The sequence below is a fragment of the Lynx canadensis genome, chromosome C2, assembly GCF_007474595.2.
Source record: "Lynx canadensis isolate LIC74 chromosome C2, mLynCan4.pri.v2, whole genome shotgun sequence".
Classification (NCBI taxonomy): domain Eukaryota; kingdom Metazoa; phylum Chordata; class Mammalia; order Carnivora; family Felidae; genus Lynx; species Lynx canadensis.
The window spans coordinates 8,330,097-8,402,185 of record NC_044311.2 but is presented as its reverse complement, the minus strand read 5'-3'; positions in this window follow the sequence as shown (position 1 = coordinate 8,402,185).

Genomic DNA, 72,089 nt, shown 5'->3' with positions numbered 1-72,089 from the left:
GCTCGAACTCACGAACTGCGAGATCATGACCTGAGCCAAAGTCGCATGTTTTAACTGAGCCACCCGAGTACCCCTGTGTTATCCCAATTGTGTTGCATCTGTGTATATGGCAAACAATATGGAAGAAATATCCTAAAATATTAGTCATGGTTATATCTGTTCCATGAGATCCATATTGATTTCTCCCCTTTTTGCTTTTCCGTATTTCCATATTTCTCCATTAACATACGACTCACACAACCAAAGAGTGATGAATAATAATCAATAAAACAATGGTGATACATGAAAGTATTTTTTAATGTTCTTTTGTTCATGAGGAACTAGTGAAAACCGGAAAACGAAAACAGAGGAGTACCTTGAAGTGCTTTTCAAGGTCAGAGCAGACATACGCCAAATACGGTTATTTTATCAAAACCATTTTGCCCGGGTCTAACTAATTTATCTTTAACAAGATAAACAAGATTTCACGAGGGTCTGGTAATGATCCACCTGCGAAGTCACTGGACGTTTGGTTCATCCCTGCAATTTTCTAGAGTTCTCTTACTTCTCCTTCACAAAGCACTGTCAGTGTTTGGGAAAATGGTTCTGTGAAACTTGGTAAATTGCTAGGTAAAATATTTCCTCGGATCGCGGTGTAAAACTCGCCGAGTTATTAGATCTCAGACGGAGGAGGTCAGATAATGTCTCTGGATATGGTGCCTATTAGGAAAGCTCTGGGTGCTATAAAATAGGAGGCAGGGGCGGAGGGAAATAGCAGGCTGCAGCTGCAGAATTCTAAACAGATATTTCGAAGGAATTTCCAAACAAGAGGCAAAGACCCTGCTTCTATCAGAATGAAGGGAAGCAAATTGATTCTGCAAGGGAAAAGTCTGGCCTTCGTGAGGAGACTTCTAATGATACCCAAATTCCATTTCTTACCTTTTTTTGGTTGGTGTTCCATGGCATGAACGCTATAATCTTAGCATTTTTTATGTGGGGGCGTTTAAATATAAATGCGGGGGTTTTTCAAAATTATGAAACTCATTGGAAATGCACGGATACATTTTTTACCTGTAATTCTGTAATTCACCTGGAATGTACTTTCCCTTTTTGATGGATCTCTGATCCACTGAGAATGAATATTAGTGATTTTATTAATAATCATCCCCGCTACCATTTATCAGTACTTGTTATCCACTCAGATTTGTGCTAGACCCTTCCTCACAAGCTAGCCTACTACGTCAGTTGCTGTGCACCTCACCACACTCTGCGGATCTGGGAACCGAAACTCATAGAGGTCGAGCAGGGAGACAGCCAGTGATCTTGACTTTCTGACTCCCGAATCTTAAACACTCTGCTATGATGCCACCTACATCACAGACCAAATCATCACATGGGGCATGGTCCTTTCATGCAATCTCTGTTTGACTTCATAGTTCTGCCTGTCCTGTCCTGCATCTAACCATCTACTAAGTATCTTGATAGGACAAGATCCCCTAATGAGTCTACATAATCAAAATTAATCTTGACTATTCTCACCCACACATCCTTCCAAAAGATGTTTTAAATAATTTTTGTCTTTTAATTGTCCAAGTAATACATGCTTATTACTGAATGCTTGGGAAATGCACACAAGCAAGAGTAAAAGAAAAACTAAAATCTCTCATGAACTCAATGACCCAGAGATAATCACTGTGATAAAAAAAAAAAAAAAAATCATGTTCATCTTGTTTATTTATGATCTGTCTCCCTTCATTGGAATATAATCTCCGTGAAGTGGGGATTTTGTCTCTTTTGATCATTGTTGCATCCCTGGGATCTATGCAGTGAATGACACGGTCTGCTGCCCAAACCACAAGTTCAAGGCCAAGGTTCTCATTAGCCAATCTGCTGGGAGTTGGAGTGCTGGCTCACAGATCAGCCCTTCTTCAGGAATAACCTTCAGCCAAAGGAGTGCCTCTTCCAAGGTTACGTCTCCTCCACAGAGTAGCCCACATCAGTGACTTGTAGGCTTGGGGGGGTACCGAGGCCCAACCCCCTTGCCCCAGCTTGGAATGACTCCAAAGGTCCATTGTAATTACAGACCCACCGTGGAACTGGCTGCATCACGGTTCACCTCCCTCTGTCCACTCCTGCCTCCTTAACTCCTCTACTGATGCTATTTCTAAGAAGGCTCCCCAGGAAACCTGCTGCAGGCTACCTGCTGTCACAGAGCCTCTGGCCAAGGAACATAACGGACGGTAATGTGGAATAGCGCCTGACGCGCTTGGCTTGATAATATTTGTTGATGAGCAGGTGCAAAACTCCCTAGGGCTCCTCCTTCATTCCTGGTGCCTCTCCCTCCATGAAGCAGAAACTCCACTGGGCCCCCATGGAAGCACGGAAGTCTTTTTTCTTTTTCTTTTTTTTTTTTTAATGTGCACACATCAACACTATTGTAGCTTCCTCCCAGTATTGTCTCCTCGCCTCCTGGTGATGCCGGGGGCCCCATCCACGGCTCGCTAACAGTCCGACACTGTCCAGAGACAAGATCCCAACTTGACCACCAGTTCTGGGTGTCTCTGTACCCGACCTCCACTAGTCCCCATAAATCCTGAGGCATATTGTCACTGCTGACTGATGCCAGGGAACCCACAGATATCCTAGTCCTGCTGAACCTACCTTCTGGGTCTCTGCCCAGTTTTCCAGGGTGGGAAGCATGCTCCCGCCTCAGGGTTTTGTTCAGATTAAGGGTACTCCGCGATGGAAGCGACCTGGTCTTTCAAATTTCAGATCTTAGGTTCCTTCACACGGCTGCTTCCTGAGAGCAAGGCCCCACCAGAATGACCATGTTGGGATTACCAGAGCAGACCTAGAAGCCAACACATGCCCTGACTCTGAGCAAGTCGTCACCTGCCCTCCCGATAAAATCTCTCTCTATCTGAGGTCAGGATAACCAGAAACGGAGCCTGAAATCGGGGGTTCTTGGCCAACTGATTCATGGAGGAGCACTCTTAGGAGAAGGGAAGGAAGCAGCAGCTGGCAGGGGAGGGGCTCAGCAAGGGTGTAGCCTCGGCCGAGTCCGTCTCCACCTGATCCCGCAGGGAGTTCTGGAGCAGGGATAGTACCACCGAATTATCCCACTTGGGGGTAAAGGGGTCCAGCCTTTTATACCTCATGCCAGATGCCTACCGGCTATGGGCTGACCCCAGGGAAGGAGTGGGGAGCATAACCTTCTAGGCAAGGCAACTTCTGGTCAGCCCAGGGCAATCCTCTGAAGAAGGGGACAGCTGTGAGACCTTAGCAGCCAACACTCAACAGCTGGGAAAGGGTGAGTTAGCCGTGCTCACGCGGGGGTAGTGCACTCTCTCATAGCAGGTGGCCTCCAGAGAGTGATCCCCGTCCTCAACAGATTTTAATACCTTTGCCTGAAAAGGGAAGACGCCAGGCCTCTGTCACATCTCCCCCGACAGCAACTCTCCTCCCCTCATATATTCACGGGTACAAACAGAGAAGCAGGTGGAGGGGCTCTGCCCACCTGCCCTCCCGTCCCCTTCCTGTCAAGCAGGGTCCAAGCTCCAAATACTCAAGGAACATCTGCTTAGAAAGCCTGCGCTCCTAACGAGGGGTGAGCTGGTAAGCTTCTAACGACGGGCTCTCCAAGGAGAAAAACCCTGATTTGTTGCATTTGTCAATTTCTGTGATGTACTTGCTCGCCCCATGGTCCGTTTCAGGATACCATGGTGATATCGCTCCACTCGGAGTTGGGGAGAGATACGCATGAACACACGCTTCTAGAGTATTTTCGCCATAAGATACAATAGACGTAACTACAAGAACAGCAAAAATAATAAAATGTAGTAAAATAACTGATGAATTTTAAGTATATAATACCTTTTCCCTTCTTTATTATTTTTTTAAAAAGCTTTGACACTCCGGAGCCTGCTTGGGATTCTTACTCTCTGCCCCTCGCCGACTCGCACTTTCTCTCTCCCTCAAAATAAATAAGTAAACTTACAAAACTTGACACGCCATGAAATTAACGGTTTCGTGAATTTTAACACACGTCTACCTTTGTGCAACTATCACTACAATCAAGATTCAGAGTAACTGGGGTGAGCCAGCTCCCGCGTGACGCTGCCTGGGCCCTAATCCGCTGAAAGTTGTTTCATAACATGTGCGTGTATGTGTGTATTTTCTCAAAAAAAAAAAAATGTTTTCTTGCTCATTCTTTCAAGGATATGCTGAGTATTAGGGTGTAATAACAAGCACAAACAGACTAATCTCTGCTTTTATGCAACTAACCGCTACTCATATAATCACACAAATAAATATATAATTAACAATTGATTTTTAAAAGAGGCAAGTGCCATGAAGGCAAAGCACAAGGAATAATTCCTAGAAGTGGAATTATTGAGTCAAAGAGTATGCATACTTGTAAGGCATTTGACGTCTGTCCCCAAATTGCCCTCCAGGAAAATCATTCCAATTTACATTTCTATAAACATTACGTAAGCCTTGTACATTTCCTCTTACCCTCGCTAAGGCTAGATAGTATCTTTTTCTTTTTTTAGCCCTTTTCATTTGGGTAGGTTAAAATAAAAATATCAATTTGGTTTTTTGTTTTGCATTTTTTAAGTTGATTTATTTATTTCGAGAGAGGAGAGAGAGAGAGTGCAGGGGAGGGGCAGAGAGAGAGGAAGAGAGAGAATCCCAAGCAGGCTCTGCCCTGTCAGCACCGAGCCCGATGTGGGGCTCGAACTCACTAACTGTGAGACCGTGACCTGAGCCAAAGCTGAGAGTCAGACGCTCAACCAACTGAGCCACCCAGGTGCCTCTTATTCTGCATTTTTAATTATATTCCTAATCTTCCTTTTCTGACTCATCTTTTCATTTTTGAGAAATTTTCTATTAGGTCTATTCACCTTCATCTTACAGAATTGGGAAGGTTTTGCATAAATCGGGACGGTAATCTTTTTGGTTATTTGTACCATATGCTTTTGAAAATGTTAGATGTACTTCTCTCAAAGAAGTAAAAAGAAAATGTCCGTGGTCTCTAAGCCTCACACCCTCTTGCCAGGAGTGCTTACTCCGCACGGCACTGCCTTTTCATTCTGCAAAAGCTCCATTGACTATTCAGTTTTATAATTTGTGCCCATCATTCAGCGTCCTCGAGTTTTACACGGAGCTCTCACTTTTTCATCTTGTTGAGTTGAAATAATAGTTTCTACAAGAAGAATACTTGGATTGGATCTATTTGGAAGGATCCCTTTATCTTGTCAAGTCACGTGCTTTTGCACACGAGACGCGCTTTGTGGAGTATGAAATTCACGGATCGCTCTTTTTCAACGCCTTACACCTGGTGCTCCAGAATTTTCTGACCCTGAGCACTAAAAGAATGAGCTCTGCTGGGTTTTTCGTTGCTGTTGTTCTGCATGACCTGTTATCGGATTTTTATACATTCTTTTTTTTTAATGTTTATTTTTGAGAGAGAGAAAGAGAGAGAAACAGAGTGCGAGTGGGGGAGGGGCAGAGAGAGAGGGAGACACAGAATCGGACGCAGGCTCCAGGCTCTGAGCCGTCAGCCCAGAGCCCGACGCGGGGCTCGAACTCACGGACCGAGAGATCGTGACCTGAGCTGAAGTCAGACGCCCAACTGACTGAGCCACCCAAGCGCCCCGGATTTCTATACATTCTTAAGGAAATTGAATAATCTTTGCATTTATTTCTGTATTTATCTTGTAGATATAGCGGTACTTAGATTTTGGCTTTCATGCGAACCTTAACGTCCATTTCTCTTTTATTTTGTTTCTTTTTTTCCCTTCCAGTTGCTTTATTGCCTTAGACTGTTCTCTTTATAACTTTATGCTACTGAGTTCTAGACTCTGTACTTAGCACTCCATTAAGTATGCTAAGTAATTTCTTCTTCTTTTTTCTTCTGGATCCTATAATAGATCATTTTCAGAGGGGAGCTCTTCCTCTGAACATTCTAGATGCAATTCCATTCTCTCATTCTTCAGTATTTTTTCCAAAAGCCCACAAATCGGTATTCTGCTCTCTTGTCCTCAGAGTAGATCCAAACTAGATGGGGCTGAATAGACCTCTTTGATTTCTCTCAAAGGTCTTTCCAAATCTCTGTCTGAAGGGCAAGTTCATATCAGCACCAGCCATCGCATTTTCCAATTTTAGGCAATCTGTCATGCACTGCCCTGACTTGTTACCTGTGTTCTAAACAGCGTACCGCATGAAAGACTACAACGCTCTGTGTGGAATTCTATCACTTTCTGTTCTCCATGTGGCCAATGGTGGGTCTCTGGTGGGGACTGCACCTCTCAGGGCTGATCACATCATTTCCACAGTGGACTTCTCACCACCGTCGTCACTTCAGCCATCACATACGCAGTTAGCATCTGGGATTTGCAGTCTCCACCTGGACGTGGAAAGGTGGGACTAGAAGCAAGGTGGGGACAGCAGAGATAGAACAGAAGATAGACACACAAAAAGAAGAGAACTTTTCTTGCTTCATGGAGAAGCACACAAGGAGGCCAGGGGATTATGGCCAAGATCTCAATCAGAAGTAGATAGTATATTCATAGTAAGTGTTTATTAACCTTTGCTTGGGTTGTCCCCATCTTGTCCCCTATGAAAAGTAGGAAAAAATACCTTCATAGTCAAGGAGGCTTTATTCTACAAGATTCAACCCCCACGTCCCCAAAATACCACATGAACACGAACTAGGGGGAAAATGGGAAAAAAGGGCAATAAATTTTATTACCGCATAAAAGGTAAAACTTTTGTGTAATACAATTACAATCACTATAATTTAAGTGAAGAGATAAGCTACAGACAGGGAAAAGATACAGTACACATGCCTGACATGTGGAAAGAACTTCTGCCTGTCATTTAGAAACAGATCGTCGACACAACAGGAAAGCAAACGATATGAGCAAGCAATTCACAGAAGAAGAAAACTGAACGGTCAAGAAGCCGAGGATAAAGTGCTTAGCTTCACTAGTTACTAAAGAAGTGCACACTAAAACAAGGACTATTTCACGTTTGACGTTTGACATTGACAAATGTTTATCCGTTGGACATTTAAAAAGGTTTATCATACCAAGTGATTGCAAGACTATATAGAGCGAAAATTTTTTATACCAATAAAGAAAGTATAAATGGGCAGAACGCTTAGGAGAGCATATTGGTCATATCCTATATATTTTTTAGAAAGGTGTGCTTACCAGGGTGTCTGGCTCAGTCAGTTAAGCGTCCCAGTCTTGATTTTTAGCTCAGGTCACGATCCCGGGGTCGTGGGATCAAGCCCCACGTCGGACTCTGTGCCGGGTGCGGAGCCTGCTTGGGATTCTCTCTCTCCCTCTCCCTCTCCCTCTCTCTCCCTCTGCCCCTCCCCTACTCACGCTCTCTTTCCAAAATAAAAGAAAAAAATGCACTTACACTACAACCCAGGGATTCTGCTTCTAAAGCTGCGCTTCCCAAACTAGATCATCCATCAGAATCAGCTGAAAGGCTTATTAGAACACCAATTGCTGGGACCCAACCCCGAATCAGAGTTCCTGATGTAGTAGGTCTGGAGCAGGACCTGAGAATTTGCACTGCTAACTATTTCTTACATGATACTGTTGCTGCTGTTCCAGAGACCACACTCTTAGAATTACTGCTTTAGCAGAACTCTCACATGCACGCGTAAGGTCTGCATACGACACTGTTCATTGTAGTGTTACTTGTGTTACTTGTCGTAGCCAAAAAACAGAAAGCAATCTACATGTCCACCAATAGGAGAACATACAAACACACTATGATATATTTACATGCTGGAAAAAAGAATCCTGCAGTAAAATGAATGAACTAGATCGCCAAGCAAATTTAGAACCACAGGTCGTCCTAGCCAGCTTTAGAATCATTGTGTCAAACACCATTTGGGGCACATCTTTATTAATTTGTAACTTCATGAATTTGTGTTTTCTGTCTTCAGCCTTTGTGGTCGGAATATTTTCTATGTTATTGTTTTTCTTTTTTTTAAGAAGCAGCTTTCAGAGGTATTTATCAGTTCTGCTTTTCTGCTTACTAATTAATTAATTTCTGCATTTTATCATCATTAATTTCTTTTCTCCATTTGATGTTCTTTATATAACTTATTGAATGGAATCAGGAACTTATTTATCTTCATTCTGTTTATTAATGACAGAATTTAAGGCTATTGATTTCCCATTCGGCAAAGCTTCAGGACCCAGCCCACAAGTGTTGTAACGTTATATAATTACACTTGATTTTCTCTCCAACTTGAGAGTTATTTAGGAAAGCATTTTTTTTAATTCCCAAGTGTTAGAGGTTTTTTTTGTTTTTGTTTTCAACTTTCATGATATTGTGAACAAAGAGTATGGAATATTGCGTGTGTGTGTGTGTGTGTGTGTGTGTGTATGTGTTCTTTACAGGTAATAAAAAACAATATATCTTTTCTATTGAAAGAACACAAAGTTCTCTGGATACTTTTTAATTTTTATAATGTTTATGTATTTCTGAGAGAGAGAGAGAGAGAATGTGAGAAGAGGCAGGGGAGGGGCAGAGAAAGGGAGAGACACAGAACTCAAAGTGGGCTCCAGGCTCCCAGCTGTCAGCACAGAGCCCGATGTGGGGCTCAAATCCATGAACTGGGAGATCATGACTTGAGCCGAAGTCAGATGCTTAACCAACTGAGTCACCCAGGAGGCCTTCTTGGATACTTTTTAAATAAACTTTATTGATTTATTATTCAAGTCCTCTCTATCACAATGAATGATTTGTCTAATCCTTCAAAGACTAGGAGACACTAAATCTTTTCCACTGTGGAGAGGACAGATAGACAAACACATACCTAGATACTATATGTATCTTATCTTGACTGTGTCTTGCATGATTAAATTATCTTATTGGTCCTTGTTAGTGTATTTTAATCTACAATCATATGTTTTCTGAGCTCAGCGATGTGAACCCTGATTTTTTTCATTTGCACTTGGATGGCATAGATGTGCGCATTCTTTTAATTTCAACCTCTTTCTTGTACATGGTTTTTTACATACATTTCTCAAAGATAGCATATAGCTTGGTTTTCTTTGTGGGATCCATCTGAGAGTTTTGTATAATTGAGCAAGAGTGTAACTACTGACATTTCTTGAAGTGCCTCCTTTCTTATTGGATCTCATTTCAGTTCTCTGCTCTGTAGGCTCGGTCTGCCTGTGGGATGGGCAAAATGGGTGAGGGGTTGTGGGAGGAACAGACTTCCAGGTATAGAATGAATAAGTCAAGGTACAGCATAAGGAATACAGTCAAGGGTATTGTAAGAGCGTTGTATGGTGACAGACGGTAGTTATACTTGTGAGCATAACATAATGTATAGAGCTCTCAAATCACTGTCATACACCCAAACGGACGTGGTATTGTGGGTCAGCTATGCTTCAGTTTTAAAAATGCCCCTTTGGTTCACCTAGAGGGCATGTTCACTGAAATCTCCAAATCAAGAAATGAAACTTCATTCAATTTCATCAAGCACTCAAGGGAGCAGCATGATAATGCATGTTGGTTTGTGTGGGATGCCCAAGTCAATTCAGCAGATGCCTTTTTCAGAGAGGCTTTATTGCATTGTTTGGAGATGAAGAAACACTGGATGGGTTTCGAAGCATTTGTCCGTCTTATCCTGTACTTGGGAGATTCAGTCTCCATTTGTGTTTTCACATCCCCTTCTCCACCAAGCCCAGTCCAAAATTCTTTCTACATGTTGGGTAGTATGCTATGTTTAGATTTTTTTTTTTTTTACCTCCCTAATCCAGATAGATGTGTCTATACATCTATCATTAAAACTACACGGTCAACTATCCTTCTTTTCAGATGATATCTGAGTTATACTGGCATTTATACTGTAATTGTCCCCATTTTATTATCTGAACTCTTAGAAAACATAGGCATACTACTCACAATGTTAAAAATTAAAGTGAGACTTCCAGGCTGCCTGAGTAAGGACTTCCATAGTAAATCTGATCCTCAGAAAATGATTACACCAATGGCAAAAAAAAAAAAAAAAAAAAGTTAAAATCAAAACTTTTGTAACTCTGTAGATTAACCAAAGCTTGCAACATTGGACAAATTCCTAGAAAGGCACAAACTACCAAAACTGACTCAAGAAGAAACATGAAATCTGAGTAGATGTATATTAGGTAAAGAGACCGTATTACTAATTTAAAATTTTTCCACAAATAAGGCCCAGATCCAGGTTGTTTTATTGGTGAATTCTACCAAATATTTGAAAAAGAATTAATATCAATGTTTCACAAACTCTTCCAAAAAAAATAAATAAATAAGAGGAGAGAATACTTCCCAAGTCATGCTATGGGACAGTATTCCATCAACCCCAAAACCAAGCAAAGACTCCATAAGAAAATAGACCTACAGACCAATATCCTTCATAAAAATACAAGAAACCTTCCCAAAAAAATTAGCAGAACAGAATCCAGCAGCATGTAAATGTGACCAAGTGGAATTTGCCTCAGGAATACAAAGTTTTTTAATATCCAAAAATCAAACTATGTAATCAATTAAGCACACACTAACAGAACGAAGAACAAAAACCGTAGGATAATTTCAATAAATACAGAAAAAAGCATTTGACAAGCATTTTTTTAAAGCACTCAGCAAACTACAAACTGGCTCAGTCGGTGAAGTGTCCGACTTCAGATCAGGTCATGATCTTGCAGTTTGTGTGAGTTCGAGCCCCGCGTTGGGCTCTGTGCTGACACAGGCTCTGTGGAGCCTGCTTCAGGTTCTGTGTCTCCCTTTTCCTCTCTGCACCCCCCCCCCACACCGCGCGCTCTCTCTCTCAAAAATAAACAAACATTACAACAATTTTTTTTAATTAAAAAAATAAAACCTCACAACTAACATTATATGTAACGGTAAAAGACTGAATGATCTCCCCTCAAGATCAGGAACAAGGCAAGAATGTCCACTCTTCCTACTGCAATTCAACATCATACTGTAAGTACCGGCTGGGCAATTAGGCAAAATAATGAAATAAATAGTATCTACATTTGAAAGGAATAAGCCATTTCCATTTGTAGATGACATCATGTTGTATTTAGAAAATCGGAAGGAATCCATTTAAAAAAAAGAAACATTACTAGTACTAATAAATAAGCTTAACAAGATTGCAGGATACAAGATCAATGTACAAAAATCAATTGTATTGGTATACACTTGCAATAAAAAAAAATCTGAAAACGAAATTAAGAAATTAAGAATACAATTTTATTTGGGGACACCTGGGGGCTTAGTGAGTTAAGCGTCCAGCTTTGGTTTCGGCTCAGGTCATGATCTCAGGGTTCGTGGGTCCCTTCCCCTGCTTGCGCTCTGTATCTCTCTCTCTCTCTCTCTCTCAAAAATAAATAAACATTGAAATTTTTTTATTAAAAAAATTTTTTTTAATGTTTATTTACTTTTTGAAGGAGAGAGAGAGAGAGAGAGCACAAGTGGGGGGAAGGGAAGAGAGAGAAGGAGACACAGAATCTGAAGCAAGCTCCAGGCTCTGAGCTGTCAGCACAGAGCCTGACATGGGGCTGGAACCCACCAACCGTGAGATCATGACCCAAGGCAAAGGCGGACGCTTAACCGACTGAGCCACCCAGGCGCCCCTAAAATTTTTTTAAAAAAGAGTACAATTTTAGCATCAAAATGAATAAAATACTTTGGTTTAAATCTAATAAAACAAGTGCAAAGTTTGTCCACTGAAAGCTGTAAAACATTGTCGAAAGACATTAAAGATGTAAATGCACCCATATTCATGGGTCAAAAGACTTAATATTGCTACCATGGCAATACTCCCCAAATCGATCTGCAGATTTAATGTAATCCCTATCAAAATATCGGATGACTTATTTGCAGGAATTGACGAGAAAATCCTAAAGTTGATATGTAATGGATTTATATGCAATGGATTCATAATCACTGAAACAATCTTGAGCAGAAAGAACCAAGTTGCAGACCTCACACACTTAGATTTCAGAACTTACCACAAAGCTATAGTAATTAAGACATATTGGTACTGGTATAAGAATAGACATATAAATCAACGGAATAGAATTGAGAAATAAACCTTACGTTTATACCTTACGTATAAACCTTACGTTTATAGTCAATTGATTTCAAATATGAGTGCCAAGACAATTCAACGGGAAAAGAATAGTCTTTTCAACAAATGGTGCTGGGACAACTGGAATCCACTTGCAAAGCATGAAATTGGAGCTTCTATCTCACACAATGCACAAAATTAACTCAAAATGTATCATAGACCTAAATATAAGAGTTAAACTATAAAGCTCTCCTAAGAAAAATTAGGAGGAAATCTTCAAGACCTGAGTTAGACCATGGTTTAGAAAGTATGACGCCAAAATCGCAAAGCAACAAAACAAAAGATACATCAGACTTCGTCAATATTAAAAACTTTGTTCAAAGGATGCCATCAAGAAAATAAAAAGAGACAACCCACGGACTGAGAAAAAATATTTGCAAGTCATACATATGATAAGATATTTGTATCCCAAATAGATAGAGAACGTTTACAATTCAGCAACAAAAAGACAAACATGCCAACTGTACAATAGGCAAAGGATCTAGATAGACATTTCTGCAAAGATATACAAATGGGTAATAAACCCACGAAAGGATGCTCAGCTTCATAGCCATCAGGGAAATGCAAATCAAAACACAGTCAGATACCACCTCATCCACTGTGACAGCTATAATCAAAAAGTCAACAAATAACAAGTGTTGGCAAAGATGGGGAGAAATTGAAGCCCCCATACTTACTGGGGACGTAAAATGTTACAGCTACTTCAAAAAACATTCTGGCATTCCCAGCCAGAGGTAAAAATCCCAGTAATTCCCCTCATAGGTGTATACCCAAGAGAAATGAAAATACACGTCCACACAAAAACTTGCGCCCAAATAGCAGCATTCAGGGCAACGTTATTCACAACAACCAAAAAGTGGAAACAACTCAAATGTCCATCAACTAACTAACGGTGAAATAAAATGTGGTATGTCCATACAATGGGATATATTATTCAGTATAAGAAGTATCGATAAACGCTAGAAAATGGATGAACTCTGAAAACAGCATGCGAAGTGAACGAAGGCAATCGCAAAAGTCACACAGTGTGCGGTCGTGTTTATGTGAAGTCTCAAAACAGGCAAATTCATGGAGACAGGAAGTAGATGCACGGTTGCCTATGGTGCAGGGGGGTGGGGGGAAGAGTGACCGCTAATGAGTAAGGGTTTTCTTTGGCGTGATGATAGTGTTCCCAAATTAGATTGTGGCGATGGCTGCACAATTCTATAAATATACCAAAAAGCACTGAATTGCACACTTTAAACAGGTCAATTTTATGGTAGGTAAATTATATCTCCATAAAGTTGTTTAAAAGAAACCTAGCTCTATCACAATCCAATCCCCGAGAGTTAACTCACAGGCAAACTAAAGACAAACTGTGAATGCTTACACCTGCAGTGCACCTGAATTGCACACTGAAGTCCCTTCCCCTGGGAGAAATGCAACAATAAATCAAATGAAGCAGCAAATCATGGCTGTCAACACCAGCAGTCAGGGGAAACTACCAAGAGCAACTATGGAAAGGTGTATCCTTTTTTTTTAAAATATTTATTTATTTTGGAGAGAGAGAGAGCACAAGCAGGGGAGGGGCAGAGAGAGGGGGGGATGACACAGAGGATCTGAAGTGGGCTCTGTGCTAACAGCAGAGAGCCCGATGTGGGGCTCGAACTCATGAACCACAAGACCACGACCCGAGCCCAAGTGCAGCGCTTAACTAACTGAGCCACCCAGGTGTCCCCAGGGTGTATCCCCCTGACACTAAATAGGGTGTTGCCGTCAGTCTCTGTTTGGGGGGCTGCCGTATGGATTTTGTATTTTTCCTCCAACCTTTGCACCCATTTCCAAAATCAGGGAAGGGTTTTAGGGAAGGGTGTCTTTTGAAACTAGAAAAGTCCCTGGCAAACCAGGGGGGTGAATCACTCAGTCTGCAGATGAGTGAGGGGGAAAAAGATGTTGCTTTTCCGTGTGACGCTCTGTGCGAGGGCACCAAACCGGACTACCTGAACCCTAGTGTTCTGCAGAATTTTTACCACTAAGGTATCTCATCATCTGTGCTGTTCTTTTGAACGAGACTTTTTTTTTTAAATATTATCAGTCATTGTTTGTGAATAGAAAGACTAATGACTATATATTTTCTAACTACTCTACTGAATTTTCTTATTATCGCTAACAGTTTTTCTGTTGATTTTTCTGGGTCCCTGCCTCCCCTCCCCCATCCATTATTTAACCGCTTACTTATAAACCACTTTATTTGTAAAGGCTGAAAGTTCCAGGAAACCACAAGAGTCCATTCAGAAGGCACATTTTGTCACTTACTTTAACGGCAATATCCCTGTGAAGTTTTTCACTATGAACCGGACTCCTGCCTTCAGGATGGTGACAACCTTCTCATGTCAAGGAGGATCTATATATTTCTTTTCTTTTCTTTTTTTTAAGTCATTTTATTGATTGATTGATTGATTGAGAGAGAGAGAGAGAGAGAGAGAGAGAACCAGCGGGGAAGGGGCAGAGGGAGAGGGCGACAGAGAGACCGAAGCAAACCTACAAACGAAGAGATCATGACCTGGGCCAAAGTAGGACGCTTAATCGACTGAGCCATCCAGGTGCCCCAGGGTAAATTAAACTGATGACTTCCTAACACTGTATCATCCCTAGTTTTACTGAAAATGGATCTCACTGAGCCTTCATTCATACTTTTGCTAATATAAACATAAGAAAAAAAGAGAGGGAGACAAACCATAAGAGACTCCTTAAACATAGGAAAACAAACTGAGGATTGCTGGAGGGGAGCTGGGTGGCGGGATGGGCTAAGCGGGCGATGGGCATTAAGGAGGGCACTTGTTGGGACGAGCACTGGGTATTATGTGCAAGTGATGAATCACTCAGTTCTATTCCTGAAACCGTTATTACACTGTATGTTAGCTAACTTGGATTTAAATAAATTGTAAAAAGCCATAATTTTGCTAATTACTGCTCCATACTGGTTGCTAATTTTTATTACAACGTTTGCCGTCGACATTCATAAACGAACTTGGGTGTCTTCCTTGTGCTGTCTCTGATTCCAGGACCCATGTTATTCTGGCCTCCCGTGAAAGCACTTCTCTTGCTGTGCTCAGAGACAATTTAAGCGTTGGTTTTCTCTTTCCTGAACATTTGAATGTATTTACCTGAGGAACCACCTGGGCCTGGTGATTAGGGGATGTGGCAGTCTCAATTTCCTCTCTGATTATTGGTCTGTTTAGACTTCTTATCTCTTCTAGAGTAAATTTTGGTAATTTCTACACTTACTAATTAATCATTTCTTCCGGGTTTCAATGATTGGCACCTACATTTGCCAACCATTCCCTGAAACGTTTTAATACCCTCTGTACCCCTCGTTAAATTCTCCTTTCTAATTTTTAACTTTATTTATCTTTTAAATTAATCAATTGATTAATTTTCAATTCAGTCAACATACAGTGTAGTCTTGGCTTCAGGAATAGAATAGCTTTCTTTCTTTCTTTTTTTTCTTTTAATGTTTACTTATTTTTGAGACAGACAGGGACAGACTGTGAGCAGAGGAGGGGCAGAGAGAAAGGGAGACAGAATCCGAAGCAGGCCCCAGGCTCTGAGCTGTCAGCACAGAGCCCGACGCGGGGCTCGAACCCACAGACTACGAGATCATGACCTGAGCCGAAGCCGGACGCTCAACCGACTGAGCCACCCAGGCGCCCCATATTTATTTCTAATATAAGTGGTTTTGTCGAAGAAACAGATTTTTAAATGTATTGATTCCTTCTCCTGTTTGTAATTTATTAATTTCTGCTTTCCATTTGTTACCTTTGCTTTTTTCCCCCTCAATTCCTGAATGGCTCTTTAAAAATATTTTCACTTACAGTGTCTAGTACATATGTCTACAGCTTTATGTTTCCTATGGTATCAGCTTTGGCCGTCTTCCCTGAATTTTGAAATGCTGTACTTCATTATTGAAGTAATAATATTACATGTTCGTTATTATTACTAATTTCTCGAATTTGCAATCACTAATTTCTCGATTTGCCCTTTCAACTTCAATTTTCTCACTGACCCCAAAATTACCTAAGAGGACAATTCAGTTTTTTTCCCCACGTTATTACGTGATCAAATAATGGAATCACACTAATAAATGTCCTGCTGCTTATTGGTTTGTCATAAATTTTATCCACTCTGCTACATGAGTTGGTCAAGATCCTGGCGACAAGAAGATGGGACACTGAAAAATGAACTGAATGGAAGCGAATGAGGAAAGTCAGCGTGGAGGTATGGGCTGGGTTGAAGGAACCACCGAAGACAGATGATCAGGGACCTGGGAACCAGCATACATTACTTCCTCTAGGCCTAACGTGACAGGGCAGAGGAAAATATCACTGGGGTTGGGGGCAATACAGCCACTCCCAGAACCACAGGGAGGTAGACAGGAATGCAGAGAATATTACTCTAACCTCTCTTTTCCTCTCTGTCGTCCAGTCTTCCGTGAACACCCAATGACTCAACACAATCCGAAAGCAGAGTCCCCAGGAGTCCAGGAGGTGCGGTGTGTAGAGTGAAGGAAGGACCCAGGATAGGCAAGGGAGGAGAAAGGAAGATCTGGTAGCAAAATCTGGGACTAACCAGCGCCTCAGGTAAATATCATTCTACTCCCATTTAAACGTCAGAAATAAAGGGGCGCCTGGGTGGCGCAGTCGGTTAAGCGTCCGACTTCAGCTGGGTCACGATCTCGCGCTCCGTGAGTTCGAGCCCCGCGTCGGGCTCTGGGCTGATGGCTCAGAGCCTGGAGCCTGTTTCCGATTCTGTGTCTCCCTCTCTCTCGGCCCCTCCCCCGTTCATGCTCTGTCTCTCTCTGTCCCAAAAATAAATAAACGTTGAAAAAAAAAATTTTTTTAAAAAAATAAACGTCAGAAATAAATGTCAACTCCATGAATGCTCTGTGGTCTGCCCATGTGGTGAATTCTACATATAGTTTACCTGATTTCAAAGCATTCTTACAGTCCCAGAACCCTTGATGTGTATTCTTTTCATGATACTTTTGACTAGTAACCTCTTTGTTTAGAATTGTTCTATCTGTGTGATAAAGGAGATTGGTCTACGATTTCCTTTTTTGAATGGCAATTGTCATAGGTTAGTATCGGGGCTGTGCTTGCCTTGTGAAGTGAATCAGAGGGTCTTTTCACGTTTTTAAGTTCTAGAATAATTTACATAGCAAAGGAATTGTGTATTTGGTGAAAGTTGTTTTTTTTTTTAATTATTTAATCATTTCCTATCAGGAAATGGTAGGTTTTCTTTCGAGCAATTCTTGGATAATTTCTCAGAGACTTTCATAATTATTGATCTGTATACGTTTTCTACTTTAAAAACAATTGTTTTAACGTTTATTCATTTTTGAGAGACAGAAAGCGTGAGTGGGGGAGGGGGAGAGAGAGAGGGAGACACAGAATCTGAAGCACAGAGCCCGACACAGGGCTCGAACTCAGAAACCCAATCATGAGATCGTGACCTGAGCCGAAGTCGGATGCTTGACCGACTGAGCCATTCAGGCACCCCCAAGTTTTCTACTTTTTGAGTCAATTCTGGCCACTTCTTTTTTTTTTTATATATTTTATTTATTTTTGAGACAGAGACAGAGCATGAGCAGGGGAGGGGCAGAGAGAGAGAGGGAGACACAGAATCTGAAGCAGGCTCCAGGCTCTGAGCTGTCAGCCCAGAGCCCCACGCCGGGCTCGAACTCACGAACTGTGAGATCATGAACTGAGCACCCAGGCGCCCTGAGTTCTGGTCATTTCTAATTTCCTAAGTAATGGTGCTTTCGTGGAGAAGTTCATTTTCCCCTACTTGGGTCCATGTTTCATTCCCCCAACTTCGGGGGTTAGACGGTGTTGCTAAAGGGCCTTTGCATCTCCTGGGGAAACCCACAGTACAGAGAGATCTTCAAAGGTTGATTAACACGGTCACAACTCTTCACAGGGGTGTCATCATGCAGAAAGGCTTGTCCAGGCTTCTCTGCGGCTGTTGACAAATGTCGCACCCCGTGGAGCTGACCACGGGAGAATGTGTTTGAGGTGACCTTCCAGAGTGATTCACCAGGCAGCTCTGTGACCTCAGCACCTGCCTTCCCCAGAAACTGACCTCTCCGAGCTGTGGCTGTGATTTAGCCCTCCGGCTTTGGTAAAGCAACAAGGGCGTGTGGGTACACGAGCCAGAGAAGGGGGGGAGGGAGCCCATGCACGAGTGGCCCTGCTCTAGGGTTGTGCCTTCCTCCTGGCCTCGGCTCTGCCACTTTGGATATGTCATTGTGACTAACCGCACTGGGCTTCAGTTGCCTGATCAGAGAAATGACAGGCTCCGGGGCTTCACAGATTTATGATTCTATTAACAGATCCCCCCAGGAGTGAGCTTAGCACAAACGGGTTTGTGTCACATTTTCAGCAAGTCCTCTCTCTCTCTCTCTCTAATAAGAAACGGAGGCTCTTGCCTAAGTAGCAGTGTCTGAGATCCGCTTCAGGGGGGGACCAAAGGATCTCTGTGTTCCCCGTTTATCTCCCCTCCAGCCTGCCTTGCACTCAAAGGTCTCACATGCTGGGTTTAAGGCGTCAACAGCCTGAGGGGGAACGCTGTCCTGGAAAGGCAATCTTCGAAGTACCGAGCACCTTTGGAAGCACTAATGTATCCGTTTAGCAAGGTTCTAGGGCAACGGGAGGTACCGATGGGGAGGGAGAGATCTAGTGCACGGTATGCGGCAGGGGAAGGCCAGCCTGGAATGACAACCACAGGTGCAAGAGATGGGTGGAGAGGGGGGCAATTAGCAGGAAGGGGACAACATGGTGGCTTTGGGGCCCCTCGAGGTGGACTACGGCACCAGTTAGCCCGCGGGAGTTTGAAGAATGACAAACATTTAAGACCCTGGCAACGTAGCATGAATACTGTGGTCTTTGGATGCCAGCCAAGGTGGCCAGCCCAATTCTGCCACTCGCTGCTGAGTTACTGAGCCTCTGCGAATCTCTTTCCTCGGCTTTAAAATGGGAATAACAGGGGCGCCTGGGTGGTGCAGTCGGTTAAGCGTCCGACTTCGGCTCAGGTCACGATCTCGCGGTCCGTGAGTTCGAGCCCCACGTCAGGCTCTGGGCTGATGGCTCAGAGCCTGGAGCCTGTTTCCGATTCTGTGTCTCCCTCTCTCTCTGCCCCTCGCCCGTTCATGCTCTGTCTCTCTCTGTCTCAAAAATAAATAAACGTTAAAAAAAAAATTTAAAAAAAAATGGGAATAACAATGTCTACGGTCAAAGCCGACGGGGAGATAATGTTTTAAAAGTACGTAAGAGGCGCCTGGGTGGCTCAGTCCGTTAAGGGTCGGACTCTTGATTTTGACTCAGGTCATGATCTCACGGTTCATGGGATCCGACCCCACGTCAGGGTCTGCACTGACAGCGGAGTCTGCTTGGGAGTCTCTCCCTCTCTCTCTGCCCCTCCCCCACTCATGCCCCCCCCCAGAGTAAATAAAGAAAGAAAAAAAAAGAAAGAAAAAGAACATGTCCAGGCTCCTATAGCAAAGTTTGCCCCCATGCTGTCCTCTCCAGAGCCACCAAAGCTGCCTCTCTCAACAGCAAAGCTGGAGGTTAAGTGCCTGACCCACAACTTGATACCCTGTGCTTTCTCGGGGAATCTGGGTGGCTCAGTTGGTTGAGCATCTGACTTTGGCTTGGGTCATGTTCCAGTTTGTGAGTTCGATCCCCGCGTGGGGCTCTGTGCTGACAGCTCAGAGCCTGGAGCCTGCTTTGGATTCTGTGTCTCCCTCTCTCTCTCACCAGCTCATGCTCTGTCTCTCTCTCTCTCAAAAATAAATGAAAACATTAAACAAACAAACAAAAAAACCCCTTGCCATGACACGCCTCACACCTCAGGAAAGGAAGAAGCCGGGAACAGCAACACTTACCCACTTTAGATGTAAGGGAAGGCAAAGAGCGGACATTCCGACATCAGAGACTCCCCCGTCCGCACGGAGACCCCAGAGATATAAGGCAAATCTCCACTCTAAACCGGATGCCTACAGGTTCTCTACCTCTGCAGATGGCCCCACCCTCCGGCCTCTTGCTGGTCAGAAACACGGGGGCCATCCTCAAATCGTCCTTCTCTTTCCTTGCTTTGTCAGTTCTCTTAGCTATTTAAAATAAAATGTTTTAAAATGTTGTGATTTTGCAATTGCCTCCCGTGTTAGTCCAGGCTCTTCAAGGAGCTGACACCGAGGACTTTGATGAAGGGGGGTTGTCTATGACAGGAAGTGTGGAGGAAGCCAGGAAAGCCATCGGACCGTGATGCAGTCTGGCCTTGAGCGAGGGAGAAGGGAAGGAAGGAAGTCCCCCACACTCTTCTGTAGGGTAAGGAAGTTTCCACAAAGCCATTGGGGAGTTCCTGAGCCACAATCAGCCATCGGTGGCATTCAGGGTCTCCAGGAAGAGTCCTGCATCTGTATCACTGCTGCCCTCAACAGTTGGTGGAGAGCAGTCCATGGGAAGCATGGGTCAACAAAAGCATGGATCTCTGAACCCTGCAGCAGGCTCCATGGCCAGTTATGTTCCCTGTAGTTGGGATCCATGAGGCCAGACACACGGCTTTTCAGCAACCCTACCATCCCTGGCCCTGTCTAGACCCTTCTATTCTGTGGAGGATTGCAGCAGCCCCTCAAGCTGGTCTCCTTGCTGCTAATCTTTATGCCCCCCAACCCTTTTTCCACACCACAATCAGAAAGACCTTTCTAGAACACAAATCTAACATGCCAGAACTCCGCTTAGAGCCTTCAATAACGATTTTCCCAATTCCCTTGAAACCTATAAGTGGAGCTCTTGCTTTGAATAAGAGATTGATTGAACATCTAATCAAACAAGATGTCCTTGAACTAGTAACATGAGCATTATCCCAACACTCAGACCTCTGGGTGAGGTAAGGCTCTACGGAGACTGAAAATGGAAGAATTCACCTGAGACGCTTAGGCGTTACTTTCAATGAAGTCAGCGAATCTCTTGTTGATCTTGTTCGGGAACTAAAACTTTTGTAAAACATGACGTTGCTAGGCTTCTCAACAGCTGGTTATTAATGATATTACAGCAAAAACACAATCAAACCCAAGAATCTACCTTTGGAGTTCTTCATTTGAAATTTTGGCAACCTTGGGCTTCTCCAGTACTTTATGGAGACAGCTTGCCATCTAGGATTCAGGGGTAGTACCATGTTTTGAAAATGGTATTAATTGATCCCACTTAGTCATGAGGTAAACCAATAATTAGCCATGGAAAAATCGGAGGAAGCTCTCATCGCAAAACATGAGACTGGCAGCGTGGCTTTCATTATTCACTCCTTAGGAACACGGTGTAAACATGTGCTTTCATCTCATAGATGATAGATGGATAGATAGATAGATAGATAGATAATAGACAGATAGATAGATAATAGATGATGGATAGATGATAGATGATAGATAGATAATAGATAGATAGATGATAGATGATTGATAGATGATAGATATATGATAGATAGATAGATAGATAGATGATGATAGATGATTGATAGATGATAGATAGATAATAGATAGATAGATAGATAGATGATGATTGATAGATGATAGATAGACAGTTGATAGATGATTGACAGATGATAGATAGATAATAGATAGATAGATCATAGATGATTGATAGGTGATAGATAGATAATAGACAGATAGATAGATAGATGATAGATGATTGATAGATGATAGGTAGATGATAGATGATTGATAGATGATAGGTAGATGATAGATGATTGATAGATGATAGATAGATGATAGATGATTGATAGATGATAGATAGATAGATGATAGAGAGATAGATGATAGATGATTGATAGATGATAAATAGATAGATGATAGATTATTGATAGATGATAGATGATAGATAGATAGATAGATGATAGATGATTGATAGATGATAGATAGATAGATAGATAGATGATAGATAGATTCTATTGTTTCTGTTTCTCTGGACAGGCCAAGAAGTTTCCTCGAGCTTTCTCTCAGGCCCACAGCTGGGGAGAAGGGAAACATAAGCCCGAGAGAAACAGACCCACAGAGGGGGAGTTTGAGTCTCACTAGAGCCGGTACCTGAACTGCCTACGCTCACACACTGAGGCTGGCGCCAGGGCAGACAGACCCTCCCAGGTAGGCATTTGACAGTGAAGTGTTTGCACCCCCGAGTGCTGTGGCCTATTTGGTACTAAATCCACGTCACCCAGAGGCCCCGAGGCACAAAGATGTCCTGTGCTGGATATTCTCCATTTGACCCTTTAGATCCAATCCCCTCCTTTTCTACACCAGCCCCAAGAAGCTGATCTCTGTGAGCCACATGGACAGATTCTCTCTCCTCCAGGACGCCAGTTGGGTTCAGCCTCTCGCACGACGGTCATTGTTCATCAGGCAGCCCTCCCCATAGAACTTCCCTGTCTCTGGGTCCTGAAATCACTCCCTCTCCTTGCTCCTTTATGGGTGGTAACTGTACCCCACTCTTTCTGACTTCAGATTCCCCCTCCCCCATCACCCTTTGTGGTCTCCTGGGACTGTCCACACCTTTGTAAATAACATCTTTCTGAAACTCGTTTCAAATTCCCCCCATTTAGGTATGTCATCTTTTTTCTGACAAGACTCTGGCTGGTGTACCACCTTCATTAGGGTTGCTAAATTTAACAAGATGAAAATACAGGATGCTCAGCTGAAATTGAATTTCAGACAAATAACAAAATTTCTTAAGGATAAGGTATCCATATTCATTGTTTATCTGAAATCCAACTTTAACTGGGCACCCTGTATTTTAACATCTTAATGGGCAACTCTGGCCTTCACCACCAACTACGAAAATACCTTGGGGATCCTTTGGGGCACCTGTATGGCTCAGTCGCGTAAGCCTCCAACTCTTAATTTCAGCTCAGGTCATGATCTTATGGTTCGTGGGTTTAAGTCCGTGTCAGACTCCATGCTAGCCGTATGGAGCCTGCTTGGGATTCTCTCCCTCCCTCTCTCTCCACCCCTTCCCCACTTATGCTCTCTCTCACTCTCAAAATATAAATAAATAAATTTTAAAAAAAGAAACTATCTTGGGGAACCTGGTGAACTTCACTGATCCCTGAAAGAAACAAGATTATGACAGTCTCAGAATATTAATACTCATGATGCAGAGATGGTCCTAATTTTCAGGACTGGTCTCTGAATTGTATGCGTGTGTGTGCACGCACATGTGTGAGCATGTATGGAAGGAGAGAAAAAGGAACCATATGAGGAAAAGTGGGAACAAGATACAATAATAGGAATTAAGCCTGGAAAGGAAGGGTGAGGTTCACGGAGAACTTAAGTCCAATGAAAACAACCTGGGGACTCACTACTCTATGACTTTTCTCAAAGCCTCGTATACTCAATAAGAGTTTGGATTCTCCTCTGCATTACCCAGATTTTCTTACAGGTCTTTTATGGCTGATTCTGATGAATCTGGCTCTCCAAGTTTGCTTTGTCTTTTGAAAAAATCTCCTGAGATTTACATCAAAGGATAAAATTGGACTCTGGGAATCTTACTAGTCCTTCTAACTTTAAGCCACATTTGGATATTATTTCATGTTCAATTTGTAGAACAGAGTCTTGATAATAAGATGAGATAAAAAGACTCACTTTAATTCCCCTTTTCTTATATTTTTCTTGCAAAGACAAAAAGAAAAAAAAAGAGTAAGGAGGCGAGCAGAAGGAATTTTGAAAGCTCAAATTAAGTGTGCCGGAAAATAATGGAAACGTTGTGGCTCTAGTAATCTATGGTGGAAAAAAAAAAAAAATAGAAACATTATGTAATCACCAAATAAATTATTATTTTTCACAGCCTGCAGCTATTATAATTTCACTGGTTACCTTATAAGCAATTATTGTTCTGGGAGATACTCCAAGGCTTGTTCTGGGATTTCAGGAAGAAAACGTTGCCACAAGTCTAAAAAGTGTTTGATGAAGTAATATCGTAACTGCCTTTTCGGTCTTTGACCAGGGTAGGCAACCGCGTGGGTGTATGGGAAAAGGGAAATGGCTGTCACGTGGGCAACAAACAAAAACAGCTCTTTGTGCTTTCTGAGGGGAATTAAAAAGGAAACAACGTAACGTTTCTGCTTTCCGTGGCTCTCGAACAGAGCCTTCGTAAATCGTTTTCAGCAGTGTGTAGGCAGCCACTTCCGGTTTCAGTGTGGCTGGTGGCGGACAACGTAGCCAGCCCTGTGTCAGCCAAACGCTAGAAATGCTGGAAAATGTAAGAATACATTACGTATCTATAGAAACACTGTCGAAAATAAGAAGAGGAGCCCTCGGTGGACAAAAAGCTGTGAGCAACTCGTGAACGACCTTAACAGAGAGGGTCACATCGCACAGGAAAGGGCAGTGAAGACAGTGTGACGGTGGGAAGGGAGCCCAGCAGTGAGCACCCACGTGCTAGGCTTCAGGAGCTGGAGGGGGTCCTGCAGTGGGGCGCCCCTTGCACCCCCTCACCTCCAGGCAGGCAGGTCCTGCCCGGAATGTGAGTGGAGTTGATCAGAGCCGACAGTCGGGCCACCAGGCCCTCACCAGCAGCCACAACACGCTGCCAGCTCTTGCGACGTTTGTGATTAGCCGGCCCCCACCGCAAAGCACCCAGAGACTCTCCCAGTGAGCCCCTCAAGCTGGGCGTGGATACCGGGTTGTCTGTGAAGTCTGACTCCTCATACTAATCTTGAATATTTACCAAAATTCCTTCTGTGTGCCTCCTGGCCTTATGCGGTCTACATCAGGGCCATTCAAAGCAATGTTAACCAAACCCAGGCTCTAGGCAGAGTCTGTTGGTAAACCACCAGCCTTTCTGCAGGTTAAACCAAATAGGAGAATATGCTTGCACAGTGATTAGAACATAGAAGGCATTCAATAAATGTTCAGTTTGGTTTTTTTTCCCCAACATTTGAGGTAACCAAGAGTTTTCCTGGCATTTAGTATTCCTGAAGCCCTCCTGGCCCTTATCTTACTTTTCTCATTCGTCCTTGGCTGTGTCCCCTATTCTTTAGAATATAGTTTATCTTGAAAGCCCCATTACTAGCACATTCCGCCATGGAAATGCCTTCTTTTGGGATTGTTATAATTTTGTGTTTTTTTTAAAGTCCCCATTTTGTCCGATGTCATATCACCATTCGTAGATTCTAGCCAGAGATGGTACCTATTTTTTGTGGGCGTTTTAGAAATCTGCCTTCTGATGTCTAGAATCCATTTTCTTAGCATCCCCAACACCTCACTGGTGAATCCCAAGTTACAACAGTCACTTATACAAAGCTTTTATCTCTTCCATTTTGCCAGTTAGTTTGTTGGTGGTGGTCAGGCCCATTAGAGAATAATTTTTCTCCCTTCGCAGCCTTCCCTGCCTTGCTAGGAGCTGACATTGTGAGCAGGGCACATTAGGAATGTGTTTTTCAGTAGAATGGGTCCTGCTGTAGAAATCTGGGGAGCTGACACTCCAGCCCAGCCCCATCACTAAAACCCCTGACACGAAACAGATCGTACTTCCCAGCTTCTAGCCTCACCGGAATATTCTCCGTGGGGCTTGGCTTCTCCACTTGGATCCGTGAGTTTCTGGGCCACCCTCTCCTGCAGTGTGATTCTGTTGAATGTGGCACCCTTCTGCGTATATTTCAGATGAGTTATTTACCAGACCCGAGTGTGCTTTGAGACCGCTGTTCCCTTTTCATGTTAAAATGTTTGGGGACTTTGATTTTATTCTTCCCTCCCTCTGTCAAGATTCATCAAGTTCCCTCTTTATCAGGGAAGCAAGTTGTCATGAAACCTTCCTTCTTTCCTTCATGAACTGCCTTCCGTCCCTAGCCAGGAGCCCTCCACCTTGCCATCAAAGGCCACGGTCCAGGAAAAACAACCTTCTCTTTGCTGATATGCAGCCAGCCGTTCACACTCCACACCCTCCACTTATTCCTTAGGCCCACCAGTGAAAGCAGAAACAAAAATGCCGAGTCTCCAACCCTGCAGATATTCACACTCCAAGGCACCGCCCGCATTAATTCTGAGAGGACTCACATGAATCTGCAGAATGGGGGCAGCCTGTCTTTTTGGCAGACCTCCCATTAAATCACCCCTAGCAGACCCTATGGGGCCACCATATTGCCTCAGCACTCACCATTGCCCCACACATCGATGGCATCTTACTGGGAGCCTGCAACTCTCTCCCTGAGGACTTTGACCAGTCCATGTGACAACAGACTGGAAGTTCTTGGAACCCCCAAGTACAGCCATCGACCAACAACAGACCCCAGCTTCCCTGCTCCTCATATAGAACATCTCTGAGGGCTCCACACTGTTCTCCAAAGATCTCAAGACAGACTCAGCCTTGACCGCCCGCAGCAGTAACTTGCTCAGAAAGAAAAACTTTGTCTCCCTGTTGTACTTCTCCACTTTCCTACATTTCCAAATCAATGACTTGCATTCAAATCAGTTTCAGCGTCTGCTTCTGGGAAACCCAGTCAAAGATATGGCCCTACATGTGACATCTCCTCACATCGGCCTTGGTGCACACCAAGCAAGCTTGAACAGTTGTCGACCCTGTTAGTTTCCTGTTGCTGGTGTAACAAATCGCCATAAACTTACTGGCTTAGAACAACGCAAATTTATTCTCTTATAGTTTTGTAAGTCTGAGATTGAACTGAACGAAACACAAACTGTCGGCAGGGCTATGTTCCTTTTGGAGGCTCTAGGGAAGGAATCGATTTGCTTGCCTTTTCCAGCTTGTAGAGGGTGCCTGAATTCCTTGGCTCAGGGCCCCTTCTTCCATCAGCAAAACATATTCAAATCTCTCTCTCTCTCTCTCTCTCTCTCTCTCTGAAGATCTTGGCTCATTTTCATAAGGACCCTTGTAGTTACATTGGGCCCATCCACATAATCCAGGACAATCTTTACATCTCAAGATCCTTAACTTAATCACATTTGCAAAAGTCTCTTTGCCACATAAGGTATCATATTTGCAGATTCGGAGAATTAGGACATGGATATCTTTGGGGGCCATTGAAATGCAGGATACATGAATGACTTTGCCACAGACAAATCTTGTCTTTACAAACTTTCAGAGAGAGAAAAGAAAAGAAAAGAAAAGAAGAAAAGAAAAGAAAAGAAAAGAAAAGAAAAGAAAAGAAAAGAAAAGAAAAGAAAAGAAAAGAAAAGAAAACCCTTAGAGATGGTGGAGTCCGGACACTTGGTTTTGATAACGAATTCTCAAAGTACAAGTGAGTAACCTGCAGACCCGGGATAATAGCCCAGCTCTTCTGAAATTGGAGCACAAGACTCCGGAAGCCCGTGGACACAGCTCCCTGTGCGTTTATGAGTCACTGGGGGAGGCTCCACTGTCTGAGCCTGGGCACCTGCACAATTTTTCAGGAAACAACGTGGTGAAGACTGATCCAGGGCCAGGTCAGGCCCCTCCTGCTCTGCCCACCTGTCTTTCTAGGGCTCCCAGGTGAGCACAGGTGGAGCCACTATCCACGCATTGGGTCCCCGAGGAGGAGAACCAACGCCTTCTCTTTGTGCCTTTCGCAGAAAGAGAGTCAGACAGAAGGGAGCGTTCCTTCCCAGCTCCCAGCCCAGCAGCGGCATGAACAGGAACCAGCACAGATTCATACAGCTTGGAGAGAAAGAGGTGAGAGGCTGGGGGAGGGGAGGCGTGCAGTCTCAGCAGAGGGAGGGGGTAGTGCTGAAAACCTGCTCAGTCTTCAATAATTCAAATTCTCCTGCAGTCTGTCTTCTCAGGAGCCAGCAGTGTTTAATAATGTGCTGTTTTAGGAGCCCCCATCACTCCAGGCCTGCGTTCCTCTCTCCTCATTCAGTTATACAGTGGTCTTTGCCTACAGGGCCTTGCAGCAAGTGTTGAGGGCAGGAGGCACCACTGCCTCTTCAGTAGAATGGGATCGCAAAGCACCCCCCTTCCTGGCCTCTGGGATCCTGCTCTTGCCTAGCTCGTGTCAACCAGAAACATGCACGTCCAACCGGACCCATGTCCCGGACCCATGTCTTTACCTATGTCCCCATCCACAAGTGGCAGGTGGGGACTATATTCCAACTTGCCCAGAAAAAGGCTGGCCTGGCTTGGTAAAGGGAGATTGACCACTTAACCTCTCTGAGGCTCAATTTGCTCACCTAAATATGGAAACGATCCCGTCTGCCTTGCAGGGTTGTTAAAAGGTTTCAATAAATGATGTAGTCAAAAATTCCCTTTATAAGTTATTTTCACCTCTCGAGGCTGTATCTTTATGTTGACTAGTTCTGTGTTTATAAAGTGGTAGCGAAACAAAAATGACATTAAGTGTATAAATTAGACTCAGGAAATTGACTTTTGCTCCAATTAGCTGTTCTAGGCTTTAGGGATGCTTAGATAACCCGTCTAATTACCACAATCTCTCTTTTGCAGGTACCCCTCAGAGGATTTAAAATCAATTCCATCTTCCTGGTTGGTGACTCTCAGCCTCTACTCTCAGAGGAGAATTAACTTCATTAACTGAGTCAGGAACTTAGAACAATGGGGACTTATGCAGTTGGTCATGTGGCAAGGCAGAGAAGAGATCCAATCAGGATCTTCAAGCACGTGAAGGGATGTAAGCCAGAAGATGAAAAAGATTGCTCACCTTAGCACAGTCTTCTTGATTGACTGTGTCAAGGACACAGGTTTGCTACTGTCTCTGGCCCAGGGCACAGAACGGGACCTATGGGTGGAAATGGCAGGAAGGCAGGTTTCAGTTTGGCCTAAGGAAAGATTTTCTGGCATCGAAAGCTGTCTCATAATGGAGTGCTTCCTTTGGAATGTAGTGTTTGGCCTTCCACATTGCTAGAAGTGTTCGTGCAACAGTGGTTTGAATAGCCAAGCCTTGCCTGCCCCCACAATACTTTCTAGGAGACACTATTATACCCAGCTCTACTATATTTTGATTGTTGTTTTAAGCCACTAAGTTTTGAGGTCATTTGATACACAGCAAAGCTAACTGATAGGGTTTCCAAACCATAATTTCAGCAACCTTTACTTACATCCAAGTTGACAACATAATTCCTGTCCATGCTTAGGACTTGAGGAGTTTTAAAGTTGATCATCCCATTTCTGAGTTCAACATCTGTCCTCCAAGGTTTTGAAGTCACTTGGAATTACACCTGTTCTTTTTTGGTATTGAAACCTTCACCCCCATGCCTCCTTTCTTTCCCACCCCAGGCATGACCTGACTTCCTTCTTTCTCTGTGCAGCCTAGACCCGAGGTTCATTGCTCATTGCATGCTCTTGACAGCATCCTCAATATGCTTCTGATCTACCTGATCCTCCAGCCTCTGTCTTGAATAAACCCAACCATCCATGCTCTCTGCCACTACAAGGCACATGATCATGCTGATTGGAGTCATAGGGGAAACAAAACCCCCAGTTTCCAATGTCAATGTCATTTGGTAGTTTTATACTTTTTTTTGAACCTCTGGTAGTGGTGTTCCTCTCTCAACAGAATTTTTTATTGATATTAATGTTTATTTTATTTTATTTTATTTTATTTTATTTTATTTATTTTATTAATATAATTTATTGTCAAACTGGTTTCCATACAACACCCAGTGCTCATACCAACAAGTGCCCTCCACAATGCCCATCACCCACTTTCCCCTCTCCCCCAAGCAGAATCTTTTTTAATAAATAACAATCTTCAAACTATCTGACTTGGGATGCCTGGGTGGCTCAGTCAGTTAAGCGTCCAACTTCAGCTCAGGTCATGATCCCATGGTTTGTGGGTTCAAGTCCCACGTCAGGCTTTGTGCTGACAGCTCAGAGCCTGGATCCTGCTTCGGATTCTGTGTCTCCTCTCTCTCTGCCTCTCACCTGCTCATGCTGTCTCTGTCTCTCTCAAAAATAAATAAACAGTCAAAAAAAAAAATCTATCTGATTTTAACTTCCTTCACTTCCTTCACTCAAACCTAGAAACTGACCTCATCCATAACACCTGAAGACCACAAGGAAGAGATCTGCCCTCTGCAGCCTTAGGATAATTATAAAACTATAACTTTTATTGTTCTTTATACTAATTACAAAAGAAACCCATAGTCTTCTAGTTGTAACCCTGCTCTCGAGAAAAGCACATCAGAATGCACGGTAAGGATCCCTGATGTTTTAGGAATAACAAGGGGACCCTTTCTAATTTGGAACAAAAAGTCAATCACAAATTCAAAGATTTTAGTTATTATCCATAAGAAATTACCCCCAGATCCATGCCTGAGATCATTGTTTGAAGGACAAGAACTGAATCCAGAGCTCCTTTGAGAAGATATACACGTTGGAGTCACTCGAGGAGCTGAATGCTTGAGATGAACATCACAGCAAGAAGGTGACAGTGCATGTGAGGGAGTGAAAGAAAAAGAGGAGGAAGAAGGGTAAGAGGGAGGGGAGAAGGGCTAAGAGGAAAACAACAATAAAGGATAGAAATGTGGTAGGTCTTCAAAAAATTTTATTAATTTGTGTGTTTGGGAAACCATTCAAAATAACACAAATAGCTTCTGTTTTCCTAACTCGATTGTTAAAGTGCAAATGTTTCTCAGTGCATAATAAATGAAAGCCTCCCTTAAGCCCAAAGAAAACGATCTCTCTACTCCAAATGCATTAATCTTGTAGAGCAGTGGTTACATTATTCCCTGAGAGTCTTAATAAATCCATGTTGGGCCCTACCTGTCAGAATGAAAGATCCCAAAGTCACGAAGGAAATAGATGTAAAAAAGGTAGTCTTCATTGAATGTCTAAAATGTGGGCCCTTCCCAACTGTTACTCAACAGAACGTCCCTTAGGTGGTTATCCCTAGAAGCTGAGCCTAAAACAGGAATTCAAAGGGACACAATTTCTTGAAGGAGCATCTTGGGAGAAGGAGAACGAAGGCAATAGGTGGAGGAAGAAACCTAGCTTGGATGTGGTCCCTGCTGGAGACAAGCCTCAGCCTGATCCCATAGCAAGTCTGGAGGATTAATTGCAACATAAAGTTGGTTCCACTTTAAAGGCAGGAGCCTGCCTTTCGGACCCCTGTATCAGTTAGTCATGGGCTACCTCTGGAGGGTGAGATGTAGAACCTCAGGTTCAGTCAAGGGCAATCCTCTGGAGAAGGGAAGAACTATGAGCCGGTAGAGGCCGACACCCATAGCAGCTGGGGGCTGGATGCACCAGGAGGTTAAATAAAATGAGGAGCATAACTCCCACTGTGGGCAAGGTTTGAGTCTTCCTCACTGGAAATTCTCCTGCCCCAAGGTAAATCAGAGGGTAGAGATGGGGCCACTCGACTCCCTATGCCAGAGGCATCCAGCTGTCCAACCCCACCAGGATGCCTTGTGACACCAGTTTTAGCCTGGAGGTTTGATTGTCCTCCCTTCCTGGGGATCATGGTCAACAGAGTCCAGGCCCCTGATTTTTCTGCATTTCTGTGGACTCCCAGCTCTCTCTCCCATCTCAGTCCTGGTATAGGACTTCTTGGTCCCCGGCCTGCCCCAAGGGCAAGCACTCTGTCCTGGTGAGTCCTCATCCCTGCTGGAGTCTGGTCTGAAACACTGTGGGAGTCTTTAGGCTTAGGAAAGACATAAAGCATTAGAGCTTGAGGGACCTTCAGAGACTCATGCAGACCGTAGGGTCCATAGTGGGGAACGGTCTTGCTGCGTGACTGGTCCAGGCTCTTACCATAGAGCCCAAGATGCTTGCAAGCACTGACCAGCTCACATGTCCACTTCTAGTCCAAGCACCTGTGGTCAGGGTTTTAAGGAACACGGAGCAGCCTCTCCCAGGCGGGGACTCTGGGTAAATGAACACAACCTCATCTGACCCAAAGGCAGCGTATCCCTAGGCTGACCCAATCAGAGTTTCTTCTCAAAGATGTGAACTGAGATACATAGAGATTGTGGTCAGCAACCTAGATTGTGGTTAGGGTCTGTCCCCTTTTTAAAGAAAGATCATGAGGGGCGCCTGGGTGGCGCAGTCGGTTAAGCGTCCGACTTCAGCCAGGTCACGATCTCGAGGTCCGGGAGTTCGAGCCCCGCGTCAGGCTCTGGGCTGATGGCTCGGAGCCTGGAGCCTGTTTCCGATGCTGTGTCTCCCTCTCTCTCTGCCCCTCCCCCGTTCATGCTCTGTCTCTCTCTGTCCCAAAAATAAATAAAAAACGTTGAAAAAAAAATTAAAAAAAAAAAAAAAAAAGAAAGATCACGATATAGAGACCAGTGGAAGTCAAGTGGGATTTCAGTAATATTTACAAGTCAGCTATATTCATGGGTGAAAAGGTATTCATTCAAAGACATTTATCATTATGAAGGCAAACACGAACATTTATGCAGGTTGCTGTGTGCTTTTACTGGTCTGGATAGCAGAAAGTCCTTGGGCCCCCAGGCTAGAATTTTGGTAAGGTGTTTTAAATTCTGCTACTTCTGAATGGCAATATACCAGTCTCTAATTTCAAAAACTCTAGCCTGCCTGTGAATTGAGTGAGGAATGGTGGAATCTGTCTAAGGAGCTCGACAGTTTAATGCATTTTGCCATGGAGATTACAGCTATCTCGGCATGGGGACAGGGGCCGGCTTAAAAAGGGACGAGCGCTCATTGAGCATTCTGTTCAGGCAACTGCCCATTATCCAGGGGGTGATTGATCCAGTTTGGGGATTTTTCATGCCTCTGGCTTCTCCTCCCTTCTACTGTCTGCCCTTTGGCCACATTACAGATCAAATTAGCATGTCTTTGAGAGGATAGAAGGGGAAGGGACAGGTAGAATTCGAATTGGTCAATTTTGCAGCTTGTCCGCTCTTCTAATACGTGAGATCAAAACCAAAGGCTAACGTGGGGTTTTGGATTATCCGTGGGTTATGCTGAACCTATACCAGGCCTCGTCTCCATCGCTAGAGAAATTGGAGTCCGAGGAGAACTCTCTGTATTTCACGTGGATGTCAAGGCGCAGCATAGGGCGGCTTGTCCAGAATCCCAAACACATTCGCATTAGAACTTTAGAGCTGGAAGGGGCCTTTGAGATGATCCAGACTTGGGAAATCGAGACTCAGTGACTTGAAGTGCGGTGCCCAAGGTCGCACCGTGAGATGACTGACTGCCAGTGGCTAGTGGACAACTTGCAAGGTGAGCTGAAACCAGGTAACTTCAAAATTATGTAACTGTGGCCGGTTTTCATGTGAAGTATTGAGGAAATGTGTTTTGACTCCTTCCTCCCATAACTATTTGTTGGGACTCTCCACCAACTGGAAACTAAAATCAAGACCATCCATTGTTGCAGAGATACCCCCAGCACCGGGAGCAAAACCCCTGACCCCAAAGTTGCTGAAGTACACGACTCCCAGTTTGGGACTGGATATACTGATGCAAAGAGGTGCCAGGGGACAAATTCAGGTTCTCCTTGTGCCGGAATAGAGGGCAGCAGAGTTTAAAGATCCAGAATGAGAAGCCATGCATCCCACTGTGTATATGCACACACTCATCACTATCATCATCATCATCACCATCGGAGTAAAGAACAAGATACAGGAGAGGATTCTCCGTGAGGTTTGTGGAGAGCTGAGGGAAAAAGAGAAAGGCTACTTGTTTCTCTTCTGGAGGTTTCCAACGGTGGTGATCTCACTCAGCTAGCTAGCGGGAGCCAGCAGAGTGGAAGGGAGTTGTAGTGGAGATGAAGGAGACAGGCAGCACTTTCCCCAGACATGATGTGGTATGAAGAAGATTTCAATGGGTCCATATCCTCCAGTGGAAAGAGCTAGCATGTTCCCCGTGGAGGAGGTAATTCAACGAGACATACACCCATGTGGCTTGTATGATGAGGGCCAAAGGCAGGCACGGCTGGTTTGGTTCTAAGGGAGCTTTCTGGAGACCAGACGACCCTCTGGCCACACCCAGAGTTTGAATCACACGAGCAACATGGCTCAGCAGGGCTGCCCTCTCCTGTCCACCTGCACAGAACAGCTGGCCACACCCTCCAGGCAGACACCCAAGGCAGGAGAGAACAAGATGGCTGCTCCCTCTGAACACAGGGCAGTCGCCATAGACACCCCACCCACCACCCACTCCCGTTGGGGGGGGGAGTGGGTTTGGTCAGAACCAGAAGGGGCAAGAAGCCCCACAGAATCATTTTGGACAGTACTGTGACCAAACTGCAAACTACAGATCCCGAGTCGACCCTAGAAATGACTGGTATCATTGCAATGAACCGGATGAAGTCTTCTACTGCCCAGTGGACCCGGGGTTTATTCCATGGAGGGAAAAGAAAAAGAATTCTTTTGCCCTACTTGGTGTCTGGAGGGCTGTCATGACTGAAACTCTATATCCAGAATGTTCTCAGTGGAGAAGGCAGCTGTCTTCTGTCTCCTAAAGCAAAGGAAGACGATATGGCCTCAAATTATAGCTGAAGGAACAGTTGAGCCACCCACGAAGCCTCCAAGGACAAAGTGGTGTGGGAGAATCCGCATACAGTGAGCACCTATGATGTCCCCTCCCTGTGGTCAGCCCCTCCACCATCCTTTACCCCCTCCCGCCTCGGTGTCCTTAGAAGATCTCCAAGAGAAGGAAACTCACATCCTCATTGCAGAGAAACAGTAGTAGGTAGCCACCTGGGGACTCACATGGCCCATCTCCAAGATGCCAAAGACCTTTCCTCTTGAGTGAAGCTGCCTCCTGACAGAGCATATCCGAGAAGGATCCTCGACCCCAAGCTTCAACCCTCCTTCTCGCATCCCCTCCCCAAAGGTGCCTTGCGTGTAGGACAGTCAGCAGCCGAGCACACAGATGCAGCCCTGTCTGGGAACTGGGAACCCGAGGGGATGCATTGGTGGCCTTTGGGAAGGTCAGTGACAACTGTGTAATCAGGGAAGCGCCTTGTCCAATTGGAAGTCCACCCTCCCTTTGAACTGTGCACAATCCCCCGTGGTCCGGGCTGTGTTTTTCCCTTGGCAAATCGCAAAAAAGCAGGCCCCAGCATGTGAGACGCATTTTCTCTGAACCGTGTGGTTTCCAATGTGTCAGAAAAACAAACTTGGAGATGCCCGTTTGGCTCATGTGCACGCGCAGAACCCCCCCCCCCCCCCCCCCGCAGCTGAAAAATGTAGTTGGCCTTAGCCCCTGTTGCTTTAAAGCAAAACAAAAACTCCTTCCTGCGTCTGGTTCCCTGAAACCTGAGGCTTGGACAATTGCCGCTCTTTCAAGTGGCAGTCCCGCTGGCCATGTGACCACGCCTTTGTGCCCCAGCGAGGCCAGGGGAGGCTGCCTCTGCTCTGTGTCACCCCGCCCGGCCATCCATCGGCCGGCCGGCTCCTCTGACCCGTCGCCTCCAGGCCCTTGGCTCCCCCTCTTCCACCCAAACATCCTGTTCCCAAAATAGCTACGCGGAGGAAACCGCCAAGACCTGGGGCCCGGCAGCGGCGAATTCTCTGGAGAGGGCTGCAAGGGGCGGGGCTCCGCTCTCAGCTGCAATTCACCAGCCGCTGCAGCCGCTAGTCCCGGGGCAGCTCGCACAGAGCCCGCAAGCCAGGAGGGCGATCGGGGCCCTGCTTCTCCTGCTCCTCCCACCGAAACTTCTGTTTTTCCTGCTAGAGCGAGGCAGGCAGCAGCCTGAACTTTTCTGTCCCGCAGGAAAGGCGCTGACGCTTCCAGGCGCTTGACCTCCAGATGAACTAACCAGTTAACTCCTCCTTTCTGACCCGGACTGTGGCCACCTAACCACAGGACAATGGAAGCACCCCAGCGGGAAATTCCTGGTCCCCACCTCCCACCTTCCCATGATACAAAGTGAAAGAAGCCCCTGGGTTAGTTGCTGGAGGGAGTGGTCTCGGCCTCGTCCTGCTGGGGAGCCAGGAGGAGGGGCCGCCCAGAGTCTGAGTCCCGGGAGTGTGCAGCCTGCGCCCTGAGTGACGGAGCCCTTGCCAGTAGGCCACTCCTCTGGATCCCATCAATGTTGTGTAAAGTGCAATGAGCCAATGCCCTAAGCAGTGGTTCTCAGCCACTGGGGTCACCTGGGCACCTCCTAACAATCCCTTACCCCACGGCCCCCAGACCTAGGAAATCAGCATCTACTGGGAGGTGGGGCCGGGCATTGGTGTTTTTTAAAACTCTGCGCGGTGGTTCCAGTGGGCGGCCAAGTTTGAGACTCGCGTGTTTAGCACTCCCTCTCAAACTCTCACACAGAAGACCCACCTGGGACCTTGTTAAAAACGTAAGCCCCGATTCAGCAGGTTGTGGAGCTCCCGATCCATAGAGCATGGTTCCAGTAGCCACGCTTTAGGAGAACTCCAAAGTCTCTGTTAACACCCTGCGCTTCTCCCTGGTTGACTGGACGGGAGCAATGAGATGAGGTGGGGAAGTCAGCAGACATTCCGACTACTAGGTCTGGAAGGGATCGCTAGGCTGGAAGCCACATCCAAGCATCTGGAAAATCTGTTCAGAGGAGGAGAGATTTGACCGGCAGTGGGGCTCTGACTGAATTTGGGGTGGAGTGGAATACACAGGTAAGCCTCAACTGCCCCAGCTGGGGTGAGACAAATGGCAGGGTCAGGGGTCATCTCCTACATGTCTGCTCCGCACCTGAGGCTAACGGTGGGGACTCTCGGCTCAACGGCTGAGTGACATAAGCCCTGTTTGGGATGATCAAAAACCATCTGGCTGAACGGAGCGATGGGATCCCAGGTTGCTTAAGCAACGAGGATGAGGCAGAGGCGTCTACCTGGCTGTAGGTCTCGGCATCTCAGAGAGCACCACGTGCTGTGCCTACAACAGGGAAAGCCTCCCGCTGCCGGTTCCTCTTTGCCTTCAGAGTCAGAGGTTGCCTTAGGAAGTCAGAGTAGCATCAGAGCCTCCTAGCAGGTTTCCCCAAGCTACACGGCGTCCAAAGCCTTTGAGCCACAATAACCAAGCACTCCCTAGCTCAACCCCTGAGTCAGAAGGGCTGGAACGATAAGGTATCAACGCAGGTGGGATCTGGGGCTTTCCCTGGGTAAAATGGGGGCAACCAAAGTATCTACCTGTCTGGATTATTGTGAAAACTACACGAGATAGTGTGTGCGAAAGCACATGGTACATGCTCAGGAAATGCTAGCTGCTGTTATAATAATAATAATAATAATAATAATAGTTATGATTAAAATAAGACCATTCATCTCCTAGGACATGAAAACGCCTATCATGATGCTTCACATACACTAGATATGCAATAAACACTTGCTAAATCTAGCAGAAGTTGGGTACGTTTTCCTTCTATGCCCCCTTTCTTCTTTTTTAGGGTAATCCACCAGTTTTTAGTCAGTTTCCATCCACCCCTGAGTCAGGTTTCCTGGGCCAGATGCGCAGAGAAGGTTTGGAATGCACATTGCCCCCCGGAAAAGTGCAGCCGGCCGGTCTGCCTGCTTTCCGGGAGAGGTATTGCTTGTAGGAATCAGGGGACAAGGTAGACGTGGGAAGGGAACACTTACATAACGAGACCTCACCAGGGAAGGGCTCAGCACCAAATGCTACTCAGTCATTGCCAGCATGCTTCTGTCCTTAATAACAAAGGAAGGAGGAAGGAATCCCACCTTAAGGTGAAGCCATCCCCAGGCATCCCAGCACCCTTTGCACACATCCTTGCACTCAGAGAATGGTTTTAGGAATCGCTCGTTCATCGCTGGAAGTTTCTACCTCTCTTAGGACTCAGAGAACTAAGTCCGGGTGGACTTCAGCGTCCAGCAGGCTTATAGTGTCTCCTTGAGTTTAAATGCAGAGGGAGACGCTAGAGAGAGGACGGGGCTAAGGAAGAGCCATGCCCGGCAATGCGACAGCACAGAGCCTGCAGCGTTCCCCCTCGGATAAGTGCGTGCGGGAGGGACCTGCTTTCTGCCAAGCTCCATCTGTCTGGCTCAAGACATTTGGGGGTGGGAATTAGGGGAAAGACTTCTAGAACAACAGAAACTGGAGCCATCTGAAAGGCAGTCGGCTTGCCCTCAGTTGTTAGAAGGGGGCTGTGCTGAGCACAGTGTGGTGACGTTCCCCGGGATTTGTCCCACCCGGCCCCATGGACTCAGGTCTGTCCTGGAAGACAGGACACCGTACGTGGAAGGGGAAAGGGATGTTGACTGAAGAGTTAGGAGGTGTCGGAGCCAGGGCAGCCCGGGGCCAGCACCCCTTGGTACCGTGTGAGTTAGTGAGGGACACCCTCCTCTCCTCCATGGTGCATTTGGTCACGGGGAGGCTCTAGCATTTTCTTTGTCTAGGCTGGCCGTTTCCAGTGTGGGATGGAAGCACAGGCTAGAAGGTGGAGATGTCCAGCAGGCGTGGCAGTGCCCGGCACAGGCAGCGGTGACCCACGGGAGGGAAGGATGAGGTGCCCACAATGCATCAGACTACCCACTGGATGCGTGCAGGAGTGGTGGCCAGAGAAACCCCAGTTCCCGGAGAGACAGAAGGGCAGAGATGCCCCCCAGAGGCAGCACTAGAAGCCAAAGGCCAGCACCAGAGGCTGGGAGCCTGGGGACACCATGTGGTGGCTGAGTGGACGTGGGCTTGAGCTCCCAGAAGACTCCCAGAACCACAGTACAGGAGGCTTTGCAGGAGCTAAAGACCTGCATTGGCTGGTGGTAGGTAGACTGACTGCCATCCAAGTCATCTGGGTTTTAACCCAGCCTGGGATGCCCGAGGAGTGCTGGGGTGCAGGGATGAAGCCTGCTTTTGACGCACGCCTTGAGCATTCTCTCTCCCTCTCCCCCCCTCTCTCTCTCTCCCTTCTCTCTGTCTTTGTCTCTATCCTTCTCTGTCTCGTCTGTCTTATTCTCCCAGTCCCACGCAATGCCTGACTCATTCTAGGCATTCAACAAATAGTTTTTAACTTCATATTGTGTAAAATCTCACTCGCACACAAAAGCAGCAGAATCATATAAGGAACCCCCCAGTGCCCGTCCCCCAGTTTCAACAATCACAGACCTCGCACCCACTGCTCCCCTGTATTATTTTGAAGCAAGATCAGACCTCACCCGTCAATATTTCAGATGCCTCTAAATGGTAAGGACTCTGTGAAACCCATAATCACGATCCCACTAACACACTCATAAAAGCTAACATTAATTCCTTAAATCAGCATCTAAATACAACCCAGAGGTCATGATTGGTAATGTGTCTTAATTCTCTAAACTCCTGTTTAAACTGCAGTCAACAAATATTTGCAGGCTGACCACATGTCTTTCTGTTTCTCTCTGTCTTTCTGTTTCTCTTTTTCTTCAATTTACATTTATTTTTCTGTCTGCCAATTTGGTTTCTGTCTGTCTGTGTATGTCTGTTTCAGTGTAACTTTATTTCTGTGAATATTTTTCTTTCCGTGTGCCTTTATCTGTACCTTTCTCTCTTCCTCCTTCCCAAGACCTGTCTGTCTCGGTCTCACACACACACACACACACACACACACACACCAAGCACACTCACACGCAGGCTCACAACCCCAGGAGGGTCAGTAAGGGGGTCCTTTCCATACCCTTTGAAAGTATATAAAGTTGGGTCTGCAGGATGAAACAGATCTCTGGCCAAAATGTTAGTGTGGCTTTGCCGAAGCACCTTCCACTCTTTTGTGCTGCGTCTCTTCCCCTGTCTCTCTTGAGATCTTCAGGTTACTGAGCCCTCCCTCAGTAATCTACACGTAGGCTGCTAGGACCAGAGCAAATACTCAATTGTGAAGGCGGCCGGGTGCTGGGCAGACATGCATAGCATTTGTTACTTTATCTGTTGTTCCAAGTAAGACTTCTGAAGGCTCGCCCATTGGTGAATTCCTAAAGTGCTGTCTGTAAAGAAAGCCGGAGAATGCTTGTTGGCCAAGTACTACTTTATGTCAATCACAGGGATAGAGCTCCATTTTGAAAGCAATCTTTTACTGAGCCTTAAATTATTTGTTAGGGCTGGAGGCAACAAACCCAGGCTTTTTCCATTCTTTTTAGCGGTGGAATTCTTCTTTTAATAAAATCTTACATAAACCTCCAATATATAAAGTGAATGAAAACAGAGCTAGATATGTGTGGGCTAGGGGGTGGAGAGAGAGTGCTGTCGAATATAACTTTAAAACCCCCCTCAACTGATCAAACTTGCTTTGCAAAGGAGTAAACCGAGTCCCAGAGTGGAGGCCATGACCCACACAAGGCCAACGGCAGCCTCGAGTGTCGTGTCCAGTAATTCCCTAAGTCCCTCTTAACCTTACTCCTTAGGGGCAAGTTCAGAATTTCAGGGAGGCTCTGCGTCTCAGGCTTTTTACTCTTTTCCAGGTAATTATTTTGGTAAATGTACTAAGCTGAGCAGCGATCTGGGAGATTTCACGTCCCAGACATCACTTGAGCTGTGGCTTCTTTGTTTCCTGGGACAAAACCTTTTGGTTGACTCTTTAGCAAATGACTAATGGTGGAATGGCTTGAGAGTCTGGTCACCGAGGTCAGAGCTGTAGAATGTGAGGCTGCCTCTCACGGGAGTGGCCCTGTGCTTGCGGGAAAGTGAGCCCCAGCGTTTGGCTAACCGAGCTGGAGAGCCAAACGATGACCCTCCTTGAGTAACAACACTTGCTGTGAACCAGTCTGAAATGGGATTGCTGAGTGACAGGAAGGAGCCTGCAGGACGAGAGGTACCTGAGCTGCCTGGGCCCCAGCTGCCATGCGGGAGCTCCGACAAGCCACAGACAGCATAAGTGTGAATCTAGAAGAAATTCAAAGTGCTTGTTAGCTGGGTGTGTGCATCTCCAGTAGGGGCCGGCAGCAAAAGCTTCTAGTCTCCTATAAATACAGAGAACAAAGAGAGGGAAGGGGCAGGGGGATGGGCAAAATGGGTGAAGAGGAGTGGAAGGTACAGGCTTCCAGTGATGGAGAGAAGAAGTCATGGGAATAAAAGGCACAGCGTATAGAGGGGCACCTGGGTGGCTTAGTCGGTTGAGCGTCCAACCTCGGCTCAGGTCACGATCTCCAGTTTGTGAGCTCAGCCCCGCATCGGGCTCTGTGCTGATGGCTCTGAGCCTGGAGCCTGCTTCGGATTCTGTCTCCTTCTCTCTCTGCCCCTCCCCCGCTTATGCTCTGTCTCTCTCTCCTTCAAAAATAAATAAACATTAAAAAATTAAAAGGCACAGCATAGGGAATAGAGTCAATGACACTGTCATAGTGCTCTACGGTGACAGACGGTGGCTCACTTGTGGTGAGCACAGCACAGCACATAGAGTTGTCAAATCCCTAAGTTGTACTCCTGAAACTAATGTAACGTGTGTGTCAACTAAGCTCCTATTTTTTAAGAAGCCGCTCTTCCCTTGGTTCACACTGAAAGTCCATTATATGTAGGCTCAGTGGAGAATTGTGTTATTCTGTGCAGCTCAAGGACTTGAAAATGTACCTGCGTGCTCCTCATTTTGGGGGACAAATAAGGCATACTAGAAAACACCTGAGCCTCGGGACCAGAAAGACTGAGCGTAAACCCCGTCTCCACCACTTTCTAGCTGAGTGGTTCCAGAACATCACCTTGCCCGCTAAGCTTCGGTTTCGTCCTCTGGGAGTCAGGATAATGCCACCTTGCTAGCTTCCAGTGCGTTGTCACGTCATGTACCTCTAGCAACTTTGCGAAGCTGGTGTCGGGATGCTTGCTTTATCAAGGAAGAGACCAAGCCCCAAGAGGAGACACCTGCAGCCCCACGTACAGATACTCACTGGACTCGTGGGCCACCCGCTTTCCATCACCCCAGGTTGCCTCCTGTCTAAACTCTGGCTGGACAAATGAGAACACAGAGGCTGAGAAACACTGCATTCTGAAACAGCCAAGATTCGAATTTATGGAGAAAGAAAGTGAGCTAGTGGTTCCCTGGGGCCGGGGTGGGAACAGAGATGAACTGCAAATTAACATAAGAGATCTTTGGGGGGGGGGAGCGGTTGGGTACAGATGCTGTGTCACAGTGATGGTGGCACGACTCTACATTTCCTAAAAAGCATCGAACTGTACCGTCGAAATGGGTGAATTGTTACGCAAAACGTACCTCAGTGAAGCGGTCGACAAAAAGCCACAGTGATAAAATACTCACATTCTGAGAAAGAATCGTCTGTTCTACGAATCATATCTGGAAGCAATTAGCATCAGCTTATTTCTTATATTTATTGGCTTGAAAAAAATAAAAGGACCCACCTTGCTCTACAGTAGCCACTGGCAACACGGTTCATATCTGCTTCGTTTCGTTCTCCTCACCCTGAGACCACAGGCTGGTCGGCACCGGAAGGAACACACGTGAGCGCAGAGGTGGCCCATCGCAAGCTGTCACAAATGGCAGGGTTAGAGGCCTGGAAGCCCCTCTACACCCCCCCTTATAGGGAGGCTAGTCAGCAGCGTACGAGGCTGTAGTAACAATCACAACCCTGTAGGACGATACCGACACCCCATCCTGGCACTCAGCAAGTCAAGGCAATTGGCAGTTTGATTCCCACTCGGACCCGCTAAGTCCACTGCAGCAGAAACCCTCCCCACGTCCGCAGTCTGGCGGGACCAATCCTAGCCTTCCAGAAAGCTGCGTTCTCATCCACCATGCTGACAGTAACGTGAGCGGGTGTCCCGCCACCAACGCTTGCCTACAAAGGAAAAAGAGGGGGAGATTCCAGCGAGGTGTATTTTAGGAAAGAGTGCAGCCTGGTGGGCTGCAAATGCGGAGTTTAATGTTTATTTTTGAGAGAGACAGACAGACAGACACAGTGTGAGCTGGAGAGAGGCAAAGACAGAGAGGGAGACACAGAATCTGAAGCAGGCTCCAGGCTCTGAGCCGTCCGCCCAGAGATCGTGACCTGAGCCGAAGTCCGACTCTCAACCAACCGAGCTACCCAGGCGCCCCAGCAAATGTGGAGTTTACAGTTCGTGTTTCATGATAGCCAACGCTACTCCTCCGTGTGATTAGAACGGGGAAGTTGAAAGAGCGGCCACGAGCTGGTGTGGGAAGCAGCCAGTTTACATGTCGGTATGTGGGACGGGATTTATTAAGGGCTTTGCAGTCCCCCACGCTGTCTGCAGAACCAGCTGTGGTCGTACGAAAGACAGAAGACACGTCAGAGGTGTCGAGGGCTCTTTGTGCCAGTGTCGTTGCTGGGCTCTGGGGGAAGCAGGGAGCAAGAATTCAAGTGTGGGCAGCTCATCATTTGGAGCCCATCTCAGAGATCATCAGTAGGGGGTGGGGAGTGAGGCAGAGAAGGGAGGGGTGACGAAGCAAGGCACGTTATTAAGCAGCCTCCCAAGGCTCTGAGGGAGAAAGATCCAGGAGACCGTAGAATAGATTGTCAGACTTGGGTGCCTTTCAGAATCACCTAGGGGGCTTGTTGAAACACATCGCTGGGCCCTCAGCTCGGAGTTTCTGATTTAGTAGGTCTGAAGTGGGCAGGGCCTGAGAAGCTGCAGTCCCATCAAGTCCCCTGGTGATGCCAGTGCTGCTGGTCCTGGCACGATACTCTGCGAGTGACAACGAAGAGCCAGGGGTGACGAGTTGGGATGTTTACCAATTCCCATCCCTTGTTGCTGAAGGCCGCTCGTGGGGCAGTTAACGGCCGGGTACCTTGTGTACCAGCCGGCAGGCCCTGCAGCCGGAGAAGGCTTGCCGGCTAGGAGTAGCGGGCACCTGCTCTAAGAAGCCATGAGGTTGTAGGGGAACAGAGCGCCGGGGCACCCAGAGGGCCAGCCGCACCGCCCATAGGAACGGTGCACCTCTGCGGTAAAATCACAGTCCCCTGAGTTAGATGGAAAGAGTGTTACAACATGGCGGCATAAAAAAAAAAAAAGGGTCAGTGCCCGAGCTGCTTTTATATTCATAGCAGTGTGACGTCGAAACAGATCTCTCACCTTCTCTGGGCCCCCAGCTGGAAGATTTCCAAGGCTCTACCTGTCTCAAAAATCCCTGAATTCTCTGACCACTGGATCCAAGTCTCCTCGCTCAACCACAGCCTGTGAAAACATCGAGCCCTGAGACAGCTCCGAGAAAGCACGGGCATTTAGATCTGTTGCCCCTGCCCACCCTTCCCGGAGGAGGCCACCTTTGCCCGAGCAAGTGCTGTCCCCAGAGCGCCAGGCATGCACTCCCAAGCCCTCAGGCTCTCTAGGGTGGGCATCCTGGGTGGGTCCTTCAGGCCCCTGGTCCCCAGGCACCAGCTCACTGCCCTCCCTCCGCATCCTTGGCAGGCACGTCAAGCATTAATAAGGACTTCACCTCAATCAGAGATGACTGTAAAACTATGCATTTTCTTTTAATGAGTTGTGCAGTTAAAACAATAAGCTGCTTAACCTTTTGTTTTGGGGTAGAAGGATGTATTACGGTAGACTCCGTTGCTCCCCCACTCCCCTCCCTTTCCCTCGGCAGCCTGGCGATGACGCTGCCTGGTGGTTGAACCTTCTGGGCACCCGAGTATAAAAGGCAAGCCTGGGATTCCCCAGGGAGCTATGAAGCACAGCTTGGGCTTTCCGGTGTCAGGGAAGTTCAAGTTACCTGCACCCAGTGCAGAGGAAGCACTGAGATTGAGATAGACTAGCAGAGCGGACGTCTACGGCTTTTGTGTCTTCCAAGAAGCCAGATCCCCTTTTAGCAGAATCAGCTACCCGGTTCTCCATGGAAACGGACACTTCCCCATTCTTCATCCCAGTGGTTTGGGGATGATAAGATCCCCCTGGTCCCCGGTGAGCCTAATCAGTATATTTGACCAAGCTGGTCCAGTGAGGAGCAGTCCAACGGTAATGGGTGAGAATACCAGTCCATTAAGGGATCTCCTGCTCCAAGTAGGAGGAATTTCCAGGACGAAGATTCTGGGTGTGTTCACAATTCCCTGAGTTAGATAGAAGGAGTACTAAAACGCAGCGGCACAAAAAATTGTTAGTGCCAAGCTGCTCTTACACTCATAGCTGTGTGACCTCAAATCTTTCGCCCTCCCTGGGCCTCCAGCTCGAAGGTTTCCAAGACTCCACCTCTTAAAAATTCCCTGATTCTCTATCCTAAAAAGCCCTGTAACTTGACAACTAGATCCAAGTCACCATGCTCAACCACTGCCTGTGAGACATTTACTTGGTACAGACCCAATCTCTGAGAGGGCCACATCGTCACCATGCTTGACTCCTGGAAACCCAGAGTGGCTCAGGAGACTCTCGTAGCAACCTCTTCTATCATCAAGGTTCCCCTTGCGTCCCTGGGTATGAAATCTCTTGCTGTCCTAAATACCTGTTACTGTTTGACCTGGCTTCAAGTCATGGGGTTGAAGACCCAAGCAGTAGCAAGACCTGAAAAAATATTTCAGTGAATCACTAGAAGGCTCAGACCTTCACTGGACATCTTTGCAAGAGGAAAGCAGGGCACTGAAGGACTTTTCCATGCCCATCCCCCTGCAAGGACTATCTCTCCTGCCCCCTCAATCAGCAATGTCCTCCCTTCCTTCAAGGTTCACTCTTAGGCAGGCCCCTTTCTAAAGACCCTGTAGGCCCTCCCAGGCACAACCAGGTGCTTCCTCTGCTGAAGCTCTTCTTCCTTTTCCTCAAGAGTCCAGAGAGTAAGTAGGAGGTTTAGGTTGGCCACCCATGACCCAGCCGCCATCTTTGTTTCCTTGGTCTCAAGGAAGAGTTGCCTTATTCCAGGGGAGGATGCACGTGTGTGCACTCAGACAGGCACATACGTGGGTGTGATTCCTCTTGCTAAGAGATCTGAGCAGGGTGCCCCCCAAATACATTCTCACATAGTCCCAGGGTTAAGGAAGAGGAATAAATGGGGATCCCACTTCTCATAAAATTGCCTATTGTTTATAGGCTCATGTTGGCTGCCACCAGCTGAAAGCTCCTTGCCTGACACCTGATCTGCTACCAAGCAGTCTTGGGTCTCCTGAGTCTTATGATGACCGAAGTTAGAGCCAGGTCACCCTGGTCCATTTCCTTTCAAGCAAGAGTGGGGGAAGGCACCCAGGTCACATTTCCTTCTTCAAATATGAGTCAAGCCAATCACATGCAGTACTCATGGATACCAGGTTCCATCCTACTTTTTATCCAAGTTCTAATTTCCTTCAAATCCTAATTAAGGAGCAACTAATATGTGGACACTTAAGGACCCTCAAAACCACTTTCCCATCTTGTAACTTGACCTTCAGTCTTTTTTCTCTAAGCCTGGTAAAGATCTGATATGTTCATGTGAAACTAATTTTTCCAATTCAGTGATATGTTCCTCCCTCTTGTTTTTGGTTGCTCAGTATTCCAGCCTCATTTTCCTGTTTAGGGTCTTCTCCATCAATCTTGCCTCCCATCGTAGAAGTCAAAGACACCATGCAGGTAAAACAGGTGGTCTAGGCTTGGAACTAGGTCAATCACACCTCCCACCCCCCCAAACTTTCACTTGGAAGTTAGTGACTCAAAGAAGCAGGGACAGAGGGGAACTCTTCCTGCTGCTGATGGGGGCACTGTAATCACAGCATCCAGAGTCCAGCAGTCAACTAAGCAGGGGTGTCTCCTCCAGTCTGCATCTGTGGTATAACACTGGCTGTGGTTCGGGCAGTGCAGCTCCCTGTGTGCACTTCCAACCCCCAAACCTCATTCTCTAGACATCCTGGGGATACCACAAGCTGCCCAATATCCTTTTAGTGACTTGCTTTCTCTGATTGCATCATCCAGTCAATTCACATGCAAGAAAGAACCCTAATAATGAGCCTGCTACCTGTTCTCTCCTCCTGTCTCCCTCAACTGAAAGCTGCTTCTGCCATAGCCCTTGATGGCCTGGCCCCATCTCTCCTATGGCAGTACATGCATTCTAAGCATTTCCTCTGAGGACCCACCACACCCTGATGGATCTCACACCACGTGGAACCAGGAGCACTTACCCGCCTGGGCTTTGTTTTGTTTTGCATTGTATTGCTTTGTGCCACAAATACCACCCAAGCAGACCACTGATAGAAGAAGGATGCTTCTTGCCCCATGTTGATCCTTTCAACCTGCCCTTGAGGACTTTCTCTGTGAGCCTGGCCTCAAGGCAGCTAGGGATTTGCCTCGAGGTCTGTGGAGTCACTGCACTGTAGAGCCACCCAAAGGAAAGCAGTGGTGGCTTGGTGCACAGACCTGGGAACTTTGCCTGGACGCCTTCCATCCTGAGATGGGTCCCACTTACTCACAACACAGCAGTCTTTGAGCCAAAGGGATCCCAGGAGACCTCATCTGATCTGGGATGCAAATTAAGGCCCACAGGGAAAGTGGTTTACTCTGAGTCACATGCCGTATTAGCAACTGCTAATACTAGATCCCTAGTAAACTTCAACCCAACTTGTCAAGTATTGGTAACAGCCTACCAGCCTTTCTTCCACGTCAATACTTTATTTTCCTCCATTTGAGCAGATCTGTCAATTAAGTTCTTTTCTTCAGGGGCCAAACACATAGGTCTTCCTAAAAATAATTTTTTAATTTAGAAATGTGTAGCAGGGATGATTACACGTGTTTCTTTTGTCTTTCCAGCCTTTGCTTATTTTTCCAGGGCCTGATCAAAAGCTTCAACTTTTCAATGAAAGGGTCAAGAAGAGGTCTTTGTAGCAGTCAAGATTCTCCAGAGAAACAGAACCAATAGGATAGAGAGATAGATAGAAAGATAGATAGATAGATAGATAGATAGATAGATAGATAGATAATCGATAGATGATAGATGATAGAGATAGATGATAGATAGGTAGATGATAGATAGATAGATGATAGATAGATAGATAGATAGATAGAAGAAAATTATTATAGGAATTTGCTCATGCAGTTATGGAAACCAACAAGCCCTACAACCTGCCATCTGCAAGCTGGACAACCAGGAAAGCCCGTGGTACAATTCAGTCTGGGTCTGAAGGTCTGACAACCGGGGGAGCCAATGGTGTAAGTCCCAAAGTCCGAAGGCCCAAGAACCAGGTGTTGTGATGTCCAAGGGCAGGAGAAGATGGATGTCCCAGCTCAAGAAAGAGAAAGGAATTTGCCCCTCCTTTGCCTTTTTGTTCTTTCAGACCCACAGTGGATTGGGTGATACTGCCCACATTGGTGAGAGCCAATCTGTCCACTCAGTCTACTGAATCAGATGTTACTCTCTTCCAGAAACACCTTCACAGACACATTTATAAGTAATGTATCCCCAGCCATCTGGGCATCCCTTAGGCCAGTCAAACTGATACATAAAATTAACCGTCACAAGTCTACCACTATTGGGCACTATACATGTCTCTCTAAACCATACTTAGTATCTGAATAAAGGCAATAAGAAGCTTGTAATTCCATCTAACATGATACAACCATTCTGCATACAACCAAAAACACACTAACCCTTTCCTGGAAGAGAAGGTAAACTCCTGGAGTGCAGGTTACCCTCCTCCTTGGTATCCTGTACCTGAAATGCTATGATGTAAAATTAGCAATACTTAAATACTATGATATAAAGACAATGTATCTTATGTTACATAATAAGAAAATAAGGGAGGAAAGGAAACAAAGATATTTGCTTAATATATGTGTATATATACACACAAAAACATTCATAAAACAAGGAGGAAATACTGAGGACAATCACAGCCTTGTTTCCATAACTGGTCACATGGCCACGGCTGGGTATTTATAACTACCCTCTTCTAACTATCCATTCTGTATTTCCTTCACCTTCAGCCAGCGCCTCAGCTGGTCCTGCTTCTTTACCTGGTGAGGTGACCCGATCCTTCATTTCTGAAGAGTCCTGTCTGGATTGGGTTGTTACAGTTTTCCATTGACCTTAATCATAGGGCATGGTGCTACTAAGAGATGCCCCGAGAGATACCCTGTATCCCAGACATACTCTTCCTTCCTGCATGGTAGAAAAACATTCCAATCTCTCCTTGGTAGTCCAGATCAAGCACCCCAGTCAACACAGTAACTCCCTTCTTTGCCTTGTGATTCAGGGGCATGTGGACCCCAAAGGGGCCAGGTGGCAGTCTCAAATTCCAGTTCAGTGGAATCATCGTGTCTCCTGGTGGCACCATTCCTCCCTTAGGAACTAAGACCTCCAGGCCAGCATAAAGTCATGGGAACAGAAAGCAAAATTTTGCTGGTATGTCACTAGGGATAACGGTGAATAGTACCATTTCCATTTCCAACCGTTGATTCCTGGACCCGTGAAGCCTGGCTATGGGAGAAACAGCACCACATATCGGATGCCGATTCAGAGTATATGCAGCCTTCCGGAAAACCTTGCTCCAGCCCCACAAGGTATGGTCACCTCGCTGTCACTGTAACTGAGTCTCCAAAGGGCCATCCCGTCATTCTATCGAGCCAACTGCTTCATGATGGTGGTAAGACCAGTGAATTCCATTAGCATGAACCAATTGCTGCACTCCTTTCGCTATGAAGTGAGCTTCCTTGGTTTGAAGCAACGCTATATGGAATGCTATGACGGTGGATTAAGATATTCTGTAAGTCCCTGGGTAGTAGTTTTGGCAGAAGCATTGAATGCAAGGAAGGTAAATTTGTATCCAGAATAAACGTCTATACCAGTCAGGACAAAATGCTAGCCCTTTCATGATGAAAGTGGTCCAATGTAATCAAATCTCTACTTATCTTTTCTTCCAGCCCAATTGCCTTGGGGCTGGGAGGAGTGTCCACCAACCAAAGTCAATAACCTTTATAAATTGTTTCTAGTTTTTATTTTATTTTATTTTTGGACCACTATAAGCAAAACTTAAATATCTACAACATATTATCAAGTAAGAAAAGCTAACAACAGACATTTATCGACTCCATTTTTAAACAAAAGATGCACTAAAAATCACATACAAACTTATGTATTTGTAAGTGTTTGTATGGCCTGGAGAAGTATGTGGAAAGAAACACCAAGTTTGCCAATATTTCTAATCAGACAGAATTGGGTTTCGTTGCAAGTAACAGAGACTAGGGGAAAAAGTGACTTAAGCTAGAAGCTCATTCCTCCCATGTGTAAAAGAAGCCTGGAGGTAGGCAGTCCAATATGACAGCTCTACAAAGTCACCAGAGGCAGAGGCTTCTTCTGGATCACTCCTCCACTGTCCCATGATATGGCCCTTGTCTTCGTGGTCCGAGATGAATGCGGGAGCTCCAGCCACATTCAGGGGAGCAGGAAGGAGGAAGGAAAGGGGGAAAGAAAAGCTTGCTTTTAAAGGAGGCCTCTGAGATGCTTCACAGGACAATTCCACTTATGTCTCATTGACCAGATTCTAGAAACGTGATCACTTGCTGTTGCAAAATAAGCTGGAAAATGTAATCTTTTAGCCAGGAAGCAATGTGATACCTAAAAGCTGAGGTTTGGTAAATTGAGATGAGCAGGCAGATTGGATGCTCAGAAGTCCTCAGCTGTCTCCAATAGCTAATTTGAGGATGAGAAAGTGAGCTTATCAGGAAAGGAAAGAACGGAGAGACATACAGGTAGAAACGGTTACGTGTGTGTATATATCTATATATATATGTATAGTATATGTGTATGTATATACATATTCATTAGTTGTAGTGAGCTCATCTTTTAAATATTTATTTATTTATTTGGGGGGATGGGGAGGGACAGAGAGAGGGGGAGAGAAGGAATCCCAAGCAGGCTCTGTGCTGTCAGAGCTCAACACAGGGCTCAATCTCAAGAACCGTGAGATCATGACCTGAGCCAGAATCAAGAGTTGGATGCTTAACTGACTAAGCCACCCAAACAGCCCTGTAGTGAGTTAATTTCTAAAATGTAATTTTGGAAGAATTGAAAAACATTTTTAATAAGCATGATAAGGGAAATTTCCCCATAAGTCTTTATATAAAATTCATGGAACAAGCTAACGAACCAACAGCTTCCTCATGAAATTTTTTTTAAAAAACAACAGACAAGAAGGCCAAGATGAGGGACGCTGGTGGGCATTGTGGTGTCCCTGTGGGGGTCTTCCATTGAGGCACAAACACAGACTGGATGGAGAGAAGGTCTGAAGGGAGCTTCTGCGGCAGAAGCAGATTGCAGGGAGGGAAAGATGGCTGCCCAAAATCTAAAGTCAACACTCTTGGGACCTGTCGAGCCTGACCAAGGCAGAAGTGCTTTAAGACCCAAACTGGAAAATATGAGGTGGGCCTTCTTGGGCTTGGGAAAGATGTGGTACCGGGTGCTGAGTCCATCCCCAAACTCAGCTGTGTCCCAGAGAAAACAAGGTAGACTGGAGTGTTCGATCCAATCCCTGGGGGATAGGACCCAGATTGGAACTCAGGCAGCCCCATTCCCAGGCAGAGCTCTGCTCCCTGCTTTTCCCCCACAGCCTTTCCCCCTCACAATCTCGTGACACTTCCATGAGGAGAAGCAAGAACTCATTCTTTCTTGGGTTCCCATTGTTGGAATTTGGACCCCCATCGGGATAGGGGAAGATCAAAGTGGGGACACCAGTTAACTACTTTTCCCCTGCTGGTTCCTGTTCAGGCATTTGGTTCCCCAAAGCATGAAGGGTACATGGTAGCCTGGGTTTCCAGAAATAGTCCCGTATTAATTTCCCGGTGTTGCCATGACAAAGTGTCACAAATGGGGTACTCAAAACAGTAGAAACCAATTCTCCCAAAGTTCTGGAGGGTACAAGTCTGAAATCAAGGTGTCAGCCCAGCCACGCTCCCTGAGACTGGATAGACTCCTTCACTGCCCCTTCCAGCTCCTGGTGGTGGCCATCAGTCCCTGACTTCCTCTGCTTTGCAGGGCATCATCCCAGCCTTTGCCTCTGTCATCACACGGTGTTCTCCTTGCGTGTCTGTCTTCTCCTTTCTTGTAAGGACACTGTTCATAGTGGACTAAGGGCCTGTGCCCGTCTAACATGTCCTTACCTTAATTTGCATATAAGTGCATTTGCAAAGACCCTAGGCCTAAAGAAGATCACCTTCACAGGTACCGGGGTTCGGAATTCAACATTTTTTTCAGGGGATACGATCCAACCATAACAAACCCCTTCAGGGCCTCTCCTAGAAGCTTTCAGGGCCCTTGGTACCTCAGCCAGGCTGTGGCCATCAAGAGCATCCCATTTGAAAGGAAGCCGCTATGAACATGCTTGTAAATGGAAATACTTTGAAGATAGATGTTAATGATGAAGAAAAAGAAAGAAGGTGGAGTGCTCCAAGGTGGCCCCCATTTCCAAGCATGGGGGCCCAGGACAGTCACCCAGAGGTGGGCCTGATCTCTTCCTCACGGTTGGGAAAGTGGCAGCAATGGCCTTTCTCCTTCCTGTGAACACAGTCCCTCTAGCTGTACAGATACTGGGGACCCCAGCCCTGGAAATCCTGGGGGTGAGGAGTAAATGAGGTTAGATCAGGGGATGAGGAGGTTCCCACCCCCCCACCCCCCACACACACCATAGCATATAGATTCACGGGCCAGAGCAAGAACCTTCTATTCCAGCATCTCAGGCAGTCGCCAAATAAAACAGTGTGGCCTTACCCCTAGCCTAGCCCTATGTCCTTCCCTGACTCTGAGCCTTGATTTCCTTGTCTCCCAAATAAAGGAGTTTGAGGTCTAAGGTCCCTTCCAAACTCAACAATTCTGAGCTCAGAGTGGAAGCGGAAGTCTCGTGGAGGATGTATTAGCTGGGTTTCCCTAGAAGCAGAGCCTGAGAAGGGATTCAGTCCCTGGGAGGCAGGGAAACAGCACGAGGAAAGGCAGTGGCAAACCTATCTGGTCTCAGGTAAGTTTAGCCTTAGCCTGAAAGTAATGGGAGCTCCGGAGCAGAAACCCTATGACAGAGTTGCCCCCTTTGAGGAAGCTCAAGGAACTGTACCCCTGCGTCAGTAAGCCGGTCTCTACGGGCTGCTTTGAATGGGCACATCCACCCCTGCTGGGCAAGGTGGGCTCCGAGGGTTCTTCCCCAAACGGCTGCTGTGAGCTGTATCAGCCACTGACAGCAGCTGGGGGAGGGGTGAACCACAGCCACGAGTGCCCACGGAAATGCAAACATTAATTCTCTCAGACCCCTGTGCAGAAAAGGCTTGCCGACAGCAGAAGCAACACCCAGGTTTCTGAAAAGCCCTCCCGATTCATTCAACTAATACTACTGGGTACTTGCTACCTGCCAGGCACTCTTCTGGGTACTGGAACATGAGGCTTAGTCCAAAAAATCACCCCGGATATTCTGGCTAGGGCCCTGCTCTCAAGAAGAGCTGGGATCTCTGCTCCAGAAGACCCTGCCCGAGGGAGAGCTAACAGTCAGCGGCCAGCAGGCGTCCTCTGGGCTGGAGCGGCGCAGGCTGGCACGGGTTTGCTTTCGAAATGGCTGCGGCACCTTCGAGCAGAGATACAGTGGCCACGCTGGTACAATTTGGAGGCGAGTCTGGCCCCAGTCTCCAGGAGTTTCTGGCCAAGATGCCTGCTGTGCAGCCAGCTGTAGCCTCCATATGTTTGAGCAAATTCCACTTGGCAGGTGGAGAGAGAACATTTGTTGGGCAGGCCGTCCCTTCCCTTCAAAGTCCACTCGCCTTCCCCCTCACCTTTTAACTTGCATCTGTGCTCATCCCTGCAGCCCTGCCTCTGTGGGATCTGCTCCCAACGGCCGAGGTGTTCACACCGGGCCGGCCCAGGATCAGCTTTGACACCCTGGAGAGCCACGAGGGGATGGTACGCAGTGGAGGAGGTGAGCCTAAGAAGCTGGGCCAGATCTGGGCACCTGCCGGGAGGCCCATGCGGGCAGTGCAGGAGGGGCGCTGCGGAGGGGCGCTGGGTCCCCAGCCCTGGGAAGCTAGGGGGAAATTACCTCAGGCGGCTTAATGTTCCTTCTTCAAGCTCAAAGTCCTTTCTGTTCATGGAATAAGGAAGGGGATATTTCGGGGCGCCTGGGTGACTCAGTTGGTTAAGCGCCTGGTTCTTGGTTTCAGCTCAGATCATGATCTCGAGGTTCATGGGTTCGAGCCCCACATCAGGCTCTACGCTGACAGTGTGGAGCCTGCTTGGGATTCTCTTTCTCCCTGTCTCTGCCTCTCCCCTGCTTGTGAGCGTTCTCTGAATAAATAAATAAACTTAAATAAGGGGGGGGGGGCTTGTTTTGAGAAGTGGAAGGAAGGGGCCTGAAGCCAACATCATACTAACGAGAGGGGTCAGGCTTCGAGCTGCTGGAAAGGAGGTCCCTGCAGAGCACCCAGAAACTCCCCCCAAAAACCAGATAGTCTCTGGGCGGTTCAAGCATGGCAACAGCTCCAACTGTGAACTGAATCTGTTGATGGCTCTAAGCCAAAGTACCCACCACACCCAACCATCATGGAGCTCGTAATCTCTCTTTGTGTCTCTGTGTCATTCTGTATCTCTCTCTATACATCTACCTATCATCTATCTATCTCCATACATATATGTGTGTGTGTGTATGCATGTTTTTGTATATGTATGTATATATATTTCTCAAAAATATGGACCAGATCACTTTCTATCTTTCAGAGAAAGTTCCAACAGCAAGTCATTCAGGTGGCCACTTGTCTGTAACACATGGTCATAATTTTGAGATTATTGTGTCATTCCAGGGAGAAATAAAAGACATGGCAGAAAAAGGATATAGTATTGACCAAAACACTAACATTTATTGAACACTTCAGGTACTGCGTGAAGCCCTTTCCTTGATGATCTCGGTCCCCCACAACAACCCCGGGGGGAAGAATCATGAGTAGTCTCTCATTTACAGATGAGGAACCTGCAGCCCAGAGTGCCCACTTGGGGCTCACACACGTAGTGCATGGGGGGTTCCAGAACCCAGCTCCTAACGACTTTACCATAGGCAGACCTAGACACCAATATAGCTTGGCCTCATACGAAAAGCCTTCAAAAATGGTGTCAAAGATCAGCTTCTCCCAGCAAGGTCCAGTAGTAAATACAAGAGAAAGGCTGGGAAAGTGGAGGAAGTGGGGAAGGATGGAGAGGGCAGAGAGAGAAAATAACAACACAGAAAGAGGAAGCCAAAGGAGGGATGGCGCCGGGACAGACAGCTTAGCTCCGCACATCCTGGGAAGTGAGGCAGGTGACAAGTCGGGGAGGTCCTGCTCTCACCTAGGAGCAACTTGGTCCCCCTGGTCAGATGACATTTTCCCAGCCCTAGGTCCTCCTGAGATGGATTTGTCCCCGAGCTTTTCTTATTTAAAGGGCAAGATTGAGAATGGTTGTTCCTGCTGTTGTTGAGAAGGGGTGCTCTGTCGTTCTGGTTGATGTTTGTTAGGAAAGCCTACTCTGCCTCAGGTGTCTTTGGGAGGGGTGGGGGAGTGGGGAGTGGCCACTGAGCAAGGCGGCAACTCGTGGGTGCTAAAACAGAAGGTCCGCGTCCACGTGTGTGCCTTCCATCTGAATAAGGCAGACCTTGACCCCCTCCCACATCCCCTTGACCTCCCTCCGCTCTCCCTTTTCTCCACCCGCCATCAATACCCCTGCAATGCTGCTGTGGCCTCACATTGTAGTTCTACAAGATCACGGATACACATTTTAACTTGTCATCTATGTAGGCGACAATAAATTGGACTCAGCTATTTGTTCAACCTTACTGCCCCCACACCTCGTTGCTTCTGCCAGGAGACACCAACTCAAGTGTCTCTACATAGTATGCATCTGAGCCTGTGTATCTCAGAGAACGTCTTTAGAAGCTTTAGAATGATAATTCAGATGTATACAAAATTCTGGGTATGAAGATATTTTCTCCTCCCACTCCACAAACGTTGCTCTATATTCTTCTGTGTCCCACGTGGCAGGTGAGAGGTTTGAGGTCTATTGGAAATAGACTCATTTGTAGACATCTGTTTTCCACCTCTGGAAACTTTTCTCTGTGTTTGATGTATTTAAATCTCATTATAATGTGTCTCAATATGTGTGTGCATGAATGTACCCTGTTTGGCACACCATGTGCCCATCCAATCTTTCGGGCTCAATTCTTCCATTAAATCTGGAAAATTCTCAGTCATTCATTCCTCAAAGACTTATTTTCTCCCCTTCATTGACTCATTTCTCTCTTTGTGGTAGTCTTAGAAACTAACATCGACCCTTGTAACTCGGACCTCCACATTGTTTCCTCTCGTCCTTTCCAACTCCCTCTCCCTCTCTGACACCTTCTGTCAGAGGGGTAACCCAAATGTCCCTCTCATGACTCATTCTGTAGCTGAACCCACAATTTTCCTCAACCCACCCATTGGGTGCTCCCATTTAACAATTCTATTTTTCACGCCTATTATCTCTAATTAGTTTTCTTCGTAAATGTTTATTCCTACTTCCCGGTCTCCCAGAGGATATTTGTTATGCTTATTTTAAATTCTTGTTCCATTTGTTCCATTAGCTTTGCTCCTCCTGCCCAAGTTGCACCATTTGTTGGGTTTCTTACCCAACAAATGTGCTTCTCAGAGGTCTTATAATTTTCCCCTGAGAGTGCTCACCCCAACCCCTTGGGATTGTTGGCTGACATAGCCAGTATGTCCACTTGGTTGGAGATGAAGGGCTCCCACTGTGCTCCTCCAGGAGCGCCTCTCAGGGCAGAGCCTTTAGGTAGCACTTCAGGCTCAGCCCCAAGGTAAGCTTTTCCCTTAGGGTTGGGCTGGGGGAGGAACCACCTGCCCACGGTGCCATCTGCACTTCCCTCTGCCATCTGGACCTCCTCTGATGGGACTTCCTCCTGCCCTGTGAAATATGACCCAGAGGGCAATCATCCTCTCAAGGCACTTCTGGAAAGCCACTTGTGGCCCCTTCCCTGCCACTGTCACCCCAGCCTGGACGCTACTGGGGTCCTTCACAGTCCCAGGGTTTTTCTTCCAGTTTCTGTGTTGGTTTCTGAGATCTACCCTCCGCTCTTTAATGCCTGTGGCATTTTTAGGCTTGGAAATGAAGACAAAGTAGCCCATTCCTTGTTGCTACCTTGTTCAAAATCCTTCTGTCTCTGAGTCTCCACTCCCTGTCCACACCGCCTTTCTCAGGAAACACCACCTCCTACTGCCAGCCACTGCCTAACCTGGGGCCCATCAGAACAAGAGACATTGACAGAAGCAAGCCAGAATCTCTTCACGGTTTGGCATCTTTGAATGAAGCCAGGGCACCAGAAAACGGATCACGCCCTACCTCTCCACCCCCACGTTGGCCTCCAAAGAATTGCTCTGGGAAGTGACTGTCCACCCAAGAGGGCACAACCCCTGTGGAACCTCCTCCAGGCATGAGAGGACAGCGGGTCCCTAGAGTCTCCATTTCTCCTACAGGCATGGAAAATACTGCTCCGTGGAAATGTGAGTAGGTAAAATGCTGCACGGAAATGTGTAAGAAACAATTGCCCTTTGGGCACCAGAAAAATCACTCTTTGGGGCGCTTACTCAGACCCGACAGCTGTTCCACACTAGCTATGCAGAGTCTGCAGGAATTTTTCAAGGGAAGTGTCGCCCTCCTCCAGCCTTAGCTTAGTGGAGGCACCACCAAGAGGCCACGGGTGTGCAGGGCCTGTATAATCCAGGCCCAGATTTGCTCCCATTCAGTGCCCTTGGTCTGATCCACTCCTCTCTCTGTGCCTCTCCTTATCCCACTTGTGAAAGAGGGATTATAATCCCTGTGTGGAAGATTTGAGATGTGGGAGAGATGGTGAAGGATTCTACGCTTCTCAGAGGAGATCCATAAATATAAATCATCCTCATTGCTTTCAATGAGTAATAGGGGAGGTGTAAATAAAATCCTATGGCAACAGAACTGCACATCAAATTCTGGACAAACTTGGTACCCAAGGGCAGCCCCCTGCTATACTGGGAGGTACTTGATACACTGGAGAATCCTTCGGAAATACAATCGTTCGCCCTTTACGGCTCTGTCACGTTAGTTTATATTTTGGCGCTCTGGTTATCCTTCAAGAGAGGCAGATACCTTATATGAGGACTTGGATCCACAGAGAATCACTGGAACAGCGTGGATCTGTGTGCTTTGGTGGGTCAAGTGCTCAGAATCCGACATCAGACTGATCTAGGCTCAAACCCCATTTCTATCTCTTTCTAGCTGAGCTTCAGATTTTATATCTATAAAATGGAAATAACATTCACCACATAGGGCTGTTAGGATTAAGGGAAACAATGTAAGAAAATAAAATAATGCTGTGCAACGATGGCAGTAAGTATTAACTCGAGCACGAGGGTCCCACCACCACCTCTCTCGGTCTCTGTCTCTCTTTCTCTTACACACACATACACACACACACACACGCACACACGTCAGATGAGAAGACCGAGGCCTGGAGAACTGTGAGGACCCTGGATCTCACAGCGTGTGCACGGCAATGCCGGAGATTCCAAGCTAGACCTCCTCCCCCTGCCATGCTCCGAGGGTCCGAGGAGAGAGATTCAGAAACAGGGCAACTCCAGATACTTGGGGCATGTTCTTGCGATCATGCCTGTAATTTATAGGAAGGGGAGGGGACAACTTCCTGTGTACCTAGAAACCTTTATCCCACCTAAATTCCTCTCCTGCCCATAAGTGAGGATGACCTTGCTTTGGAAACTGACCCCACTTTACCCTTAGCAGAACTGGTGCTTAAGAGGAGGGTCTTCTGGTCCCTCACACAAGGGCTATTTTGACTGGGCAGTGCCTGTGTCTCACTGGTAATTAAATATTTTAATATTGACCTATTAAAAAAAATAAAATAAAACGCACAGAGGAATGATCTGCCCTCAATAGGGCCACAAAGTCAAATTCCACAGGTGAAGGTGTCTCAGCATCTTTATGACTCCTCCTCACATCTTCTGTTCTTGACTCAAACCCACAACCCTAGCGCCATTGTTCTGGAGAAGCCATCTATCCAGCTGACAGCCCTTTTGAAAAGCTAACATCCAGGGGTGCCGGGTGCTACCCGTTTCCAGCTCTGCTCAGCACAGGGCAGGAGGTCTCGTCACCGGCTCCAGGATGAGCCCTGATCAAGGCGGGGATGTACGAGAAACCACGGACCGCCAGCTGGAGGCGTCAGGACTTAGTCTTGCTGCCCTGAGGCCTACAAACTATAACCTTAGGCTGACCAAAACCTTGACTTCCCAGTCCACAGCTCGCTTTTTTGCCTTTGTTTCCTGAGATACTCCCATCACCAGGCCAGAACTGAGCTCAGGGTTGGGCCACCTCTATCCCCATCAGACACGTTCACAGCCCTGGCTCTTGGCAACTGCCTTTCCTCGAGACTGGACCTTGACTTCAGACTCTGGCTGGGTCTACTCCAAACTGAATGTCTTGCTTTGGCCTCCACCAAAAGCCAGCCCCGAGCTGGGTAACGGTAGCTTATTTGGCAGATAATTCAAGGAAATATAGTAAGGGGGAGGGGGGTGGTAAGGGAAGGAGGCAAGAGGGGAAGAAACCGTAAACACGGTTGGGCAAATAAATGAACAGGTTACGACCGCAGGCATCTGGATCTCAATCCTGCCAAGACCCCTCTGAGAGACGGTGCCGAACTTAGACGTCACAACCGACCCGGCGAGAGGTGATGGGACTGAGATATTCCGTCACCGACTCCCAACTGCCCTGGGTTGAGGCTTGCTCTTGGGAGGATGAACTCTGCAGCACGTCTGCCCTTTGTGTGTGCCGGCCGGGAACGTCCGTGGCCGGAAAAGTCCAGAAGCAGAGAGAGAGGCGCAGGGGCTCGAGGGAGGAAGGCATGGGGGATGTTCGGAAACTGTCAGCGGAAGCTACAGACGACCTTCGGGGCGGCAGAAATGAGGTGGCTTCAGAACGGGCGGCACCCGCTGCCAGCAAAACACGTTCTGAAATAGCCAAGTTTTCCATCGGCTTCTAAGTCTACCTGGAGTCTTGCTCATACCAAGTGCCCCCCCCCCCCCCCGCCACGCTCCCTTCCACCACCCTGGCCTTAAATTTTCTGAGAAACCGAAACGTCGAGAAAGAAGAAAGCACAAAACGTTTGGCCCAATAATGGTCTGTAAACCTCCGTCCCGTACTTGTGGACGTCAGGCTTCTGTCGCAGGCTGGGGTTCCCCAGAAGACGCCCTGAGGTGCAAAGTCGTGCGTGCTAGTGATTCATTAAGGAAACGCTCCCAGGGGAAACTCCTAAGGAAGTTGGAGAAGCCAGACCCGGCAGCGGGGAAAGCCACGGAAGGCTGGGACTCGAAGAGGGGCCTCCACTTGTCCCCACAGCGAGCTCTGGAGTGTCAGGTAACCTCTCAGAGCCACCCTGCCCTGCGGCCAGGGCGCTAGGCTCTCATCTTCCTGGACTGAGGAACCACTGGTAAGGGCCACTCCAGAAGGGTAGAAGTCTCCTGCTTTTCCACCAGCGTGGGCAAAGCCGGCTCTGCCAGTGCAGGGGCAGCACCTGGGGAAGCGAAGGTGCACCTGAGGCATGGAAAGGGGACCTGGAGAAGGGCACCCACATTACCTGCCGGAACTTCCAGAGAAACTTGCACCGGAGCAAGTTCTGTTGCTCGAGAAAGGTTCGATGCCCCTGGACCACAGTACCTCTCGGGTGGTTTTTTTTTTTTTTTTTTGTCTGGGTTTTGTTTACCTCCTAGCTCTGAAAGTCTATAATTCTTCCACGCAGAATGCCGACCACATGGTTTGGGGACTGGATACTAAATTATCCCATTAGGATTGGAAATAGTTCCTAAATCACACCCTAGGAGTGCTGAAGCTGAGGCCCACAGCCCGTGGCAGCAAATTTTCAGCTCAGAAAGATCTAGTCACAAAAATATAAGAATGACTGAATCTTACCCAGCAGAGATGACGCACAGTAAGGCAGGCATTGGGGCTCTTTTCCCATCCCGTCCCTATACCCTGTCTCCTGCTCTGCGGGTCTTGGCTAATAACAGAGATTGGGTAGGTGCTGGCTCCCATGATGCGAACTTTAGTTAACGGATGATACGTAATTGCATTTTATTTCCACTCAGGAATTCTTCAGAATAAACCTTAAGATATACAAAATAAGGGGTGCCTGGGTGGCTCAGTCAGTTGAGCATCTGACTCTTGATGTCGGCTCAGTTCATGATCTCACGGTTTGTGAGTTCAAGCCCCACCTCCAGCTGATGGTGCGAATTCTCTCTCCTTCTCTCTGCCCCTCCCCCACTTGTGTGCATTCTCTCTCTCTCTCTCTCTCTCTCAACATAAATAAATATATTTTGGGGCACCTGGGTGGCTCATACGGTTAAACGTCCGACTTCGGCTCAGGTCGTGATCTCACAGTTTGTGAATTCGAGCCCCTGATCGGGCTCTGTGCTGACAGCTCAGATTCTGCATCTCCCTCTCTCTTTAACCCTCCCCTGCTTGCACTCTCTCTCTCTCTCTCTCTCTCTCTCTCTCTCTGAAAAATGAATAATAAGCATTAAAACATTCAAAAAATTAAATATAGTTTTAAAAATTCCTAAATAAATGCAAAGATATGCAAAATAAGTGAAAATGACATTGTAATATATTCCAAGTATCTTGGAAAAGGTATTTCTAACCCTTTCCTCTTTGGATACAATTTTGAGGTCAGGTAAATTTTCTTGATTCTTAAAATAAATTAGAGAAAGAAGGTATGAGGCAGTCCTCTAAACTATCCAAGGATTTACATTAACGCGTAAAAAGTTCACCATCTCGTACAGGTTAATACCTAAGGTGCTGTCGTCTCCAGTGACACCATCCTATTTGTTTAGAAAATGCGACTTTGGGGGCGCCTGGGTGGTGCAGTCGGTTAAGCGTCCGACTTCAGCCAGGTCACGATCTCGCGGTCCGTGAGTTCGAGCCCCGCGTCGGGCTCTGGGCTGATGGCTCGGAGCCTGGAGCCTGTTTCCGATTCTGTGTCTCCCTCTCTCTCTGCCCCTCCCCCGTTCATGCTCTGTCTCTCTCTGTCCCAAAAATAAATAAACGTTAAAAAAAAAAAGAAAATGAGACTTTGGAGCCTACGTTGGAAATAATCTTGTGTTTTCATTCTCGGGAAACCTTTCATCACTGGCAAAGAGAATGATGGGAGAGGAGTTTGTGCGTTTTGACCGTGCAAGAAAAAGTAAATCTGTTCTTTTCTTAATGGCCAACATGAAGAAATAGACAAAACATTCAATAGAATGTCAAAACAAATTAAATTCTTGCACCTGCTTGTATATACTTCATGTAAGCGGCAGCTAAAACTCGTCAAGAGTGAGATCTTGGTGACATTAATTCCACTCACCCATTCACCAAGTCATTCTTTTTTTTTTTTTTTTTTAATTTTTTTTTCAACGTTTATTTATTTTTGGGACAGAGAGAGACAGAGCATGAACGGGGGAGGGGCAGAGAGAGAGGGAGACACAGAATCGGAAACAGGCTCCAGGCTCTGAGCCATCAATCAGCCCACAGCCCGACGTGGGGCTCGAACTCACGGACCGCGAGATCGTGACCTGGCTGAAGTCTGACGCTTAACCGACTGCGCCACCCAGGCGCCCCTCGCCAAGTCATTCTTGAGTATCTTCTGTCCGCCAGCATTGTCCTGGGTGCTGGGGACACTGCAGTGAACAAATCTCCAAGATGCCTTCAAAGGTTGGAATATTAGCCCCATCATTTTCTGAATTCGGCTTACGTATTGGAAAGATGTTTCCATTTTTAAATCTCTGTCTGTTGCTCTGATAAATAATGTTCTCCCAGGTTCCCCAATGGAGAATTAATTTGGCGAAACAAATCAGTTGTTTCATTCATTGTTATGGTAATAGAGAAATTAGGTTTTTAATTAAGGCTGAGGAAGGATGGAAGAGGGTAGGCAAGTAAACGCCCACGAGGTTTGATGCCCAAGGGAGGAGGCAAGCCTCCTTTTTGCTGTAGTGTCAAAAGTTCTCTCCCTTCCAGCAGCTTCCTCGGGTTAAGGCATTTTATCAGGAGGGGGGGAGGCGGAGGGGGGTCAGCTACGTGCATTTCCTGCCATGGAAATGCTAATGCACCCACCAGTTTGGTGTGGATGACGATTTAATCCCAGCCACTTTGGGGGGGATACATTGCAGGTGTCACTGTTTTGAAAATGAGTAAGCTGAAGCTTGGAGAAAGTAAGCAACACGCACCCGGTCACAAATGTGAGATGCTGTCTTGATTGCAATTCAAGCAATTTGATTCCAGGATGCTCTGAGCCTTTAACCTGTATTAACTTTTAATACCTAAAGAAGGAGTCTGGTCTGGAAGTGTCCAGTAGGTTTATCACCCATCTTGATTTTTTAAATTTTTTTTTTTCAACGTTTATTTATTTTTGGGACAGAGAGAGACAGAGCATGAACGGGGGAGGGGCAGAGAGAGAGGGAGACACAGAATCGGAAACAGGCTCCAGGCTCTGAGCCATCAGCCCAGAGCCTGACGCGGGGCTCGAACTCACGGACCGCGAGATCGTGACCTGGCTGAAGTCGGACGCTTAACCGACTGCGCCACCCAGGCGCCCCAGCCCATCTTGATTTTTTAAAAAATCGCTACGATATTTTAAATTACACAAGGAACGCATGTCACTGAGGAGAAGAAAAGGAAGAAGGAGGAGAACAGCAAGAAATAAAGGGGAGAAGTAAAGGAAAATATGAAAGAAACACAAAAATCTGCATTTTTTCTGCTGTCTATAAACCATCCATTCTCAACGGGTAAGATACGAGGACCCGAAGAGGACAAAAACCAGCCCTAAAGGAGAGAAAAGCTTAGTGTTTTATAAAGCACAAACATGCGTACCATACATAAATAGATATACAATATATCTGTAGTACTAAAATTTTGTTAGGGAACCGGGGCATCTGGGTGGCTCAGTCAGCTAAGCATCCGACTTCCGCTCAGGTCATGATCTCGCAGTTCTTGAGTTTGAGCCCTGCATCAGGTTCTGTGCAGACCGTGTGGAGCCTGCTTGGGATTCTTTTTCTCTCTCCCTCTCTCTCTCTCTTCTCCTCCACCACTTGTGCTCTCTCTCTGAAAACAAATAAATAAACCCAAAAGTTTTTTTGTTAGGGAACAAAATTTGGGGGGAAATGTCTAAAGAGACTCTGGACGGGAGCTGTGTTTAAAAAGTTGAGAAATAGGGGCGCCTGGGTGGCGCAGTCGGTTAAGCGTCCGACTTCAGCCAGGTCACGATCTCGCGGTCCGTGAGTTCGAGCCCCGCGTCGGGCTCTGGGCTGATGGCTCGGAGCCTGGAGCCTGTTTCCGATTCTGTGTCTCCCTCTCTCTCTGCCCCTCCCCCGTTCATGCTCTGTCTCTCTCTGTCCCAAAAATAAATAAAAAACATTAAAAAAAATAAAAAAAAATAAAAAGTTGAGAAATAATGCCATAGATATGGATTTTAATATATCGGTAGCTATCTGTACAGATATTTCTATGTATGCTATGTTGTTTTTTTTTTTTTACAAAAATGGGATTATATGTACATGCTCTACCTTATGATTTAAATCTTATTTCTTAAAACCTTTGGGTATACCTTGCTATTTTTTCCAACCTTTTTGAGTAGAAATCTTAGTTCCTTTATTGTAAATCTAAGAGAGAGCAAGTGGGGGAGGGGCAGAGAGAGAGGCAGAGAGAGAATCCCAAACAGGCTCTGCACTGTGAGCCCAGAGCCCGGTGCAGGGCTTGATCCCACAGACTGTGAGATCATGACCTGAGTTGAAATCAAGAGTCGGATGCTTAACCTACCGAGCCACCCAGGCGCCCCAATTATAAATCTTTTCTAGTGTTCTAATAAAAGGTATACGTTTTCCTCAGATACCACTCAAGCTTCATACAGTTTCTCCATCAGACACGAAAAGATCTCCCCTAGCCTTGCAAACATATCACCTGTTTCCAGTGTGATACTGTTAAAGGAAAGGACTTTGTGAAGCTTCAAGAACTTTCCCTACTGTGCCAACCTGTACCTTCTTAGAGGATGTTGACCATTTGTCCCTTAAAGACTTCCGGCCCTTGCACTGGCATCAGGAGGCCGTCGCGAGCATGCCCTCTCAGGTGAGCTCCTTTACCGTCACCTTGTTCTAGACCCCAGGCCCAGTCCCCACACTCAGGGCCTGGTTCACAAAAAGAATGTGGTAGGAACCGAGCTGCCCGTTGGTTTCTATCCACAGCGGCAACAGACAGCAAGAAGCATGGTAGTAAGAAACGTTGGTCTATTTTTGACCATGAATTTAATTAGAGGTTGTTCTGGTTGGATGTTTCGAGAAGCGAGAGACGGAGGTTTTGTGTCCAGCTCAAGCCCCGCCAGCCATAGAGTAGAGAGGGAGCCCATGTGTGCAGACTGCCACTTGGGTACCAGCAGCTGAGGCCTTCCACAGAGGCATGCCTGCCTCCTGGAGCCCCGCACCCTGCAGGGTCCAGAGGGGAGTTTCCGCATACCATCCGACCTTTGCCTGGTGAGCCACTCCAGATACGTGGCCAGTCTTCCACTGTGGCTCCACCTGGAGTTGGTCCGGTGTCTTTGAGGAGGCTTTTCCAACTGCCCTCACCACAGGTCACTCTTTGAGCCGTCTTTACCCCGTTCAGCCTCGGCCCCTCCAGTGAGAGCAGTGCGGGAAAATATTCTGGCGTCTCGGAAAACTTGTTCGGCTGGGGACTTGGCTACACGGGTTGCCATGGCAACCAGAGCAGGTGAGTGGGGGGGAAAGCGGAGCTTCCTGCTGGAGCATCGGTTGTGTGTTTGTGTGTGCACGTGAGTGTGTGGAGCACAGAGGAAAGGGAGGACGTCACTACCAAGAGGGAGAGGCCTAACCACTGCGCATGAGACCCTGGGATTGTACCGGAAGCCATGTCTCTGGCTCCCAGTCGAGTGGAACTGGACTCAAGGACAATCGCTATTTCGAGGCAGCATGAAGCCAGTCCTTTCCAAGCTGTCCAGGTTAGTTCTGGACAGTTAGTTTCCTTACTTAACCTTTTTGAAATTAATTACAACTTCTACAAGGTGCATCGTCCAACACTATTTACAGATTTTCGATCCCATGCAATGCTCCCAGAGTTTGTAAGAGTCTTTGCATCCTCACTACCTAATGTAATTTATGTACTTAAAGAGTGTTATACATTTACAGTAATATTTACTCAATAGAATATTTAAACTCTCAAGTGCGAAACGTCTGAATCATATGTAACTGAAAACAATATATGGAAGAAATACTGTAGTTAGAGATTGAAACGTTGGAGACAAAATGAAACTCTATACAGATCCCTCTCCTCTCAGATGTTAATAAGAACAAGAGATTTTTTTTTTAATGTTTATTTATTTTTGAGAGAGAGAGAGAGGGAGAGAGCGTGAGTGGGGGTGGAGCAGAGAGAGAGGGAGACACAGAATCTGAAGCAGGTTCCAGGCTCTGAGCTGTCAGCACAGAGCCCGACGCGGGGCTCAAACTCACGAACCGTGAGATCATGACCCAAGCCGAAGACGGATGTTTAACAGACTGAGCCAAGAACAGACTGTCGCCCCAAGAACAAGAGATTTATTGGGCACTTATTATGTACCAGGCTCTGGTTTAAGTATTTTGTACATTCTTATTCATTGAATCTTTCATCTTTCATCTCTACCTTACAGAAAAGGAAATGCCGACACAGAAGGAAATTATCCAAATCACAAGGCAGTGAAATTGGAAGGCCGGCTGAGTAATCGGGCCCCACCACCCTGTCTGCTAATCCTGGCTGCCCTTTTCCAGTGTTCCCTTCTCTCCAGCTCTCTGACTCTCCCCTCTTCACCTCTCCTCCAGATCTTATTTCCTTCTGGGTTGGAAAATAAGCTCTCCCGTCATCTTGCACTCCTTCAGAAACTATTGTTTAGGGAATAAACTTGGGGCATCTGGTATTCAAGCAGTCTAGAATTTAAAAAGTCTTATCTCTCAAAGTTACTGCCTCTGCCATGAGCTTCAAAAGTCTGTTTCAAAACCCAAAGCTGAACACTGGCTCATTTCTATCTCCACATTTCAGTCCGCTCCTGAGGAGATAAGGCTCAGCCTCACGGTCTAATTTTAGCAGAGGAAGGACTGTAGATTAGAATAAATTAGCAAGAAAGAAGAAACTTCAATTAAAATTTCAAAATATTATTCCTCCACATGTTGCATCTGGGAATAAAAAATTGTTAGTTGCCCTTGTGAGAAACACAAGAATCAGTAAATAAAATGGGATAATATTTGAACTATTCAGATCTGCTACAATGGCGTATGTTATTCAAAGAAGAGCTGTGTCAAAGTATTGTGTCTCAACATCCACTCTTCCTTTTAGAACAAAATCACCTCCAGATTTTAGCCATACAGCTGGAGGCTACATTTCAGGCCCCTTGAGCTGGGTGTGGCCATTTGACCAAATTCCGGTTCAGGGCACTTCTGCTTACTGGCCTTGTGAGCTCAAATAGGTCGTAGAGTCTAAATCCAAAATGTAAACACCAGAAAGAAGTATAGAGATTAAATACCTGAAGGCAGAGGAGGGACAAGAGACCAGAGATGTGAAGTGAGGTGCCCAGGTTCCCCATCAGTATCAGAAGGACCGGGGCTTGAACCCACCTGTCTGCTGGCTACAGAGGGTTCTGTTTCACCACCCTCCTGTTCCCTAAGCTTCAGTTTCTTCTGCAGTGTGAGGGTGACAATAGCACATCCGTAGTGGAAACGGTAGATGACCTCCCAAATTCCATTCTACCCTTACGCCATTGCGTAGTGCCACTGTGGTTTGAAAACTGGAGGCCTACTCCAGATGGAGACTCTGATTAGTCTCAGCCAATAATAATAACTCATATCCTTGCCAGGATGGACTCAGCAGCCCAGGCCCAAGCTAACTGGCACTCAGCATTCCCTTGGTACACAGTTATTGGACAAGCCAGGGGCACATAACCTGGGTTGGACCAATCAGAATTAAGGGAAAGATTTTTGTTTGTTGGCAACCGAAGAAGCCCTCTCTCCCCCTCTCCTTCCTTCTCCACCTCCCCTTCTCTTCCTTCTTCTCCCCTTCCTCTCTCCAAACATCAAGGAGAAAGCCTTTTGAGCTGACTGAGACCACTGGCCATCCTACAGCCTAAATTACCCCTGTCTTGAGTGGTGAGCTTAAATGAGACAGGACAGGTAAAACACTTAGCACAGTACCAGACCCATAACATGTGCTCAAATAACAGTAGCCAGCCATGCAAGGGCAGTCTGTCCATAGCTGTCCTGGCTCATAAGGACATTACTACATGATTCCATTCTTTCTATCTTGATCAAGGCATAAGGTTTACCTTTCCTGCACATTCCATGAAACTAGTTCGAACTCCACACCATAGTTTACATGGGTGTCAAGGGGCTCTGGTGGGTTGTGTCCCAGCTACAGACCAGTGGGAGTGAACACTTCAGGAGAAGCGGCTACAGCTCCTTTCCATCCCATCCCTTGTCCTTCTACCCTCACTCGGAGCATTCATAGCTCATACCTCCCTCCCTAGTCTGCCTTCTCCTCCCCTGCCCACCAGCCCTCCCAGCCTTACTGGTTTGGGGGAGCAGAGAACCCTATTCTGGGGCACGTATCCTAACTTTTCTGTTGGTCGCTGTGGTCCATAGCTTCCTTAAGTCTTTGTCTCTGCCTCATTAGGGGGAGAAGTGTTTTTCAGGGTTCCTATAAGAAAAAAAGTTTTCAAATACCTATGAGAGGAGCAGGGGAAAAAATATCAGGACAGGGAGATTCTCCACGCTTTTGGGGAACAAATGCACTCACCCATTTGAAACGTCTAATCACAGCACCTGGCCCATTACAAGGACCTAAGCCATAAAAGCTGTTATTATTTGCGAGAGATTCATTGCCAAACTGGCCCCAACTCCCTACCTCTTGTCATGTCCCTACCCTTTGCAGTGTGACCCCCGAAGCTCCTCTCCCCCCATCAAGAGCTGGAAACAACGTTCCCTCCTGAGGAATCTGGGCCAGCTTTGGTCAATAAAACACAATGGAAGCAATGGAGTGTGGGTGCTGAGTGAGGCCTTCAGAGGGTACGAATGGTCTCTCTCCCTCTTAGGACCTTGCCCAGTTGCCATGAAAACAAACCCAAACCAGCCTCCTGGAGGATAAGCTTTCACGTGGAGGAAAGACAAGCCGTCCCAGTGACTGCAGATGCACGAGTGAGCCCAGCTGGTCCCAACAGAGCGTGGGCAAGATTAGCAGAATCGCCCAGCCAATCCAGAGATTCGTGGACTGAGAGAATTATTTATTGTTGTAGGCCACTGAGGTTTTCCTGGTTGTTTTTTACGCAATAGAATTGTCGCGAGAGCTAACTGACGCATTTGTTGTTTCTTATTTTTTATTTTTATTTTCGGCGGACAGTGGCCGAAGAGAAAGTTCTGTGGGCAAGGCCAGCTGAAGGCTGCTCAGACACAGAGTTCAGGTCAAGTTGGCTATGGACTGGGCAAGTGGAGGGGGGTATCAGGAAGGAGAAACAGCACCTTCTGTCTTTGTAACTATGGCTTTTCCTTAGCTCAGAGGTCTTCAAAGGTTTGCTTGCATGCACGTCTCAAAATGAAGTTTGAGGGGTGCCTGGGTGGCTCAGTCAGTTAAGTGCCTGACTCTGGGTTTCGGCTCAGGTCGTGATCTCAGTTTGTGGGTTCGAGCCCCACGTCAGGCTCCGTGCTGATGATGCAAAGCCTGCTTGGGATTCTCTCTCTTCCTCTTTCTCTGCCCCTCCCCTGCTCACTCTCTCTCTCTCTCTCTCTCAAAATAAATAAATAAACTTAAAAAAAATTTTTAAAGAAAAGCAATGCACCCCATAGCATATTTTTAGATTCTCATGTAAACGTTTTGATATAATTTTCTTTTTACTACAAATATTGACATTTAAACATAAACCTATCAGTCTTTTAAAATATTAAAGGGATTCTGGAACTCATAATAATTTCACGCTCAAACTACCCAAGCTAAAATATATGAATAAGCTCTTCTTCAGTGTTGAGAAATTTTACATCTTTCAGTTTTCTCCTTGAATTCACATTTCTTATCTACTTACTTCACAAATCTTTGACATAATTTAGCATAGTTTAAAAATTGAAAACCTTTTATTGATTACCCTACCATACATAAAAATACATTGAATATATAAATTCAAAAAACATATTAAATATAAATAAAATATTTATATTAAATATAAATATTAAAATATTTTCAATACATTAAAAAATACTTTATTCCTGTGACCGTATGTCTATGTTTAAAAAAAAATGGTTCTGGATTGAATTATCACACAACTGATCAAAACTATAAAAAGGTTGGGGCCCCTGCATGGCTCAGTAGGTTAAGCATCCAACTCTTGATCTCAGCTCAGGTCTTGATCTCAGGGTCCTGAGTTCAAGCCCTGTGTTGGGCTCTGGGCTGGGCGTGAAGCCTACTTTAAAAACAACAACAACAAAAACTACAAAAAAGTTTTATAATTTTCATCATTTTTAAAGATAAAAAGTTAAACAACAAAACTACAAAAAAGTTTTATAATTTTCATCATTTTTAAAGATAAAAAGTTAAATACAATTGGAAATGTATCTTCTAATGAGATAAAATGTGATCTAACTTGTCATATGCATTTAATGAAAGAGAAAGGTATATTCAGTTGAAAATTAATCAGCCAGGAAACTAGAATAACATTATTCTTGTTAATAGGAGGTAAAAAGTTTAAATATTTTATATGGTAAAATAAAATAAGCATTAGCTATCACTGGATGATTTCATGATACGATTTCATAAAAAGGATTTTAAATTGCCCTCCTGAATAGGGTATCCAAAACAAATCATCTAAAAATTTTAGCTGTGGGTTTTATTTGATATATCTTGAGAATTATGAATGTCTTGGAGAGGCTTTCGGGCTACATTTAAATGAGTCAGAGTCGCTAAAGCTACATGCTGGGGCCATGCTGTGGTGTTCTTTCTCTCAGCTGAAGACTTGACCCGGGATTAGTACTTAGTGTGGTGGGAAAGTATTGCTTATAGTTAAATACATGTTTAAAAGCCAAGTTCTTTCTTCTTTAGCATTCGGTGTTTCTGACCGACCATCTCTCTGCTTCGCTGTCATTGGACTCACCTTCAAGAAGGGCAATGATCTTGACTCCCACCACACAGACTACCAGATGTCTATTTTCAGAGCATCCTCACATGGCCAACACAAGACGCTCTTTCCCCTGAACGTAAAATGTATACGATGAGGAAATATGAGAGTCCAGGAGGTAAAGGAATCTTGATTAAGCAATAAAGGAATCCTCCCCTATCCTTCTCCATTCCCCTTGAGGTTTCTTTTCCTTTTTTTAAGTTTATTTATTTATTTTGAAAGAGAGAGAGAAAACATAAGCAGAGAAGGGGCAGAGAGAGAGAGAGAGAGAGAGGAAGAACGAGAATCCCACGCAGGCTCCGTGCTGTCAGCACAGAGCCCGACACAGGGCTCAATCTCATGACCCCCACCCCCACCCCGAGATCATGACCTGAGCCAAAATAAAGAGTCAGATGCTTAACCAACTGAGTCACTCAGATGCCCCAGTCCTTGAGGTTTTCAGACTCGGTGGCAATGTACCATAGTCAGATGGGTGATGGCTATGCCTTTTTCCTTTTTTTTCATAAGAATAAAGTACACATTTTTTATTCGGTAAAACAAATATATTAAACTGAGGACACATTTTGTAACACATGAGACATATTCTCATGCAAATAAAACTAGAAAAGTGTGTGTGTGGAAATTAAGGATCAAGAAAATCATTCCCTTAGAGGCGCCTGTGTGGCTCGGTCAGTCAAGAATCTGACTCTCGGTGTCGGCTCAGGTCGTGATCTCATGGCTCCTGAGTTCAAGCACCGCACCAGTCTCTGTGCTGACAGTGCAGAGCCTGCTTGAGATTCTCTCTCTGTCTCCCTCTCTCTCTGCCCCTCCCCCACTCGCACGCATATTCTCTCTCCCTCTCTCTCTCTCTCAATAAATGAAGTTAAAAAAAAAGGAAAGAAAAAGAAAGAAAGAAAGAAAGAAAGAAAGAAAGAAAGAAAGAAAGAAAGAAAGAAAGAAAGAATCGTTCCCTTAAAACAACTCATGTTCAGTAGCCCTTGGAACTTTTTCACCGGCCCATAGTGGTCATTCACTAGGTGCTAGAATTTTCAGTGACAACAA